General features: G+C 38.5%; 2 protein-coding genes and 1 pseudogene across 3 annotated transcripts; 1 reads left to right on the forward strand and 2 right to left on the reverse strand.

Moving 5' to 3' along the window:
- Nucleotides 1–33,026: 33,026 nt before the first annotated feature.
- On the forward strand, nucleotides 33,027–37,733 carry LOC104239734 (alcohol dehydrogenase class-3). The gene is made up of 9 exons (XM_009794452.2): nucleotides 33,027–33,185; nucleotides 33,423–33,559; nucleotides 34,160–34,206; nucleotides 34,320–34,645; nucleotides 35,543–35,625; nucleotides 35,708–35,783; nucleotides 36,566–36,723; nucleotides 36,984–37,145; nucleotides 37,373–37,733. The coding sequence occupies exons 1-9, from the start codon at nucleotides 33,152–33,154 to the stop codon at nucleotides 37,487–37,489; spliced, it is 1,140 nt and encodes a 379-aa protein (XP_009792754.1). The 5' UTR covers nucleotides 33,027–33,151; the 3' UTR covers nucleotides 37,490–37,733.
- A 779-nt stretch (nucleotides 37,734–38,512) lies between these two features.
- Nucleotides 38,513–40,654, reverse strand: LOC104239733 (ammonium transporter 1 member 1-like; annotated as a pseudogene).
- Nucleotides 40,655–42,284: 1,630 nt separating this feature from the next.
- On the reverse strand, nucleotides 42,285–51,309 carry LOC104239732 (uncharacterized). Of its 2 annotated transcripts, XR_714219.2 has the most exons (9): nucleotides 51,148–51,297; nucleotides 46,750–46,962; nucleotides 46,454–46,645; nucleotides 46,172–46,372; nucleotides 45,918–45,998; nucleotides 44,699–44,837; nucleotides 43,762–43,851; nucleotides 43,532–43,669; nucleotides 42,285–42,624 (listed from the first exon to the last, which is right to left on the reverse strand). XR_714219.2 is itself a non-coding variant. In XM_070156379.1 (8 exons), the coding sequence occupies exons 1-8, from the start codon at nucleotides 51,250–51,252 to the stop codon at nucleotides 43,590–43,592; spliced, it is 1,101 nt and encodes a 366-aa protein (XP_070012480.1). In that variant the 5' UTR covers nucleotides 51,253–51,309; the 3' UTR covers nucleotides 43,197–43,589. The 2 variants fall into 2 exon arrangements, 1 of the variants encoding a protein (XP_070012480.1); XM_070156379.1 differs by lacking the exon at nucleotides 42,285–42,624 and having other exon boundaries at nucleotides 43,197–43,669; nucleotides 45,918–45,996; nucleotides 46,170–46,372; nucleotides 51,148–51,309.
- Nucleotides 51,310–72,089: the final 20,780 nt, after the last annotated feature.

Consider the following 72,089-nt stretch of genomic DNA (forward strand, 5'->3'; position numbering starts at 1 on the left):
CTTTTTGTGCCTGAACTTGGATCTGTGGCCCGCTAATGAGTTTATTGTCCCTCATAGCGTTGTAGTTTGGTTGCTGCTTAGAAAGAGCTCCACGTTGCGATATTTGTTCTTGCAAAAAATGAAATACACATATACCCATATATTGCAATACATAATATATTATGATGTGATGTAAATAATGCAGGAATGATGATGACTGGCTGCCGGCAAGCCGTTATTTGGGATAGGGATGATGGAATACTTGAACATGACTCGATTTGTTAGCCGGGTTGTGCACCGTTCCGCATCTGTCGGAGCATTGAAAAGTGTCTCAGTTTGTTGGGAGAGCTTGACTTGTAGAGTGCATCTCCTCTTGTTGGGAGAGCTTTGCACTGAAAACATTTCTCCGCTTGTTGGGAGAGCTTGTTTTGTAGAGTGCGTCTCCTCTTGTTGGGAGAGATTTGCACTAAAATGTAAAATAACCTCCGCTTGGGAGTAATTGACTTAAATCGTAATCATGCCTGAAGCCGCATGATCAAAATGTCAAAACATTCAAGGTAATAGTAAAGGAAAGAAAAGCATGGCCAAGAGATACTCTTGACTATGAAGCTATGTTGCAGCCGTCGATTGGCAGAACATCGGTGACGAGGTTTGCGACTATCTATTCTGGCCTCCGTTGCGACAGAGTAGTGGTTCAGATTGTTCTGTTGGCAGAATGAACAGTTTGCTATATACAAGGCTTCGATTGGTGAAACCGACGTTTTATTTGTACAGGGCGCTCTGATTGATTGAGCAAGATTTACTTGGTACATGATTTCAATTGGTAAAGCTGACCACTCATTTTGTACAAGGTGCTCCAGTTGATTGAGTAAACAGTTTGCTATATACAGGACTTCAATTGGTGAAGCTTACGACTCATTTTGTACAAAGTGCTCTGGTTGGTTGAGCAGATGGTCTGCTATGCACAATGTGCCTTTTTCGCATCAACAGTTTGACTCCGAGGTACCTGCAAAGGATTAGTTTTAATTGTACTAGAAAAGTTCAAGTAATGGAGAAAAGGGTCATAATCTTGGGAAAGTGGAAGATCCGTCATTTGCCCCAGTGTGGTCCCAGCGTCTCCTTGCTTCTTGTTGACTCTACAAAAGAAAAATTCTTAGTGGGAGCGGGGAAGTTGTTTTGTGACGACCATAGTACTGGTTTGCCCCTGCCTTTAATATGGCTATGCCACGAAGTTCAGTAGGTGGAACAAATTATTGTATTATTTTCAGAAAATCAATTTTGAAAAGCTTTGTTTTAAGACAAGCTGTTATTCTGGATTATGACATGGTACAAAAAATTCTCCACACACGAGTGTCTCTTCTTGAAAACTCTGTCCCATTAATGTTGATCCTTCGTGATGCTCTAACAACATGGCTGCTTGCCATTGTGACTGCGTCCTAATTCAAATTAATGCATTAAAAAGGTTTTTCCTAAGGTTATGACTAAACTCTTTCAGGTGGCCTACGTAACCAAAATAGAATCAGGTCTTAATGTAGTTCATAGATAATGTTAAAAATATGATGAGTATGACCGAGCCTGACTTAGGTAGCCTACGCATCCACCTGAAATCAGGTTAACACGTAGTTCAATTACAATAGATGCAAAATGATGGGATTAATAATGAAATAGCCGATTCCAACTCAAACGACCTATGTATCCAAATGGAATCAGGCCAGAATATAGTTCACTTACAAAAGATGATTGAATCCTATGAGGATTGCCTACATATTCCTTTATGAGGAAATCAAGCCGGCGTAGTTCTAGAGCAACATAAAAAATTATTGTTTGGATTTTCTATTAAAAGAGAAAGGAGGGAGAGAAACCGAACCCTATGTGAGTTTCCTACATATCCCTCCATGGGAAATCAGTTTAAACGTAGTTCTGTTACAGCAAAACCTAACTCTATTTGTCTTCAAACATAGTATCTATTAACTACGTCTTCGTGTTGATTCTTCCATCCATTTCTGCCAAGATTAGAGCTCCGCCCGACAACACTTAGTGAACCATGTAAGGACCTTGCTAATTTGGTGTGAACTTTCCTCCCCCTGATGGGGAAATATTTTCTTCAGGACCAACTGCCCCGATGTGAACTGGAGAGGCTTCACCCTTTTGTTAAATGCACTGGCCATCCTATTCTGATATAGCTGACCATGGCATACTATATCCATTCTCTTCTCGTCGATGAGCATGAGTTGCTCCTATCTGACCCCTATCCACTCTGCACCATCCAACTTGGCCTATTAAATGACCCTTAAAGATGGTATCTCGACCGCTGTGGGTATCACAACTTTAATGTTGTATACTAACATGTACGATGTTTCCTCAGTGGATGTTCTCATGGTGGTTCGATAACCTAGTAAGGTGAAGGATAGTTTCTCATGCCATTTCATGTGATTGTCGACCATCTTTCACAGAATCCTCTTGATATTCTTGTTGGTTGCCTCTACTGCCCCATTCATTTGTGGTATGTAGGCTGTGGAGTTAAGGTGGATGATTTTGAACTTCTTGCAGATTTCTCTCATGAGGTTGCTATTGAGTTTAGCAACATTGTTAGTGATGATCGACTCAGGTATCCCAAATCTACAAACGATGTTATTTTAGAAGAAATCCGCCACTACCTTCTTTATGACAGCCTTGTAGGTAGATGTTTCAACCCATTTAGTGAAGTAGTCAATGGCTACCATGATGAAGTGGTGCCCATTTGACACAGCGGATTTTATAGGTCCAATCATGTCCATGCCCCAAACGACGAATGACCAGGGTGAACCCATCACATTTAGCTCATTCAGTAGAACCCGGATGAAATCCTCATGAATCTGGCACTTGTGACATTTCTGTACGTAGCAGATACTGTCATTTTCCATAGTCATCCAAAAGTATCTGGCTCTCAAGATCGTCTTGGCTAATGTGAACCTGTTCATGTGGGGTCCGCACATTCCTGCATGTGTTTCTTCTAATAACTTGGTCGCCTCAACGACATCTACGTATCTCAACAAACCCAAGTCTTGGGTCCTCCTGTACAGGACTTCCCCGTTAAGGAAAAGGTTATTCGCTAACCTCTTGAGGGCTTACTTCTGACTATTTGTAGCATTCTCCGGGTACTCTCTAGTGGCAAGGAATCTTCTTATATCATGATAACATGGTTTACCATCTGGCTCTTCATCTACATTGAAGCAATAAGCATGTTGATCCTTGATCTCTACCTCAATAAGGTCGATGCATTTCTTGTTTGGATGTTGAACCATGGATGATAGAGTTGCAAGGGCGTCAACGAACTCGTTCTGAATCCTGGGGACGTGCTTGAACTCAATCTTCATGAACTTCTTGCATAGCTCTTTTATGCAGTGCAAGTATGGAATGATCTTGACATTTTTGGTGGACTATTCCCCTTGGACTTGGTGTATAGATATATCAGAATCCCCTATGACCAAAAGCTCTTTGAAGTTTATGTCTACTGCCATTTTGATCCCAAGGATGCACACTTTGTATTTAATTATATTATTGGGTACAAGAGAATCTTATCTTTGCCGATGCTGGATACTGCTATCCGGATCCTGAAATTAAGACTGCCCCAATTCTGACACTTTAATGACTCTGCAATATCTTCTCCAGCAAATAATACCTCTTCATCAAGAAAATACGTAGTAGTGGCTCGTAATCCCCATCCACTGAATTCTCTGCAAGGTGGCCGGCTAAAGCTTGCCCCTTGATAGCCTTCTGAGTTTTGTACACAATGTCAAATTTGCTGAGGAGAATTTTACATTTAGTTAGCTTTCCAGTAGGCATCGGCTTCTGGAGGATGTACTTGAGCGGATCCAGCCGAGATATCAGATGCGTAATGTATGCTGACATTGCTTTAGTTTTTGGGCGATCCAAGCCAGAGCACAATAAGTGTGTTCTATCAAAATGTATTTGGCCTCACATGGTGTGAGCTTCTTACTTAAGTAGTAGATGACCTGCTCCTTTCTCCCAGTTTTGTATGTTGTCCCAATACACGACCGAAGGCATTATCCAAGACTAACAGATATAGTAACAATGGCTTCCCGAGCTCGTGGGAAATTAGCACTGGTGGATTTGACAGATACTCCTTGATTTTGTCGAAGACTTTTTGACACTCTTCTGCCCATTTCGTGGCAGCATCCTATTTCAGTAACTTGAAAATGGTTTGAAAGATTACCATGGACTGCGCTATGAAACGACTGATGTAATTCAGTCTACCCAAGAAACTCATTGTTGACGGCTAATTTTAACCCTCTCCTTTAAAATTAATTTACTTATATTTAATAATTTACAATAAATATTTTTAAAGTGTTTTCTAGTAATAAATACTTATTTTTACAAATTAGTTAAGTATTAGTTTTACAATTGTTACGACCCAAAATTCAATAAAGGTCGTGATGGCGCCGGACAAAGCTGTCAGGCAAGCCAACCATAAATACTTAATTTAGTTCTCGTTTTAGTATTTTCGAAATCATGATTTTTCTTCAATTTAATAGTAGAAGAAGAAATTTCAGGATGAATAATATTATTTTTAAACATGTCAATAATGAATAATCCATATTCATCCCAAAACCCAGTGTCACAAGTGCATGAGCATCAACTAGGAAAAAATAAAATAAGTACAGCACCTTTCCGGAATACAATTTGGACAGGAATAGAAAATACAACTACTCTGAAGGAGACTCTGCTAGCTGCAGATCGTGACACAATATGCAGCTCACCTAAGTCCTGGTATCAACCACGCCACTGCACCATGAGGCCATTAAATGTATATGCCTATACAACAAAAATGTACCGTAAGTGTAGTATGAGTATGAAAATAACACGTACCCAGTAAATATCTAGTCTAATATTGAAGAAGTAGTGACGAGAGGTCGACTCCGACACTTACTAGTGGTCCAACAATAATGTACTAATAGTATAATTAGCCGTGGATTTTATTAAAACGGTTGTGAACTCAAGAAAATCATGAAGCAAGTACACAATCCTTTTGTTAATGGGTGATTTCCAAATTCATTTTTCATCATTTTTCAATTTATCTCAGGCCGGGAGGGCAATATCACTATTTATAAATTTGAAGGCAAGCAATACAAGCATGCGCAAATCATCCCGAGGTCGTACAGCCCGATCCAACATAATAATTAAACCGTGCACTGCCAGAGGGTCGAATGGCGCGAACCATAGATGCATCTATTTAATCTATCGAGGCGTTCGACCCGTTCCACAAAAGATAAAACACATTCAAACAGTCAATCAAGAATTCATCAAGGGGCAATTATCCAAGGAAAAGACAGTTTCTCTTTTAAAAGTCAAGAAAATGTTGTTTAGCCTTTTAGAAATTTATTTACCAATTTCGATATGATTTAAGCATTTTAAATTGACAATAAGGTTGCAAATATTGCAAGTAAAGCATGCTTTTGGGTCCTAGACTACTCGGACTTAAGCATAATAGTAGCTACGCACGTACTCTCATCACCTCATGTATACGTAGCCCCCACAAATAGGAGCACATATTGATTTAGTTCACCTATGGGATAAATTCCCTCTTACAAGCTTAGAAAGGAGACTTATCTTGCTCCGAAATTCCATAACCGGCTTCCGAACCCTTCAAAGAACTCGAATCGATGCCCAACGCTCCAAAACTAGCCAATAATTATACAAATCCATTAATATATACTCAAATACTCATTATAATCCAATTTTTAACAATTTCTAACCCCGATCGAAAAGTCGATAAAAATCACCCTCGGGCCCACGTGCCCGGATTTAAAATTATTTTCGAAGATAAACTTTACCCGCAACCTCATGAACACAAATATATAATTTACTCTCAATTCCATGCCTAGATTCATGGTAAAAATTCAAATATACCAAGATCTAGATTTTTCTTTAAAATCCCAAATTTCTACTAGTTTTCATGCCCAAATCCATATATAATCCAAGTATTTAACTTGCAATAGGTGAGAATCACTTACCTTGACATAGATGATAAAAATCTCCCTTTCAAGAGCTCCAAAAAATGCCCAACCAAATGAAAAATGGAGGAGAAAGAGCCAAATACCGTCTTTAAAACAATCTGCCCAGGACTGGCTTCTTCGCGATCGCGGGAATGCCTTCGTAGTCACGAAGTCTAAACTCACTGCCTACATATTTTCTTATATGCGTTTGCATGAACCTGCCCGCGTTGTCATAGGCTCCCATAGTCTCAGATCCGTGTTCGCGTTTGTCCTGTCGCATTCATGTTTGCCCTGTCGCGATGAGCATTTTCCTCTCCAGATCCAGTTCCTCTTCGCGTTCGCGTTTGCGACCACTGCTTCGTGTTCACGAATGCCAAATCCAGCACCCCCAAAATTTCTTCTTCACGAATGCGGGACTTCCATCGCGTTCGCGAAGAAGGAAACCAGACACCAGAATCAGCAATTCCAAAACAACTCCAAATGATCTGAAACACAACCGGGGCCCCCTAACCTTAACCAAATATACCAACACGTCCCAAAACACATTACGAACCTAGTCGATCCTTCAAATCACATCAAACAACGTCAAATTCATGGATTGTACCCCATTCCAAGTTTAATGAACTTTAGAATTTCAAACTTCTACCTTCGATGTCGAAACCTATCAAATCGCGTCCGGTTGATCTCAAATTTTGCACACAAGTCACATTCGACATTACGGACTTACTCTAACTTCTGAAATCGGAATCCGACCCCGATATCAAAAAATCCACCTCCGGTCAAACTTCTCAAAACTTTCAAATTTCTAACTTTAGCTAAATGACTCCAAAATAACCTGCGGGCCTCCAAAACCACTTTCGGACACGCTTCTAATACCATAATCACCATACGGAGCTATTCCCAGACTCAAAATCCCAAACGGAAATTGATAACATTGAAATGAACTTCAACCCGAATTTATGAAATTCTTCAAAAAATGCTAAATTCCACAATAGGCACCGAAACGCTCCCGTGTCATCCAAAACCAGATCCAGGCATATGCCCAAGTCCGAAATCATCATACGAACCTCCTGGAACCTTCAAATCTTGATTTTGAGGTCATTTACTCAAAAATCAAACCTTATTCAATTCTTCCAACTTAAATCTTTCGAAATGAGACTTTCTTTCCAAATCAACTCCGAACTTCCCAAAATTCAATTCCGACCATGCGTAAAAGTCATAATACCTGAAATAAAGCTGCTTATGGCCTCAACCTGCCGAACAACGCACTAGAGCTCAAAATGACTGGTCAGGTCGTCACATTCTCTCCCACTTAAACATGCATTCGTCCTCGAACGTGCTAAGAACTGCGCTAGAGTTGTCTAAAATTACTATTTAACACCTCGCGCACCTACCCGTGTTTCCATAACTCAGTTGAGCACGTTAGCTCGAGCAAATCTAAAGATATTTTCTTTTATTTAGGTAAATAAGCCTTAGAGCCCAATTCCAAGATCCGGATTTCTCTGCCAGGCATGCTTCCAACATACGAACACCGTATCAATCACCACACGATGTACCAGAACATGGCTGCATACTTGTGCTGAATTCACACCATGCACCGCATCATTCACATGACTGTAATAACATTCTTTGATCATAATAGCCTGCATTCCCCAATTCTTATGCTTATAATGCACCTCATGACACATATAAGTCTTGTTCCAACTTTTGCAATACCGCCACGACGGAAGAGATGTGTAGAAATTCATAACCAACTGCAGAGTCAACAAGTCATTGAATCTCTCCTCTTGACTAGAGTCATCACCCCATTATGAACCAAATAATGGTATTTGCTCTTTAATATACTTCATATGATCCGATCGCATTGATCCCAGATCCAATTATCTCGTCTCACTCAGAATAAGTTGTTCAGGTAATAAGCCACCTCAAATGCTTAAGAAAGTCTCATGTGATGCCACAAGGCGCCAATAAGCTATAAACTCGAACGTGATACATAAGGAAAAACAAACTCTGGAAGGGACTACTCAACCCATGCAACTAATTAGACAACCGAAAATGTGTCATGAGCCTTCCTTAGAAAACGGGAAAAAAACACAGAAAAATAGATATAGGGAACTGTACTCAACATCATATTGTTGCGGTGTGCAACCCAATCCAAACAACATACCTGCAGCGGCGTGCCACCCGATCTACATATAAAATTTATATAAGGAGATACTTACCAAGCTAGAATGCTCATTACTACAAAATACCTGAATATCGGCCACGAGCACACTAAGTGCATAATACCATCCCTGGGGAGACAGATAGAGCCATATGCTACATAACTCAAGCACAATTAAGGTGCGATATATGATCTGAATATCGAGAGCTATCCTGTTCACATAATGCCATCGCTATGCAGAACCTCAACACATATGAAATTAATCAAGTTGTTTCATAACTCACACGGCTCAATATAGTATTACATGAAATAGCCGACGACGAAATAACACCCAACTTCCGAATACTCCTCCACAAGGAGCGCTATGCAGTAGTGAACACATCCGGCCTGATATAGAGCCCATATTCATATTTTAATCCATCCACGAACCTCAAGCCGATTCTGACACCGTACTAGGCTAAAAACCTTTTTAAGGGTCCACAATAACCCCTTTTCCCCATAACACACAAGAACATCCATCATATCCGGAACAAACTTTCACAGTCCACAACCAAATGAACCGGGCACCTCCTAGGCATAAACCCTCAAATTAGCGACATTACCATAATCTTCATACTTAGTTTAAATCTTCAATCAATCAAGTGACTACATGTCACACTTACACAATCATCCCATGAGATATGCTCCCACGACCTTCCGCACCAGGTAACTAGTCCGCACATCTATACCACCGGTCACACTAATGTCGTAAAGCACATCAAGAATCTGTAATCAGTATGCAAAGCCTCTTACACAGGACACTAATCTCAGGTGATGCTGAAGACAATACTAGCTTACTCTAAACATCTAAATTCTTTTCCTACTCATCCGAGCTCGTGACATCCTTGTCAATACCGAACTGCAACCTCAATCCCAAATCTTTCAAATTTCATGCCGCTCACCGCACCTATATTACCAATAGGCGAGGACCCAAGAATTTCATCATAACTCCTAAACCACTAATAGGATACACACTTCACCTTGTAGAAACCTTTCACTTTACTCATGTTAGGAGAATTATTGCAACACATGACTGAATTCTCATAACCATTGAACACACAAATCCTCAAGTAGTGGTCTAAACCACCATAGCCCTTCTAGGATCCGCCTACACATAACGGGCCATAATACTCGAATGCATCTAAATACAATCAATTACGGCGGTTGTCAAGCCTCGCACCTATCGCCATAATTCACATGCACAATCTAATAACGCTGGAGGAACTGATCACTGCCACCATCATGCCAATTCAACCATGGCTAACTGATCCGACTTCTTCTAACTTATCCTTAACTTGTCTTAGAAATAATAATAACTCCATTCAACACATCACGAACTCAATCCGCACTCATCCTGAGTGGCCTTATATCACGAGACCATGCTATCTCAAATCCCACAAACCATCCCATACTCTCCTTGCGCGCATATTTGCATCCTTAACTAGTGCACCCATTCTGATAATTCCTCTACGAATCCGAAGTCATTTCTCTCATTCCTCCAAAAGCTACACTGCAAGCCGAAGATATCACAGAACACTCCAAGCCCATTTTCATAATCTGCTATAAAAGTTAGATTCTTAACCATACTACAGATTTGAAATCCTTAGGCAATGCATTTTGACCTTTGAATTCACTAGGACTGTTGTTTAGAGTCACCCACTCTGACTTGGTCCCGAAGATAATCAACTCCAAGGCTTTGCTAGCACATGAACACCCTCTCAAAGAGACAACCGGCTGAATCACCTTTCTTCTACATCACCTCCATATGCAGCATAGATTCTGAGTCTTCCCAAACCTGAACATGAACCAATAAGGCCCACTATAGCACACATTCTTCAATCCTTGCTCAAATTACCAATGATGTTTTCGTTCCTTAGTCGCAATAACCCACCAATACACCGATAACCAGAAATCTCACAAAATAGACGACAACCATAGGTGGTGAGACTCTCCCACTTAGCTTGGAGCCACTTATTACATAACTCTGGAACCCACCAAGATTCCTTATCTCTTATTGACATGACCTTGCGCAATCAAACCGCCAAATTCCTCGAAATCCTTCCGTTAACATTTCATGAACACTCTGAATCTCTAACAACATTCACATATTTGACCTCTTACTGGATAATTAGTAAAATTCTTCGCAGAAGCTTCGTCAACTACGCGATCGCTGACCTGCTCATAGGAGATAACCCACCTGTGGAGGTTATATGCCGACATCTTCCAATGTCGCTGCACGTGGTATAATCACTACGATATCAATAACTCATCATGAGTTCGTTCTTATTCACCAGTTATACTAGTATGTTCACTCCTCATGGATATCAACTAAATGTGCAACAATATCTTCCAATTCAAAGTCATGTTGTATCCTTCTTCATATTAAGATAATTTTTCTGTTGCATCAAATCTCTCGTCGTATAATAGCCAATATTTCAAATTAAGTCCGTAGACCCAATCACTATCCACCCTGAATCCCAAATCACTCTAGACTTTTCTCAAAGTGTGTGATCCTCCTATCACAGAACCCATATGCTACTCTACCACTCTCCCACTTTGGTCAAACTCACTCCTTTAAGCAACCATTCGACTCTCGTTCCTCACTCTTGGCCTTCTAGAAAATTTAACCACCGCAAGGCACCTCCCACATGTACTTCCTCATCCTTCGCTACCCAATTGTTGCCTTAAATGAAAATCTATCTCTATAGCACTTGAACCAACAGATCTCTGCTAACTTTAGACCTCTTAGAAGATCATCTTTCTCGAGCCATCAATACTAGAAGTACCAATTCGATTCTGAAATCGCTACACTCCGTTATCTCTAACAACTGCATCTCAAGCATTAGTTCACAATACCCTGCCCCGAAGGCAAATTGAAGAAGGCCATAACATCGGTGAACCTTAACGCGTTCAACAAGGACGATGACACCACATCACAATTTGAGAATGAGAACTCTACCACGCTCGAAAATACCAAGTCTCCTTACTCCACCAACCCAAAGATGGACATTCATAGACCAATTGCTTTTCCTCTGCCGAAAATAAGATACTAAAACTCGAAACCATGCACTGAGTAAACCTCCTTCCAAGTCATTCACTGCCCCGACACATAGGCAAGCATCCTACCATCACATCAATACAGTGTGACAACAATCCTGAGCATCATAGCAACATGTGCATAGCTTCAAAGCTCTAAAATTACAACTACTGAGATGAAATGACAGAATATCCTTCCACAAGGCAATGACAATAGCCCAATCAACTACGTAGGAAGAAACATTGCGCACCACATCTGTAGTACCATTACAATTCCTCGATTCTCGATTTATAAACGACACTTCACGTCGCATAAGATTGAATGGGAAGCAAATGAAGGCATAAGCCTCAAAGGAATCAAATCGCATGATGAGGAATCAAGAAGGGAAGTTCTCCTAGCAGCCCCGCAGTTTCTCGAAGATAAGTACAGATGTCTCCGTACCAATTCGCAAGACTCTACTAGACTTGCTCATAACTCGTGAGACCTAAGTGAACCTGTGCTATCATACCACGTTGTCACGACCCAAAATCCAATAAAGGTCATGATGGCACCGGACATAGATGTCAGGCAAGCCAACCATAAATACTTAATTTAGTTCTCGTTTTAGTATTTTTGAAATCGTGATTTTTTTTAAATTTAATAGTAAAAAGTTGAAATTTCAGGATGAATAATATTATTTTTAAGCATGTCAATAATGAATAATCCATAGACATCCTAGAACCCAGTGTCACAAGTGCATGAGCATCAACAAGGAAAAATATAAAATAAATACAGCATCTGTCCAGAATACAATTTGGACAGGAATAGAAAATACAACTATTATGAAGGAGACTCTGATGGCTGCGGATCATGACATAATATACAGCTCACCTAAGTCCCGCTATCAACTACGCCACGAGGCCACTCAATGTATATTCATGTACAAAAAAAATGCACCGCAAGTATAGTATGAGTACGAAAACAACGCATACCCAATAAGTATCTAGTCTAATCTCAAAGAAGTAGTGACAAGAGGCCAACTCCGACACGTACTAGTGGTCCTACAGTAATGTAATAATAGTATAATTACTCGTAGATTTTATTTAAACAGTTGTGAACTCAAAAAAATCATGAAGCAAGTACAAAATCCTTTTGTTAATGGGCGACTTCCAAATTCATTTTTCATTATTTATCAATTTATCTCAGGTCGGGGAGGCAATATCACTATTTATAAATTTCAAGTCAAGCAATACAAGCATGCGCAAATCATGTCGAGGTCGTACGGCCCGATAAAACATAATAATTAAACTGTGCACTACCAGAGGTCGAATAACGCGAATCATAGATGCATCTATTTAATCTACCGAGACGTTCGACCCGTTCCACCAAAGATAAACACATTCAAACAGTCAATCAAGAATTCATCAAGGGGCAATTATCCAAGGAAAAAGTAATTTCCCTTTTAAAAGTCAAGAAAATGTTGTTTAGCCTTTTAGAAATTTATTTACCAAGTTCGATATGATTTAAGCATTTTAAATTGACAATAAGGTTACAAATATTGCAAGTAAAGCATGCTTTTGGGTCCTAGACTACCTGGACTTAAGCATAATAGTAGCTACTAACGGACTCTCGTCACTTCGTGCATACGTAGCCCCCACAAATAGGAGCACATATTGATTTAGTTCACCTATGGGGTAAATTCCCTCTTACAAGGTTAGAAAGGAGACTTACCTTGCTCCAAAGTTCCATAACCGACTTCCAAGCCCTTCAAACAACTCGAATCAATGCTCAATGCTCCAAAACTAGCCAATAATTATGCGAACCCATTAATATATACTTAAATACTCATTGTAATCCAATTTATAATAATTTCTAACCCCGATCGAAAAGTCGATAAAAATCACCCTCGGACCCACGTGCCCGACCCGACCCGATTTAACGGCTAGATTTCAATTCTTTTTAAGGTTTTAGAGTCTAAGGCAATGCAAAACCTTTGAATTTACTCTTTTTTGTTAATTTACTTGTTGTTAAATGTAAACTTTTCAATTTGTAAGTTTGAATTTTAAAATAAATATAGCACTTGCAATTTATAAGTGCAATTTTTTTCATCTTCATTGTATTCTTTATGTTTTTTTATAAATTACAATAGTTATATAACATACAAAAAAAATACTAACCCAGCCCTGCCCAGCCCCTTGGACCTGTAACCTTTACGGTTAATTTTTTACCCGGATGGATCCGGACGCGTTACCCGATAAAGACTAATCTGTAACCGTCCCGGGTCGAAAACCGGCCAGTTTCATTTTTTCCCAACCCGGCCTGGCCCACCCGTTTAACACCCTTATCCGAAACAACCCCGAAACACACCCGAGATCCCTTGGACCTTAACCAATTATACTAATACGTCCCAAAACCCATTGCGAACTTAGTTGAGCCTTCAAATCATATCAAACAACGTCGAATTCATGGATTGCACCCTATTCCAAGCTTAATGAACTTTATAATTTCAAACTTCTACCTTCGATGCCTAAACCTATCAAATCATGTCCGGTTGACCTCAAATTTGCACACAAGTCACATTCGACATTACGGACCTATTCCAACTTTCGGAATCGGAATTCGACCCCCATATCAAAAATTCCACCTCCGGTCAAACTTCTCAAAATATTTAAATTTCTAACTTTAGCCAAATGACTCCAAAATGACCTACGGACTTCCAAAACCACTTTCGGATGCACTCCTAATACTAAAATCATCATATGGAGCTATTCCAAGGCTCAGAATCCCACATCGATAATATTGAAATGCACTTCAACCCGAATTTATGAAATTCTTCCAAAAATTCTAACTTCCACAATAGGTGTCAGGTCATCCAAAATCCGATTCGAGCATACGCCCAAGCCGAATCATCATACAAACCTGCTGGAACCTTCAAATCCTGATTTCGAGGTCGTTTACTCAAAAATCAAACCTTAGTCAGTTCTTCCAACTTAAAGCTTTCGAAATGAGAATTTTCTTTTCAAATTAACTCCGAACTTCCCGAAATTTAATTCCGACCACGCGTATAAGTCATAATACCTGAAGTGAAGCTGCTCATAGCCTCAACCTGCCGAACAACACACTAGAGCTCAAAACGACCAGTCGGGTCGTTACAGCTTAATCACGTAGTATTAATTTTAGGTAATTACAAATATATTTACTATTTTAAAATTATTAAGTAACTTTTATATATGCATTACAAAAGATCTATAATTAATTTAACGAATTGCTCTTTAATTTCTAGTTAATTCGTCTAATATGTAAAATTCGAAATCAATGTTACAATTTAGAAAACAAAGTATCTTTATAATTAATTAATAGTATATATAATAATTATGAGTTTCCCACGTTTTATTAAAAAATGTTAAGTTTATTTAAATTAATTGCAAAAAGAGATTAAAATACAAAAAAGCTACAATTGCAATTCTCAATTAAATGTAAAATGTCCATCTTTAAATTATTTTTGGCCCAAATATGCAAGCCTAGTTTGAAATATACTCAGTCCAAACATCTCATCTCATCTTTGTTGGCAGGCCTTGCCATCACTCCTTGACAAATAAATGCTTGCCACGTTACCCGTCTCCAGCACACACAAAACAAACACAAACCATCTGGGTTCCATCTCTTAAATCAACAACCCACATTTTAAGCCTATTCCTCTTTAAATTTCAATCGCCCGGAGATTTAGTTACAGCCATCCGATCTAAGTAATCCAATGTCACGACCCAAGTTATCCCTTCGTGAACTGTCATGACGACCTAGTCTCTACGATTAGGTAAGCCTAACAAATTGCAGGAAAAAAATTAAATATACAAAACTAGGCAACTAACAAGTAAATATAATTAAAAAAGCTTAAGATGCGGCTCGGCATATACAATAACAACACTCTCGACTGAACACCAAAACCCAAAATCTCATGAATCACAAGCTAAAGAAATACATAATGTTCTAACTCCAGAAGTCTAAACAAAGAAAAATACAAGAAGTCTATAACTGAAGGGAGAATAGAGAGGGACTTCTAGGTCTGCGGACGCGGAAGATATACCTCAAAGTCTCTGGATTTCCTTGCCTCACGGATAGTATGGCTGAGCAGAAGAACCTAGATCTGCACACAAAAAACATGTGCAGGAAAGGGCATGAGTACACCACAGTGGTACTTAGTAAGTGCCAAGCCTAACCTCGGTCGAGTAGTGACGAGATTAGGTCAGGGCCTATTGGTATGAGAAATGACAGTATAATTAAAATACTAGCAGTCAATAAAGATGAAATCGCAGAAAGAAATAACTCAGTACCCAGAGATAGCAACAGGGGACCTCCCAAGATAACGTCCCCTAGTCCCAAAGGTAATGTATAGAGGATCTCCCAGGATATCGTCCCGTAGTCCAAATCATAAATGTGCAGGGGGGTCTCCCGGAATACCGTTCCGTAGTCCCAAAGTAAATATCCAGTACAGGGGGATATCCCGGGATACCGTCCCATAGTCCCAAATATAAATATGCATGGGGATCTCCCGAAATACCGTTCCGTAGTCCCAAAGTAAATATCCAGTACAGGGGGATCTCCCGGGATACCGTCCCATAGTCCCAAATATAAATGTGTAGGGGAGTCTCCCGAAATACCGTTCTGTAGTCCCAAAGTAAATACTCAATCAAAACAATATACACAACAGTCTTAAGAAGGAAGTCTATAGTTCTAATCAAGTTTGTATCAAATAAACAGGTAATTTCTACCCTAAACATGCTACACAAAGTCCAAGTAAGCAATTAAAGCAGGTAAGATAGTTAAGTCACGTAAACATGCTTTCCTAAGCTAAATAGGAGGATTCATATGCTAGTATTTCCTCAATTTAAAGGGAAACATAGATATTTGCTTAATGAAATGGGGTTTTTCAACAATTAGCATGTGTACGCACTCGTCACCTCACGTATACGACATTCATATATCAACAGTACCAAAATCCTAAGGGGAATTCCCCCACACAAGGTTAGGCAAGCCCCTTAGCTCGAACCAAGCACAAAATCAATCTGATATCACGCTCTTGCCACGAGTATACAACTCTGAGTGGCCCAAATCTAATCAAATCAATTACATAACATAAATAAAACTACAAGCAACTAGTTTAACTAATTAATTCAAAGCTAAGGTAATAAAATAGGAAAACACCCAAAACTCCTCCCCGGGCCCACGTCTCGGAATCGGGTAAAAGTTGCCAATTTATTACACCCATTCACCCATGAGATCACTCATCCAAAAATTACTCAATTCCGATAATTAAATTCGATCAAAATCCAAAAACACGGTTGGGGAACTTTTTCCCCAAATTTCCATTTTCCACTTAAATTCCTTGATTAGATGAGTAAAATAACAATAGATTGATGAAATATACACGAAATAGGGTTAGGAATCGTTACCCACTGATTTTCTCTTCAAAAACCTCACATAATCGCCTTCTCCCGAGCTCAAAATCGAATTTGGAGTTATGAACTTCAAACCCTCGAAATTTTAATGGAGCTGCATTTACGATCCCGCTTTTGCAACTAGGGAACCGCACCTGCGAAAACTCATTAAATCCCCAAGCAACGCACCTATGCTCCATTCCTCGCAGATGTGGTTCTGCTTCGGTAGACCTTAAGCCGCATCTGTGACCAGTGATCTTCATGCTTCAGACTGCATCTGCGATTGCCACATCAGAAATTTGCCTAGGTCCAAATTTTCATCTGTTAAGCATCCGAAACTCACCTGAGACCCCCGGGACCTCAACCAAACATACCAACCAATCCTAAAACATCATAATAACTTAGTCGAGCCCTCAAATCATATCAAACAATGTTAAAATCACGAATCACCCTCCAATCCAAACCTAATGAACTTGAATTTCCAAAATTATACAACCGATGCCGAAATTAACCAAACCATGTCCGATTGACCCCAAATTTTGCACACAAGTCATATTTAACACTACGGACCTACTCCAACTTCCAAAATTAGATTCCGACCCCAATATAAAAATTTCACTATCGGCCCGAAATTCAAAAAATTCAACTTTTGCCATTTCAAGCCTAAATAAGCTACGGACCTCCAAAACATAATCCGGACATGCCGCTAAGCCCGAAATCTCCCAATGGAGCTAACAGAATTGATGGAATTCCATTCCGAAGACGTCCTCACACTGCTCTAACTACAGTCCAAATTCTAAGACTTAAGCTCTCATTTGGGGACTAAGTGTCGCAAAACACTCCGAAACTCAAGATGAACCATCCCGGCAAATCATAATAACAGAAATAGATATGGGGAAAGCAGTTAATAGGGGATCGAGGCATAAATTCTCAAAATGATCAACTAGATCGTTACATCCTCTCCCTCTTAAAACATATATTCATCCTCGAATGAGCATAGAGACATACCTGAAGTGGTGAAAAGAAGAGGGTAACGACTTCCCATATCCTGTTCGGTCTGCCAAGTTGCCTCCTCGACCTACTGACCTCGCCACTGAACCTTTACTGATGTAATATTCTTTGACCTTAGCTTTTGAACCTGCCTATCCAAAATAGCCACTGGCTCCTCAACATAAGATAGATCCTTGTCCAACTGGACTGAATTGAAATCCAACACGTTCGATAGATTATACCTCCGGAGCATCGAAACATGAAATACCGGATGAACTTCTGCCAAGATGGTAGGTAAGGCAAGCTCATAAGGAACCTCTCCAACATGCCACAACACATCAAAGGGACCAATAAACCTTGGGCTCAACTTGCCCTTTTTCCCAAATCTCATAACGCCCTTCATAGGTGAAACCCGAAGCAAGACCAGCTCTCCAACCATAAATGAAACATCGCGAACCTTCCGGTCCGCATAATTCTTCTGTCTGGACTGGGGTCTGCGGAGTCTAGCCTCGTCCGGCTCGAACCAACCCATCAGGGATCTACATCGCCTACCATACAGAGCCTGAATGTTGGACTGGTAACTGTTATTGTAGGGCCTAGTAACAGGGGGGGTCAACCGGGGCATCATTTGGATTAGTTGGGTTAACTTGAGAAACAGGACTAGTGGGTGTATCATCATCCAATTGCGTTTCATCTAAATCTATTTCCTGCTCATCTTCTTCATCAATAGTTGGATTACCATAAAGAGAATTCATATATTCATGATCTACGTTTTCACCACCTCCAACATTATGCACATATTGACTCTCCGTAAATTGTAATAAAGTATTATCACTATCAAGAATAGGAGCAGGTGGAGGGCGGGTATAGGGTTTGGGTAAGGGAGGCCGGGAATTAGAGGAGGAAAGATTGAACACTAGATTCACCACTCTTGGATTTTCCCTTATTTTTACTAAATATTTTTTTAAGGAATATGCCATCTTAATTATAATTATACAAAGTAATTAAATAAAACAAACAAAACTATAATATTTAAACTAAAGAGTTGGAACGAGTTTACCGAATTGACGAACAACTTGTTAAAATTAATTATCGTTGAAGACTTGAATACTTCAATTCACCAACATCACAGTTTTTCACATAAGTTGCAACAACAAAGTAACCAATTTTAGAAGAAAATTAGAGAGAGATTGATGATTTGGTGAAGAAAAATGAAAGAATGAGGGGGTATTTATACTTGAAAATAGGGAAAAAGTGTAATTATAAAAAGTTTGGGGTTAAAACAAAGTTGGGGGGGGGGGGTTAAATGGCTATTTCATAAATAGCCAACAGCTATTTTGGCAACAATAACAGCTACATTTTAAAGGTGCAATGGTCAGAAATTTAATTGAGAAATTTTTTTAAAAAAATTAGTCGTTGGGGACCGGTTGAGACCTTTTGGGACCAGCCCACTTAGGAGCTGGTCTCGGGCCCAAATGGTCCCGGTCCTAACGGGCCCCTACTGTGAACCGGCCCATATGGGCATGTGTGTCTCCTTTGTACCGGGCTTAAACGGGTAGGACCATTTAGGCCCACTACCGATATGGGCTCGCGGGCCTGGTCCAGTCCCTAACCGGCACACTTGCCACCCTTATTGTAGGCAAACTCCGCAAGTGGCAAGAACTGATCCCAAGAACCTCCAAACTCCATCACACACATACGGAGCATATCCTCAAGAATCTGAATAGTGCGTTCGGACTGTCCGTCCGTCTGGGGTGAGATGTTTTGCTCAACTCCACCTGAGTACCCAACTCATGTTGTACGGCCCTCCAGAACCGTGATGTGAACTGAGTACCTCTATCTGAAATGATGGAAACTGGAATACCATGTAGGCGAACAATCTCCCAGTTATAAATTTCAGCCAACCTCTCTAAAGAATAATTGGTACACACAGGAATGAAGTGTGCGGACTTGGTCAACCGATCCACAATCACCCAAATGGCATCGAATTTCCTCAAAGTCTGTGGGAGTCCAACTACGAAGTCCATGGTGATCCGCTCCCACTTCCACTTCAGAATCTCTATCTGCTAAAGCAAGCCACTCGGTCTCTGGTGCTCATACTTCACCTGCTGACAATTGAGGCACCGAGCTACAAACCTAACTATATCTTTCTTCATCCGCCTCCACCAATAGTCCTACCTCAAATCCTGGTACATCTTTGCAGCACCCGAATGGATGGAATAACGCGAACTGTGGGCCTCCACTAGAATCAACTCCCGAAGCCCATCGATATTGGGTACACATATCCGACCTTGCATCCTCAATACCCCATCATCACGAATGGTCACATCTCTAGCATCACCCTACAGAACCTTGTCCCTGAGGACGAGCAAATGGGGGTCATCATATTGACGCTCTCTGATACGATCAAACAAGAAAGACCGAGAAACCACACAAGCTAGGACCCAACTAGGCTCCGAAATATCCAACCTCACAAACTGGCTGGCTAAGTCCTGAATATCCATCGCCATGGGCCTCTCTGCTGCCGGTAGATTAGCCAAACTCTTCGCCCAGCGACTCAGAGCGTCGGCTACCACATTGGCTTTTCCTGGGTGGTACAAAATAGTGATATCATAATCCTTAAGCAGCTCTAACCACCTCCTCTGATGCAAATTAAGGTCCATCTACTTGAACAGATGCTGCAAACTCTAGTAATCAGTGTAAATCTCACAAGGAACACCGTACAAATAATGATGCCAGATCTTCAGGGCGTGAACAATAGCAGCTAACTCGAGATCATGGACATGATAATTCTTCTCATGCACCTTCAGTTGTTTGGATGCGTAGGAAATCACCCTACTATCCTGCATCAGTACCACTCTAAGGCCAATCCTCAAGGCATAACAATAGACAATATAAGAACGTGAACCTGTAGGCAATATCAATACTGGGGTTGTAGTCAAAGCTGTCTTGAGCTTCTGAAAGCTCTCCTCACACTCTTCCATTCATCTAAACAGAGCACCCTTTGGGGTCAGCCTGGTCATATGTGCTGCAATACATGAAAATCCCTCAATAAATCGGCGGTAACAACCCGCCAAACTAAGAAAACTATGGATCTCTATAGCTGGTGATGGCTTGGGCCAACTCTGTACTACTTCCACTTTCTTCGAATCCAACTTGATCCCTTCACTCGACACTACGTGACCCAAAAATGCCACGAAATCCAATCAGAACTCGTATTTCGAAATCTTCACATATAATTTTGTTTCTCTCAAAGTCTGAAGCACTATCCTCAGGTGCTGCTCATGATCCTCCCGACTCCGAGAGTATACTAGAATGTCATCAATAAAGACAATAACGAACGAGTCAAGATATGGCCGGAATACACTATGCATCAAGTGCATAAATACTGCTGGGGCATTGGTCAGCCCAAATGACATAACAAGGAACTTGCAATGCCCATACCGAGTCCTAAAAGCAGTCTTCGAGATATGTGGCTCTCGAATCTTCAACTGATAATAACTTGGAAGCAAGCCAATCTTAGAAAATACTCGAGCACCCTGTAACTAATCAAACATGTCATTAATGTGGGGCAAAGGATACCGGTACTTCACTGTAACTTTGTTCAATTGGCGACAATACACATACACATAGAACCATCCTTTTTCTTCACAAACAAGACAGGAGCACCCCAAGGTGCCACACTAAGCCAAATAAAACCCTTATCAAGCAACTCCTATAACTATTCCTTCAACTCCTTCAAATCAGGAGGAGCCATACGATAAGGAGGAATAGAAATTGGCTGAATGTCAGGCAACAAATTAATGCCAAAATCAATGTCTCTATCAGGTGGCATACCCGAAAGATCAGCTGGAAACACATCAGGAAAATCCCTTACTATAGGGACTGAATCAACTGTAGGGGTATCAATACTGACATCTCTCACATAGGCTAGATACACGTCATACCCCTTCTCAACCACTCGCTAAGCCTTAAGAAATGAAATAACTCTACTGGAAGTGTAATCTAAAGTACCCCTCCACTCTACTCACGATACACCTGGCATAGCCATCGTCACGATTTTGGCGTGACAACCAAGGATAGCATAATGGGGAGACAACCAGTCCATGCCCAAGATAACATTGAAATCTACCATGCTGAGCAATAATAAATCGACCCTGGTCTCAAAATAACTAAGAGCAATCAAACACGACCGATAAATGCGGTCTACAATAAGAGAATCTTCCACAGGAGTAGAAACATAAATAGGGGAACTCAAAGAATCCCGAGATACACCCAAATGCGGGGAAAAATAAGAGGATATATAAGAATAAGTGGAGCTTGGATCAAATAGAACTGATGCATCTCTATGACAGACCGGAACAATACTTGTGATGATAGAATCAGAGGCGACTGCCTCAATACGGGCAGGAAGGTCATAGTATCCAGCCTGGCCTCCCCCTCTAAGACGACCCCTACTACCCCGACCTCCACCTCAGGCTGGCTGCGCAGGTGGGGTGGTAGCTGGTGCTGTAATCATGGTCTGAGAACTTGGTAGATCATGTTGTGACTGAGAAGGTTGTGGAGTGTACCCCTCCCAAGTCTAGGGCAATCCTTCACCATATGGGGTGTGTCTCCATACTCAAAACATGCTCTAGGAGGGCGTGGCGGTTGTGACTGGCTCAGGCCAGGTCTGCTGGACTGACCACTGATGGCACCTCGTGCAGGAGGTATACTAGATACTGGATATGCATAATAAGGCTTCTGAGGTCTAGGTGGAGCTGGAATACCACTGGTTGCTGGAAGAGCTGAATAAATGGGGCGATTCACATAATCCCTACCATGGCGAACTACAGCTGAGGCACGGGCACCAGAATAATAGTCCGACTCTCGAGACCTCTTGGCCTCTCTCTCCTTCCTATCCCGAGCAAGCATGTCCTCTACTATCCTAGCAATGCTCACCACCTGCTGATAAGCAATATCCATCTCCAACTCCCAGGCCATGCTAGACCTGATACTGGGAATGAGCTCCTCAATACACTAGCAAACTCTCTCACAAACTGTAGAAACCAAGGTCGGTGCATGTCTAGCCAAGTCAGTGAAACGGACAACATACTCTGAAACAGTCATAGTTCCCTGGCGCAAATGCTCAAACTCTGCACCCCATGCATCCCTTAGGCTCTAAGGAACATACCCCCTCAAAAACATATCTAAAAACTGGGTCCATGTAAGGGAAGCTACCTCGGCCGGACTATCCAACTCAAAAGTACGCCACCACTAAAAGGCTGTCCCTCGAAGCTGGAAGGCAGTGAAAGAAACCCCACTCGACCCTGATATACCCATAGTGCGGAAGATACGGTGGCCCTCCTCCAGAAATCCCTGAGCATCCTCTAATACTAGACCACTGAATGTAAGAGGCTTGTACTTCTTGAACCTCTCAAGCTTCCGCTGCTCTTCCTCTGAAGCTGCTGCCCTATCCTCGAGCTGAACTGGGGCTACAGGCGGTACCACTATAACTTCTAGGATCTGATTAACCTGAACTCGTTGCTTTAGAGTGCGGGTAGTGCGAGTTTGTGCTCCTCCCCCGGCCTGAGAGGTGGCTGCAGCAAGGGGAATCAACCCTGCCTAAGCTAGAGTGGTGTACATGCTCATGAACTGCGCGATGGTCTCCTAGAGAGCTAGAGTAGTAGTAGCAGTAGGCGTATCAGGTGCCTAGGCTCCAGTTGGAGCTGCTGGTGGCTCCTCTGTAGTAGCGGCTGCACCACGTGCACGTCCTCGGCCTCTACCCCGGCCCCAGCCCCGGCCTCTGGCAGCTCTAGCAGGGGGTGCGGGTGCCTGGTCATCTCCGGTAACACGTGTCCTCACCATCTGTGAGAGAATAGAAGACAGAGGTTTAGAATTTTGAAATCAATAATCTCGCACGACAAGGAATCAAATGAAGTGGAATTTTCCTAACAGGTACATAGCCTCTCGAAGATAAGTACAGACGTCTCCGTACCGATCCGCGAGACTCTAATAAACTAGCTTGTGATTCATGACTCCAATGAACCTAGAGCTCTGATACCAACTTGTCACGACCCAAGTTCTCCCTCTATGAACTATCGTGATGGTACCTAGTCTTTAAGACTAGGCTACAACTAGGTAAGCCTAACAAATTGCGGAAAAAGAATTAAAGATACAAAACTAGCCAACTAACAGGTAAATAAAATTAAAAGAGTTCAAGTTGCCGCTCAGCATATACAATAACAACACTCTCGACTGAACATACCACTCCAAAAACCTAAAATCTCATGAATCACAAGCTAAGGAAATATATAATGTTCTAACTCCAGAAGTCTAAACAAAGGAAAATACAAGATGTTTATACCTGAAGGGAGAATAGAGAGGGACTTCTAGGTCTGCGGACGCGGCAGATATACCTCAAAGTCTCTAGATCGCCTCGCTTCACGGATAGTATGGCTGAGTAGAAGAACCTGGATCTGCACACGAAAAACATGTGCAGGAAAGAGCATGAGTACACCACAGTGGTACCTAGTAAGTGCCAAGCCTAACCTCGGTCGAGTAGTGACGAGATCAGGTCAGGGCCCTACTGGTTATATATATAACAAGGTAAAATAGTATGAGAAATGACAGTATAATTAAAATACTAACAGTCAATAAAGATGAAATCACAAAAAGAAATAACTCAGTACACAGAGATAGCAACAGGGGATCTCCCAGGATAACGTCCCGTAGTCCCAAACGTAAATGTACAAAGGATCTCCCAGAATACCGTCCCATAGTCTAAATCATAAATGTGCAGGGGGATCTCCCAGAATACCATTCCGTAGTCCCAAAGTAAATATCCAGTACAATGAGATCTCCTGGGATACCTTCCCGTAGTCCCAAATATAAATGTGCAGGGGGATATCCCGGAATACCGTTCTATAGTCCTAAAGTAAATATCCAGTACAGGGGGATCTCTTAGGAAACCGTCCCGTTGTCCCAAATATAAATGTGCAGGGGGGTCTCTCGGAATACCGTTCCGTAGTCCCAAAGTAAATACTCAATCAAATCAATATACACAATAGTCTCAAGAAGGAAGTCTACAGTTCTAATCAAGTTTGTATCAAAGAATTAGGTAATTTCTACCCTAAACATGCTACACATAATCCAAGTAAGCAATTAAAGCAAGTAAGACAGTTAAGTCACGTAAGCGTGCTTTCTAAGCTAAACAGGAGGCTTCATATACTAGTATTTGCTCAATTTAAAGGAAAACATAGATATGTGCTCAATAAAAATAGGATTTTTTAAAAATTATCAAGTGTACGCACTTGTCACCTCACGTACACGACATTCATATATCAACAGTACCAAAATCCTAAGGGGAGTTCCCCCACACAAGGTTAGGCAAGCCCCTTACCTCGAACCAAGCTCAAAATCAATTGATATCACGCTCTTTCCACGAGTATCCAATTCCGAGTGGCCCAAATCTAATACAATCAATTACATAATGTAAATAAAACTACAAGCAACTAGTTTAACTAATTAATTCAAAGCTAAGGTAAGAAAATAGGAAAATGCCCAAAAATCCTCCCTAGGCCCACGTCTCAAAATCGAGTAAAAGTTTCCAATTTAGAACATTCATTCACCCACGAGAATCACTCATCCAAAAATTACTCAATTCTGACAACTAAACCCCGATCAAAACCCAAAAACTCGGTTGGGGCACTTTTCCCCCAAATTTCCATTTTGCCACTCAAATTCCTTGATTAGATGAGTAAAATAACAATAGATTGATGAAATATATACGAAATAAGGTTAGGAATCGTTACCCACTGATTTCCTCTTCAAAAACCTCACACAATCGCCTTCTCCCGAGCTCAAAACCGAATTTGGTGTTATGAACTTCAAACCCTCGAAATTTCATATTTCTGCCTAGCGATTACCGCATCTGCAGTCATGGGGCTGCATCTGCAGTCCCGCTTCTGCAACTAGGGAACCGCACCTATGAAAACTCATTAAATCCCCAGGCACCGCACATGCGCTCTATTCCTCGCAGATGTGGTTCTGCCTATGCTGTCCTTGAGCTGCATCTACGATTGCCATACCACTTCTGTGGCACCACACCTGCGGTCCAAAATCCGCAGGTGCGGAACCAATAGGTTCAACATATCAGAAATTTGCCTAAGTCCAAATTCTCATGCGTTAAGCATCCAAAACTCACCCGAGGCCCCCGGGACCTCAACCAAACATACCAACCAATCGTAAAATATCATAAGAACTTAGTCGAGCCCTCAAATCACATCAAAAAATGCTAAAACCATGAATCACCCTCCAATCTAAACCTAATGAACTTGAATTTTCAAAATTCTACAACCGATGCCGAAATCAACCAAACCATGTCTGATTGACCCCAAATTTTGTACACAAGTCATATTCAACACTATGGACCTACTCCAACTTCCAGAATCGGATTCCGACCCCGATATTAAAATTTCATTATCGGCATGAAATTTCAAAAATTCAACTTTCGCCATTTCTTCCCCTTTTTGATCTTCAAATCTGAGAGATTAAACGAAGTCAATAAAGTTGAAATCCCAGTTCTTTGTTCTTTCAAATCCGACTTCCATATGCATCTCCTTTGTCCTTAGGTGATGAAGCCAGTGATTTCAGTTTCCATTTTTGTCGATACATTCGAAACCCCCAATTTGAAACCCTAGACCTAAATGATAAAACTTCATTTCATCTGGTTTCTCCACTCGTTCTTCCAAATCAGATCATGCATGAGATCCTCGTGATGATTATTCTGAACCAGAGGTCAAATGTAATGACCTTTGTACCTTCAGTATTACCCAATGGTTTTATCATTTGTAATGATTGTCGTGCACTCAGGTAAAAGCTTCATTCATTTTTCCATCTATTTTCTTTCTAATTGTCACTCGATTTTGTTATCATCTTCAATCTTTCGTCACTTTCCACTCATAATTTTGAATCCATGAAACCCTAAGAACCTTAAATGGCCTTATAAATAGAGCCTTTAATGTTCTAACCTAACAATATATACCATAATCTAGAATCACTAACTATACGAAAGAATAATCATCTAAGAAAAATCCTAAGATTCCATAACCTAGGGTTTCTTACTTATTTCGTTTTTCTCATTTCTGAGTACTTTCGCTGCTTCAAGATTGAAGATTTGGGGTCTTATGCAACTAAGATAAATCCTTGTTTGGTCTGATGCCCTTGAAAAGGTCAGTATACCTCTAACTTTTCTCTTTTGATCATCTTAGTAGGATATTATGAATGTGTTTATTGCCTTCTGTGAACTATAGTAGTTTATGATACTTATAACTAGTATAGAAATGTTACTTCAAGTTTATGATAAGATGTTGTCTGTTATGGTCACTTGTCATGCCTCAAAGTCTTTAATTAATATCGATCAAGCTATTATGTGACTCATGATGACTTTCATTTCTAAGTCTAAACAGTCTGCATGATTAAGCAGTAATGTGCCTTGGATGACTGCTCATGTTTATCTAAACTTCATAGTCTTTCATTGATGATTCTACTATGATCTTTACCTCTACATATTAATTTCCTGCATTCTGGTTGTCTTGTGGTCGAGTTTATTGTTTGATAATCCTAATGGTGACGAATATGAAAGTTCATATCGTTTAACTGAAGCATGAAAAATCTAAGTGTTTAGATGCTCTCCTTCTCTATACCTATCTGCCAACTCTAAAGACAACTTTTGGGTTATCGCTATGACATTCTCATGATTATATCTAATTATTGGTTGCATCTGTATGAAACAGTCTTGTTGAGTTGAACTTTCTTCTTTTCATGAATATCATAGTTCTACTGTGTATATTCTGCTAAGATTAAGTTATCCTCTTCTTCATAAAATAAGTTATGATCATGTTTGTTATAGTTAACTAGTAATTGTTGTTAAGCTGGACTTAGTTGTCTCATGTTTAGATAAAGCCTTCAGTTACATGTTTAAGTCAAAACCTATTTGGTATAGTACTTTCCTATCTTTAATCTCTTTTGTGACATTGCTGGCTTTGTGAAGCTTACATCCTGTTATCATTAAGGTATCTTCCATAAAGTAGGATGTAGTCATTCTTGTTATAGTCAAAATAATAATTTTTAAGATGAGTATGACTACCTCATGATTCAGATGTTAATTTAAGCTATACACCTGAGTTAAACTTGTTTTGGTATAATACTTCCCTTGTCTATAACCCCCTCCCTTCATGACATGTTTAACTTGATTCTATAACCTATAAAGCTCCCTTGTCTGTATAAAATCACAACCCCACTTGAAATGTCTATGCATAACTGATTGAATATTGCATATATCCCTGTTTGTCTCCATGACTTTATGATTCCATGTTTTTCCTTTGAAGTTATACTCAGTCCTCTCTTTTCTTCTATTCTAAAACCTGAGTCTGATTTTCAATCCTATGAGAAGTTCTCTATTGCTACTGATTGAAAAAAGTGGTTTGTTTAAGATTAAAGGGATTATATTAAAACATCTTTAGGAACTCCATGTTGAATCTATAACCTATAGTCTTACTAAGAACTACGATTATGTTATGATACTTCTAGTAATGCCTAAGAAGTTGTTTAGTATAATTGTTTGTTTAAATCCTTGTTGATGCCTTCTAAGAAATTCTAAGTAGTATGGTCAGTCTATGCATGTGCTAATGGCAATATTAAAGCTAGTTTGTCAGGGGTAGGAGTATCTGTATTTCTTGTATTGCTACATATCTAAACTCTGTATTCTTCACCTTCCCTTTGAATGTGTTTTTCTCAATGTTTAGACCTTTAACAATATGTTATGATGTTTCTATTTATATCCTATATGTGCTCGAAGGTCTGACATTCAGATTTACTTAACATGTGGATTGTTCATCTAGTATTAGACAATGTAGAATTGTTTGTATACCCTTATATTATTCTATTAGAAAGGAAAATATACTTCTGTGGTAGGAGATATTATAGCATTTAGTTTACATTGAAAGGGCCTTATTGACACTTAAACCCATAGGGAAAAATAAGTTGTTAGTGGTTAAGGGTATTTGGGAGTGGAGTTTGACTCTAGGTTGGGTAGCACTCCCGCGGCACACGCATTGCCCTGGGCCTTGAGTTCCTTGGGAACGTTGAAGTATTGGGGGATTCAAAGGGGGCATCGACCTTGAGTAAAACTCCCTCCTTAGCCCCTAATTCATTGACACTTTTTGGGTTTTTAGGGGTTTAGTGTTTAAATACAACGAAAGTTTTTTTTTTCAATGTAAATTATATGCCATGTATAACTACCACATTTGTATAATTTCTCATAGTATTTGAGTATTGATATTTTAACATATTTTTGTTCCAGTTATTTGTTTATATATTTCATCCATGGTTGAATATGCTGAATATATGGAATATGTGCCTAATGATTTTCTCCTTTCTTTTGGACATGCACATCCACTTGGGCCTGCTAAGTTCCTAAGGAACTCAGACCCAATCCCAGCCTTGTTTTATTTTTCTGGAGAGGCCAAAATCAGTTGTAGATGTGTCTCTTTACAGCTGGGCCTACCTCCTTGAGGCCCCATCACCAGAGTCGAGTCCTCTTTCCCTCAACTCCTTATTATTATTTACTGCTTCGCTAGTTCATCCCACTGTCTTGTTGCATTTGTTATATCTCTGTTATGGTTCTATCTCACATGTATATAACAATCACATTTCATGCTTTAATTTCATATTAAACCTAGGCAAACCCTAAAGAACATAGGACTAAAAGAATTAGTTAGTAACTAATCCCTATTTTGCTCGTTATAATTTGCCCATGTCATAACTACGCTTTCATTCACCTTCCCTTTTATTAAAATATCTTGAAGCCCAGAACTTAGAAAAAACAGTAGCTCATTTTTCAAAAGAAATCAGATTTAAATCGCAAGCTTTATCTTCAAAGAGGTAAATAAGATTTTCATAAAAAGTGAAGTACTGTCGCCCCAAATGGATTTTCAAAAGACTGCTTCTCTTTAAGTTTTAAAAATCAAGGTATATCTTAGACTCACTTTCTTACAAATATCTCCTAGAGTTACATATACAATCATTCTCTAAAACCAAGCATAGACTCACTTTCTTACAAACATCTCCTAGAGTTACATGTACAATCATTCTCTAAACCAAGTGTTTTATAACTTAACCTCTTTTTACATACATTATACTTTTAAGCTGTTTACATGTATATTTTAAAACTCTTTTAATCCACCAATATATTTAAACTCCTTTGTAAATTCACACCCCTTTAAAGGTCGCACGCTCCTTTTATTCCCCTATGTATATAGTAAGCCATACTCTTTAATATTAATTAAAGCATAGTATATATAATTGATCTCAACCCTAGTCCAAGTCCTATGGAGCTACCTCAGGTACATTTTAAGGAGGGCCTAACACCTTCCCCTTAGAAGAACAAGAACCCTTACCCATAATCTCACCGGTTAACCGATTAATAGTGAATATGACTTGGTAATTAAATAGGTACCCTAGTATACCTTTAAATATTAGGTGACGACTCTTTTTATCAACAACAGAGAAACTACAAGTTGAATCTTGTTTTGACTAGTGCAAAATATGGTGCAACACTCACCACATCTTTATTACTCTTGGGTGGTGAAAATTCCCGAATGGCCTTGATTTTTGATGGGTCCAATTCTATCCTTTTTTCTGCTTATGGTGAGGCCCAATAATTTTCCAGCAGGGACTCCGAACGCGCATTTTGCCGGATTCAATTTCAAACTATACCTTTGCAGGCACTCGAAAATTTTCCTCAAATTATCCAAGTGCTCTAAACTCTTCCGAGATTTGATGATGATATCATCCACATATATTTCGATCTCCTTATGAATCATGTCGTGAAAAAGGGTCATAGCCCTCGTGTAGGTGGCACCAGCATTCTTAAGACAGAACGACATGAATCTATAGCATTAAACTCCCCAAGGTGTGGTTAAGGCTGTATTTTTTGCATCTTCTTTGTGCATCAAAATCTGGTGGTATCCAGCGAAACAATCTACGAATGATTGCAGTTTATGCTTCGCGCATTTGTCGATGAGGATTATTGTCATTTAGTAGAAGCTTTGTGTAAGAAATAGTAATATTTTAACCGCATTAATATACAGAACATATTTAGTTGAACTATAAAATAGATACTAAAGTAATAGAAATCTAATTGCATAAGCTTTAGTTTACTTTCATTCATCAAATTAATGTAAGGAGGCATGCGTTTGCTCCGTTACTTGATATAGTTCGTCATGCTTGTATCCTCTATATCTTTGTTCTTGGCCAAATACGGCTGGTTTTAGAAAGACTAATATATATAGGAGTGTCTCTTTAGTTGTTTTTACTATAAATTTTGAAAAGACTTAGTACATTTAATAAATTTCTTGTACATGAAAAACTCATCTATTACTTACTCGAGGGAATGATTTTTTTAAGAAATAAAACTCCATCAATTACGAAGGTATAATAAAACTTTACTGCATTTAAGGACCTTTGAATTCTAAATAATTAGTTATATATAAGTTATTAGGCTTCGAAGATGAATAGTTTAATTATGTTTGGTTTAGTCAAAACTTTAAGCTTTTTATTTAGCTTTTTCCTCCCTATTTCAATATATAATGGCTCAATTTTTGTCAGATAGCAATAAAACCATACAAGAAAATAAAACAAATCACAAAATACAAAAAGAGGTTATATCTCCATGTATGCAATTTCATTATATGCATATAAGCATCTTACGTATAAAAAAAAAGAGGGAATCATGGACGTGTCTTTCTAATCCAAGTAGGGTCAATTTTATAGGGTCGGTGTATGTGTAGTTTAATCGAAAAAGAATTCCATCATTAGGTAATTTATAATTAGATCCTTAAATTATACAAATATATAAGGGTATAAAAGTTGATCAATATTTCAGGGATATTTTAGTCGTTCAACATTTAGTATAAATTATTCGTACTTTTATAATAATAAATAGATAGATAAACATAGATATAGATATAAATATAGATAGATAAATGGGGGATTTGCATCTATACCCACTTTTTGGGTCACGTTTTAATTTGTGCCCGCTTTGCAAAAAAAATTGCAAGCGTACACACTTTTTCGCGTAACTTCAGCATACGGGGCTAAAGTAGCAAAGACAATCACGCAAAACTTCAGCATACTTCAGTCTTTGCTACTTCAGCCCCGTATGCTGAAGTTATGCGAAAAGCGGGTATGCTTGTAATTTTTTTGCAAAGCGAGCATAAGTTAAAACGTGACACAAAAAGCGGGTATAGATACAAATGACCCTTTTTTTTCTAGCCAAATTTTATTCATTTTTTTGGAATACTTTTTCACTTTATTTTAAAATTAGTGTTTGGTTATAAATTTTTAAATACAACTTGGAGTTGGACTCCAAAGTCTTTACATACTTATTTTTAGTTTTATTACCCTATTTTTTTTTAACATGAGATATTTACTTTTACAGATCTAAAAATGATATTTTCTTAGTTTTAACACTATAAATAGCCATGAAGGCCCATTTCCTCCCTTTGCAAAAAGTATACCCAAACGCAACTCCGTCTTCACCTCCAACTCCAACTTCATAATTTCAATTAAAGTGAAAATTATTTTAAGAGACCATTTGGACATGATAATTTTTTCACTTTTTCCGAACTTTTTTTTACTTTTTTTCAAATCAGTGTTTGGCCATAAAATTTTCATTTTTCACTTGAAGTTGAATTTTTGAATTTTTCGAGAATTCGAAAAACCCCAGAAAGCTGTTTTTCAAAATTTTCACTCGGATCCTCACAAAACTTCCAAAATAACCCAAAATTATATTCATGTCCAACACAACTCTAATTTTCAAATACCATTTTCACTTGAAAAAGAAATTCACCTTTTTTTTTTTTGAACTTTACAATTCTTATGTCCAAACGCCCCCTTCGAATCTACGGCCAACGTTTATTAAGTAAGGAAAGAAAAATGGCTATAATAATTATATCCCTTTTGAAGTAAATATAATTCTACCAAATTAATTAATATGCTTAAAAACAATAAAAATAATCAAAATTGCTAGAGAGGACAACCAATTAGCCGAAGCATTGTCAAGATTGAGCAGGGCGCAGAATGAAGAAAGTAGTTTTTTATCTTTTGATGCCCTACTCCTTTTGTATTAAAATACTATATACAAGATTTGAAAAAGACGAGTTCCATTCAAAACAGTTCCCTTGTCCCGAAATGTTCATTGATGAAGTAATATGCACTTTTAAAATTATTTTTTTCCAGTTTATCCTAAAAAAAATATTATTTTTATAATCACATAGAAATAATATATATCAAATAACAAAGGGAAAAAGAAAGTAGGGAAAGAAAATAATAATTGAAGTGGGCTGGGCTTTGACATGGAAAGGAATGGCTTAGTAATAATTGAAGTTAGCATCGGATCTATTTGAAGTGCCACTCATCCCTCAGAAAAACAGTGTTAGTATTTTCTCTCACAAATTGATTCTGTGGTCCGAATTGGAGTTCCTAAATCATGGCTACACAAGGTCAAGTCATCACCTGCAAAGGTACTTCTTCTATATTCTATCAATGTATTCAATTCTCACTTTAAAGCAATATCAAAGGCGGATCTGATATTTAAACCAGTATATATATATATATATATATATATATATATATACTGCACTACTAGTATACCACTTATAGAAATGTATGTTTGTTACTTGCAATTTTTAATGCTTTCTGTGAACCCTAATTTTTGAGCTTTAATTTGTGATTATGGATTGTGAAATGGGTGTATATAGCTGCGGTGGCCTGGGAACCCAACAAGCCTCTGGTGATCGAGGATGTGCAGGTAGCTCCACCGCAGGCCGGTGAAGTCCGTGTTAAAGTTCTCTATACTGCTCTCTGCCACACTGATGCTTATACCTGGAGTGGCAAGGTAATTTCATACTCTATCTGTATGTATACATTTTTCCTCTTATTTAGGAACTACTGATTTTGCTTAAGTGGTCAATCAGACATATGGAATTCCGGCTATGTGAGTTTCTAAAAGCATAGCCAGTCTAAGCCGGATAAAGGTATAGTTATGTGGCCTAAGTGTGATGAATACTCGGGGAGTACCTGTCGAATGAGTGATTTGATCTTTGGGATTGTGGCATAGTTGATTGATGGCTGAATCATCAAATGGAGTTGAAGAGTTCTGCATTTCTGCAGCAATACTAATTTGCTTTTGGGTGGCTAATAAGTATTATGAACATATCATTACATTCTTATGATAAACAATAAAACTAGTGCAAAAGTATTTTTCCCTATGGAATTTCATTAAAACATGCATTATCAGATTTTCGCTTCCTCTAAATTTTTATGCTCAAGGATATCTTGGAGTGCCAAGAATTTTTAGCTCTTTCCTTGTTATTTGGAAAATTTCTTTGCAATTCCTAATGTTTACGTGGAAATTGGTAATTTTGAGAAGCAATAAGTTCAGAGTCAATGGTTCAAGATCATTAGTAATCTGACACATGCTTCTTTCTCCTTGAAGGATCCTGAAGGTCTCTTCCCATGTGTGCTTGGTCATGAGGCTGCAGGGTACGTGCTCGCTTTTCTTATGATTTCATTTAAACGTTGTAGTTTCCATTGAAGCTAAATGAAAGTTTTGTGTGGATACCTTTTTTCTTGGTCTTAGCCCTCTAAATTTGCAGGATTGTAGAAAGTGTCGGTGAAGGAGTGACTGAGGTTCAGCCAGGGGACCATGTTATACCTTGTTACCAGGCTGAATGCAGAGAATGCAAGTTCTGCAAATCAGGAAAGACCAACCTTTGTGGTAAAGTAAGGGCGGCTACTGGGGTAGGAGTTATGATGAACGACCGCCAGAGTCGATTTTCTATCAATGGAAAGCCAATCTATCATTTCATGGGAACTTCAACCTTCAGTCAGTACACTGTTGTCCATGATGTTAGTGTTGCAAAGATTGACCCAGTAGCTCCTCTGGAGAAAGTCTGCCTTCTTGGATGCGGTGTTCCAACCGGTAACTCTTCGTGTGGTTTCCTCCAATCTAATTCATGAAACTTCTTCTGTAGTATCTCTGATTTAATGCTAGCTCTTACTCCATTTCCAATCTGCTCTTTTGCTCTTTATCAATAATGTATACAACAGCTACACCTTAGCCCCAAATAAGTTGGAGTTGGCTATATGAATCCTCACTGATCATCTTACTCCATTTAAACTCGTCTCAGGTCAATATTACACAAAATAAAAAAAATAAAAAATAAAAAATTAAATTTAAAAGTACTTGAAGTTCTTTATTATTAATAATTTTTTAGTGCAATAAATTGTTTGGCTGGTCTTGCATTGACTTCATCATCATTCTATTTGTTGTTCTTATTGATTTCCCAATCTCTCCAATTTTTGCTAAAATGACTGTACAGTCAAATTGAGAGCAACTTCTGAGACCATGTGATGCATTTAAAGAGAATTTTGAGATAAAACACTTCAAAACAAAAGCTAAAGAAAGAGAAGTAAAAGAAGAATGGAAAGTAAACAAGGAAGCTAAAACCAAGTATCATAGTGGGGCTCTTAGTATAGATGTTTGATACAACGGGGATGGTAATGCATATAAGTATATTGTTAGGGAACCGATCGTTATAGTAATTTGATTTATATGAGTTACTAGATAGTACCTTTTGGTTGGTTTAACCCAAGCGTCCATCTTATCTATCCTTTTAATTAAAACTTCACGCTGGTTTATTCCCCTAGATTAAAAGCTGAGGAAGAAATCATAAATCATAGAACGCCCTTTTTACTATGTTCGTTTGTTCCCTTTCTTTTTCCAATACCTTGTGTTTTGTTTATTTTCAATTAATGGTTAATGTGCACTCTTACCATCCCCTCCTTGTATTTTACATTGGGTATTTGCTGTTTATAGGCCTTGGAGCTGTTTGGAACACTGCAAAAGTTGAACCAGGTTCCATTGTTGCTGTCTTTGGCCTGGGCACAGTTGGTCTTGCTGTAAGTTTCTAACAATTTGATTATGTGTCAATATTTAAGTTCCTTTAATATATTTATGTAATCTATCAATTTTGCTTGTTAGGTGGCGGAGGGTGCAAAGGCTGCTGGTGCTTCGCGAATTATTGGGATTGATATTGACAGCAAAAAGTTTGATAGAGGTACAGCTTCATCCACTCTGTCTAAGATTGTGGACTAGTTGAACTTTTAGGAATAGTAAGGATTTGAATAGGCTCCAAGAATCTTTTACATCAGATTTGTCAAAATTTGTGCTACTCCTAAGATTGCTATCTTGAGAATTCAAACACAAGTTACTAATGTTCATCAAAATCTGATAAATGATTTCATTTTTAGATGTATATATGTAGACATATTTGTAGATATATGTTTGTCAGTGTTTAGAGGAACTTTTATGTTATTATCACTATGCCATAGTGGTAAACTGTGTAGAAAGCTCCCTTATGGGATGGAATATAATGGTAATGGAAAAGCAAAAGAAGCCTTGCAATAATTCCTTGTCTTGATTGCCCTCAACCTTTCCATAAAATAAAATTCATCAGCCGGCTCTTCCAACTAAGAAAGGATGCCAAATATTACCTTTAGGCCTTGTGCTCTCAACCCCTATAAGTGCATTACATCAATTCGCAAACTCAATCTACCATCAAGATTGATTTCAATTCAAACTTTAAATTTTTGAAAGCAAGAGATAATATTTCTTACCAAATCATTCCTCCCCACTAAAAATATTTGAGGCTTATGCCAGACTGGAAATCATGGTGAAAGGGCGTCTGATTAAATTTAATCTGATTCAAGAAGTAGTAGCATTTCAATCAAATTTGAGCAGCACAACAGTTGTTATGGTTGTGTCATTAATTGTATCCAGTTGTTTGTCGTATAATTTGTCACGTCATCTCTCACCCATATATTAAACTGTCGTATGCAGCCAAAAATTTTGGTGTGACTGAATTCATCAACCCCAAAGAGCATGAGAAACCAATACAGCAAGTCATTGTGGATCTTACAGATGGTGGTGTTGATTACAGTTTTGAGTGCATTGGAAACGTCTCGGTTATGAGGGCTGCTTTAGAGTGCTGTCACAAGGTAAATTATGCTAGTATCTTATCAATAATATTGGGATGGCAGTTGGGGCCTTGGGGGTGAGGGGTGTTTGTTTCCTTGCCTCTGCCTCACTCTGCTTGAAGTCGCGTGGTTACCCCGTCCCACATTCTCTTTATCTTTTGAGCTTTTGTTCGCTTTTCAAGTTTTGTCTTCATTTTCCCTTTTCAATATCATCCCTCCCCGTACAAGATAATGAATACTGATACTGATGCTGAATGTGTCCAAACTTATTGAAATTGCAGGGGTGGGGAACCTCAGTGATTGTGGGTGTTGCTGCATCTGGTCAGGAGATATCCACTCGTCCATTTCAGCTGGTGACTGGCCGTGTCTGGAAGGGAACCGCATTTGGTGGTTTCAAAAGCCGTTCACAAGTTCCTTGGCTCGTGGACAAGTATTTGAAGAAGGTCAGTTTTTTCTTTCCTCTTCTATGTGTTTCTTCCATCTTTGAGGGTCTATGTTTCCCAGTCTCTCAGTATAGGGGTAAGGCTGCGTACATCCTACCCTCTCCATACCCCACTTGTGGGATTACACTGGGTTGTTCTTGTGTTGTTGTTGTCTTCTATATGTTTCTTCATTTCTTTTCCATTTAGTTCCGATAACTTTCATTCAACCAATGCTTCCATACTAACAGGAAATCAAGGTGGATGAATACATAACTCATAATATGACGCTTACGGACATAAACAAAGCTTTTGACCTGATGCATGACGGGAGCTGTCTCCGTGTTGTACTGGATATGTTCGTATGAAGGCTTTATGCTCTTTATGTTGCTGACTTGCTGGTTTTGTGCTATTGCTCCGACAGTATTTCTCTTTCCTTCCCTAAGTATCTGTGTGGAATAAAAAGGAAGTGGAAAAAAAGAGTATCAAGGAGGGCCAGAGGAACTCTTTTAAAATGGATGGTTTTTATTATGTTCTGGTGGTTTTGTAGTACATCTTTCAAGTTAAAGCTCTACTTTCAAGACTCAGCCATCATTGCTGATTTTGGACGAAGTCTGGTATCTTTGCATCAAAGGATCCTCCCTATTTTTAAGTACAATAGCTTATATCTTTGCCGTCGTATTAACGTTTTAAAGTGCAATGGACCCACAAAATGACATGTTAAAATAAAAAGGAAAAGAAAATGAAAACGACAAAATGTATTTTGCAGAGTGCCAAAAGGTGCTTTTTAGAAGGATAAAAATTTGAGGAAAGAGGGCTCTTCTCTCCCTTGATCTCTGCATCATTTAGCGTCTATTTTCCTTTAATCTTCAAGAACGAGAAAGCAACCAGTAGTTTTACCTTTTTCTTTTTCTTGATTTTATTTAATTTAATTGCGCTCCTATGTAAGCTTTGTCCGACCTAGTCATTTTGAAGCCCTGAATAGAGGGAAGTAACTGTTATAGGTTTACGACTAGCATAGGAATAATCTAAGTTCTAAATATGCGAATATGAAAGGTTTTGGTAACTGCTAGCATAGATATAATTATCTATAAAAATATATTATAATAAGGTGGAACGTAATGTAGATTCATATATTTGACTCAACTATAACAAGTCCACTTCAATAATTTGTACATGTCTAACTTATTGAGAATAATATTAAAATTCTAATTAGAAACTCAACTGCCGATGGTAAGGTGCGAAGCTTGCTTAGTTCTCGTCTATTCTTTGGGTAATATTGTCCTCCAAGGCTCAAAATGTACTGTCGCTGTTAGACATGCAAAAGTTTGTTCTAATAAAGAGATTTTAAGATAGCATCAATAACGAAATTGTTTTCTTGCCACCAATTTCCATCTCTACAATAAATTTGTATGTACAATAACATGTTTATTTAATCTAAATTGTCAAATGAACTACTGCAGCATGATCACCAGCTAAACTAAACTGTTGCTCTACCAGTCATCTCCAACTTGGGAGCCAATGCATCTTTAAGTGTCTGTTCATCGTTATCGTCGTTGTAATAAGCATAACCACCATGGCTGGTGAGATCCATTCCTGCAAGTTCATCGTCCATTGATATCCTCAAAAGCTTTATCTTATGTAGAATCCAAAACAATGTGCCCATTGTCAGTTTGTCACACTAACCCATCCAACAATCACCACTATCTGCACTACATGTGCTGTTAACATCTTTGCTCCACCACCCCTTAGCAATCCATATGGTCTCCCTTCTTTGCCTGGATATATCTCGTTTATGTACTTTTTCTCAGCAAATAATGCTGTGAAAATAATCCCCCATGCTCCACAACCACCGTGGAGTTGTGCTGCTTCTAGTGGATCGTCGTACTGGAATTTCTCCGCGAGCTTGTTGCAACCAATGAGAACCCAAGCTGCAACAAGTCCGCAAATTATGGCTGCCCATGGATCCACTACAGAGCAGCCTCCTGTGATCGCCGCAAAGCCTCCTAGCAAACCATTGCAGACGTCCGTTAAGTTCCAGTGGCCTATGAGTAACCTGTTAGAGGAAGAGGAATGTTAGACTAGAGCACTTTCTTCAGGAGAGAAATCTTTTCTTGCAAATGTCAACTACAAAGGTATATGAAAGTATAAAGAGAACTTTTTAATGGTGGTGTCTGGACCAACTTGCATGTACCTCAATTAATTTATTCCGTGCCTGTTTTCTCCCACCAAGACATGTATAAGTTAATTCTTCCCACCAAGATTTAGACATACAAATAAGTATTTTTTGTTTATGGAAGCCAAATTCTGGTCTAGGTCTTTCCTATTTCATTGACCACTAGGCCATGCCATTAGATATCGGAAAAAGAGACTTTGAGACTCATGGTTACATGAACCAAAGTAATTTCTCATACATGAATCATGAATTCATCAAAATCCCATGTCCTCAATATGAATGCAAAACTTGTACGCACAATGAACTTAGCTTATAAGTTAACATAAGTGTTATGCACTTAAACACATATATACATCACAATCAAGCAACTAATCAGAACACACAATTCTAGGAAATTCAAGATTATTGTCTTTTAACATAACCTTTTTCCAAATAATGTTGTTAAAGCAGCTGTGCATCCAGAGAGTGTAGAAGTAACAGCAGCTCTACCAATAGCACTCCATTGTCCATAATATGACCCATTATTTCCATAAGCCTTCAAAATATTCATGACAGAACCAGGATTAAAACCATACCATCCAAACCATAACAAAAAAGTTCCAAGAACAACCAATGTCCCATTATGTCCTTTCATTGCTACTGGTTTCTCTTCATGATCAAATCTCCCAATTCTTGGACCTTCAATTAAAGCACCCCATAAACCTGCAATTCCACCTACCATATGAACAACCCCTGAACCAGCAAAATCAATTACCCCTGACCCAAATAAAAGATTCCCATCATTTCTTGCTGGGCTGGCCCAACCATCTCCAGACCAAAACCAATGGGCTGTAATGGGATATACAAAGCCTGTTAAAAATGAAGAGTAAATTAAATAGGAGATGAATGGAGTACGTTCTGCAACTGAACCACTTGTTATTCCTGCGGCAGCAATTGCAAAACACCACTGGTATAAGAAATAGCCAAAATCTGAACCCTCTGAAGGGAAATTCTTGAGGCCAAAATTGTGATGACCAATGAAACCATTTGATGGGCTACCAAATGCAAAAGCAAAACCAAATAGGTAATAAAAATGTCCACCTGCTGTGGCATCAATAACGTTGGTTAACATTATGTTCATTGTATTTTTGGCTCTAACTGAGCCAGCACATAACATTGCAAAATCAAGTTGCATTGCGAAGACTAAATAGGCAGAAAATAGTAGAAAAGTAGTGTCAACTGCAAAGCCTGTGTCAATGAATTTATCAGAAACGTTGTTAAACTGGTGGCAAATGTACTCGGCCGCAGCGGTGGCGTTGGTGGCGCCACCTAATAGGGGGCTGAGATCCACGGCGGAGCACATGGGAGCAGCCATAGTACTAATGTGTGTGTGTGAATTCTAAGAGGTAGAATCTCAGTGGTATATATGGAGGAGGAATGTGAAAGATTTTCAAGAGTGGAAATCGAGAAAGGTTAATTGGAAACGAGATTCTTGAGGCAGAATCTTATCAGTTAAACTAAGAATCAAATTTTATTAGTAATTGGTAGGTAAATTACCACGGAGTTTGAGTTTAACGCATAACATTGAAAATGTTTTCTACTTAAAAATCAACTGAATATTTCATTCTCTATCAGAATATAAGTTGACGTATAAAGAGATTATTGATCTTACATATCATTATATTATATCAAGTAGAACAAACGGTTCTTTTAAATGTTTTATCTTATAGATTGGCAAATTATTAATTTTATCACGTCAGTCCCTAGTCAGGACAGAATAAAACTGCTAAATAGTCGAGACTATAAACTTAATGGTCTATTATATTAGTTTTTGGCAGATATACCCTGTTTCTATTGCACGTGGGACTTGGCAGAATGAAGCCATTAAGTTCGATGTTTGTTGGGCATTGATCAAATCAATTACACTAGTAAAAGCTAAGGGTATTTATCGGACGGGTTCGACCGGACTAGACATGGGAAAAAGTAGCACGTCCGGTTAGTGGGCTTGGGTTCCAAGCTAGTAGGGGGTTGGGATATTCCGGTTTTTATTGTGCCCATCCGGGTTCGGGCTTATCGGGTCCAGACCGAGCCGTGTTAATTTTTTTTTTGGGAAAATATCATCTATGTCCATTTATAAGTAGTTTATTATAAAAATTGGTCAATTCATAACGTATTATTAATATTAGCCAATTATCTATTTGCAGCCAAAAAAGGTCAAATTTTTTGCTTTCTTTTGAGTGGTGTTATTAGAATAGAGTGGGTATATCTTAAGGAGCTTGAATCTCAATTTTGGGATGATTTGATGGAGTTTTAAGGTGATTTGAATTGAAAATTCGAAGTACAAGATGAATATGAAAAAATAATAGGTGTATTACATATGTATTAAATGTGTATCACATATATATCGATGTATACCTGCATGTGAGATACATGCGTGATACATGTGTCGCAGAAGAATTTTTTGACTACGAATTTTGATTCCAAGTAAGTCCAAATCACCTCCAATCTACCTTAAGTTTTGTATATTGACTCAACTATATGTTTTCAATGAATCTCAACCATACCCATTGAAAAAAGTCTATTTTTATATTTTTTCACTTTATTTGCTACCTCATTCATGAAATTTTCTTTTCGTCTTGCATCTAGTGCTGCTAATCGCGCTTGAAAATATAGAAGGAAATCTTTGTGTATGATTCTTGAAAGAGAAAGAACCTTATTTCTTTGGGTTTTCAATTTTTATATGTACTTGGCTAGTTTTGGTAAGTTTATAATTAATGGTTAGAGAATGGTAAGTTGGGACTTTTGGGATATTTCTATAAGAACCCATTTTTTTAAGTGCATTATGTTTCCTTTTTCAATGTAGTTGATATTTTAGTGTTTGCAAACTTTTATATAATAAAATAAATATTTTAAGGCATAAAATTAAACTTTAAAGTTTAAAGTTTTAAATTTGAAAATTGAAATTAAGTGGTTTTATAAAATTATTTAATAAGACCACTATGTAAGGATCAAACTTCAAACGCTTTCATTTTATATTCTCATTGCATAATAATATTTCAGATTAACTGTCTAATAAACTAACGCATTAAGCTTAAATAAGTCTAACAAATTCAAAATAACACAAATTGTCTCAAATGAACTTAAATACAAATTCTTGGACGCGCTCAAGACAACCCTTGATATGCCTCCTTAAGCCAGCTGTACCCTCCCACTTTTGACGAATATTAAATTCTCCACCACAGTTCTTGCACTCTACTTTGCGAACTTTTTCATTTTCTTCTACCGCCTCAAAGTGTTCCCAAACACGTGAGCGCACTTTAGAAGCAAGGGGCATGATTTAACTTGAACCTAACAAAAATAGTAACCACACTTCACTTGATAATTGTAATTTGTAGTGGCTACCGTAAATAATTGATAAAAGTTAAAATATTAATTAATTGAGAACTTGAGAACAATAAGCAATTCAATAATCAAGAGGGAATTGAAAGAGAATTCGAGTAGAAGAAAAGAGCAAGTTGTGAGAAAAATGAAGAAGAGGGGGGCTATTTATAGTTTTTAAAAGGCTAAAAATATAATATATAAATATTAGGGGTGGAGGGGCTATTTTTGTAAGGGGATAGGGCGAAATGAATAAAAGTGCAAAAATGGCCTTTGCCCAAGTTTGATTTTGACCGTTGGCAACGATCAGAATTTTTTAAAAAAAAAATTACAACTTAAACAGGGCTCGAACACAGTTAAAACCCTTGAACAGGTTACCGGGCTAGCCGGGTTCCGGTGCACCAGTATCCAAAAAAGGCCCGACCCCGTCCGGCACAACCCCCTGCCCTAGCCAACCTGTCCCACCCCTTACCGGATCGGGCTGAACCGGGTTGTTAGCCGGGACAATTAACACCTTTAGACTTGAGACTAAAGAGCACCGATAAGAAACATTTGATATTATTGCAGATCCAAGTCTGTTGCCAACACTAGACATAATTTTAAACAGTCTAGTCTTCTATATGACCACAACTATTCTCTCTCCCATAATGTCCTTTAATAAATGAATAAAATATGTTTCATTTTGTTAACAGGTAAACACCAACACAATTCCCCTCCTACCCATTATTTTACACCTACAAACAGCTGAAACCTTAAAGATTTGCACAGCTGCAGTCTACAGAATATGAGCAAGAATCCTAAATCTCTCTACTCTACATGGACAAAATCAACTATACTGAAGTTACATTATCAAACACTAAATAACGGTGTATCGTACATGAGGATACTCGCATGACAATCGGAACTAATCAGGGATTTGCAACTACTCCACAAATTCATGCCAGTTCTGGAGGAGCCCAATTTCCAGATTTGAAGTCTTTATGGAAGCTGGACTTTCTTGAGACAACCCAAAACACTACAGCAAAAGATAAGAAAATAATCTTACATTACATGAGTGTGATGGGACTGCATAAAGTGCAAATACATCCTACGAATAAACTGGCATACCAGGGATTCCAGTAACAACAAAACTCGGTTCCTTTAGAACATCATAAAGTGTTCTTTTCTCATTAATTTTGACCCATCTAGGAGCATCCGCTGAAAAGATGGAGTGAAGAAAAATAAGAATGGAATTAGTCCATAAAGGCAAAAGGGAAAAGACAGCCTAGTGACGTGGTTCAAGATGCATCACATTATTTACAAAAGAAGTGACAAAGCCACATGAATTCAAGGGGTGTCGGAAAATTACACTGTGCGGCTAGGTAAAATTTTCTTTTAACGTATATATACTACATATTGACACCTGTTGGATTCTTTATGGGTCTACTTCTTTATATTTTGACCCCTCATTGGTGAAAAATCTGACTCAGTCACTGAGCAGAAAAGGTACATTTGAACCAAGAATATAATATCTACCACTAGATTAAGGTCATTGAAAGTAAAAGCTACTACTGCAGAAACACTCTACTTGTACATTTGAACCAAGACTGTAATATCTACCACTAAAAAGTATGCCATTGTTTATATAATAAGTGAGAGGTCCCAGTATCCTTAAGGTTTATAGGAGGGGAGATAATTGTACCCATAGACATATAAAGACAGCAATCGAGTGCAACTCCTCAGTTTTTAAAAATAAAAAGTTGCAAACCCATATAGAAGGAAAGCCAAGACAACAGTGATGGTTTGGAGAGTTTAACTTTCATTATACTCAATGAACAAGCAAAAATGTAATAAAGTCCAAGTATTTTGGAAAAAAGAAGGCTGAACCAAATCAGTGGACCACCTACGACCAGCGCACAGTATAATCTGCACTATGTTTCGAATTGGTACAAGGGGTCTCTTGTTTCAGACACTAGGCAGAAAATCTACTAAAGATTGCAATAGTCTTGAAAGTGGAGCCTCCTCAAATTTTCATCTGTTCGAATATAGAGATGGGGGAGTGTACCTTGCGAAATGCCACCCTTGGTTGAACTCTGAGCAGAACCATTCTCCTCATTACCAAAGCCTTCCACATGAGAAGCAGCTGTTCCTTCAAGCAGAGAGCGAAGAATATCTCGCTTGGATAAACAGACTCCAGCACAAGCCTGCTCAATCACAAGTTCAGAACAGAGAAGCACATTACATCCGCTTGAACTGGTGGCACTAAAAAGGAAAGCATTAAGACCTCGTTTATTTTGACAGATTGAATGAAATAATCATGGTATAAGATTTGGTACTTATCCAATGTTTGGATTGTCTTTTGAATCATGTATGACCTTCTTTCTGTTTTAAAATCATGTTTAACTAATCATGGTATAATTGGTGTATTGTTTTATACCAAGACTAATGTGGTATAACAATACCATGATGCAGTTATACATGGATAAAATATTCAAAATGCCAAAACTACCCTTGTGGGTCTCCTAAAACCCTTCTCCAAACTCTTATACAGTTTAAACCAATCACAAGTTTAAGTTATATACTATATATACAATTTTTAACACAATGAACCAAAGGCTCGATAAAAAGTAATCTCTGCATTACAATCCCTGCATCATTAATCCTTATATTACAATTCCTGTATAACTTGTTTTTAAACCAAATCACCCCTAAGAGCTTATCAACCACCCTGATGATATATTCAAGACCCAAAGGGGCAGATGCTCCAGCCTTCAACATTGTGCTACTACAGATCTAAAGCTCCTTGCTACATGCCCAATTTCATAAAAGATTTTTTCAGAAGGTTCGCCTTTTAATGAAGTAGAATTGATATAAATGTTCTAGGGGGATGCACCAATTAGACCTCTAACTTTTAATTTGACAATAAGATCAAAAGGAACCAAAAAGCATTTGTACCTACGCATCTTTATCCAATGGACTTCAAACTTGAAAAAATTCAATTCCAATCATATTAATTTCGTCAAATCAAACCACAAAATTCAATTAACACCAACGTAGATGATTTTTTAAGAAGACTTCATCATAATGAGATTCTTTCTAATTTAATGTGCCAGATTTTGAGCACACAGCAGTATGTTAGCCATCTATATAGAGCAAAACCATGTTCAATGATGCCCAGTAGGTGCTCGTATTAAGATTATGTATTGGGATGATTCTCTGAGTGACATGAGAAATAGAAAAGTAAAAAATTTGTTGCCACCAGAGATGATGAAACATTTATATACCTCATAATACAACTCAATAGCATCACGAGTGTAAGCATTTTCTTTATCCCATGGCAGAGGCGGGCAACCTTCTGAAAACATGTATTGAAGCTAAGGATGACCAAAATCCTTCATAATAATGGAAAAACAATAACTTGCTTTAGTTAAATAAGAATGATTGGTCAAATTGGTGTAAATCAGAGAGAACCACATTTGACTTAAGAATTCGTATTTATTATTTTTGCATCAATATATAGGGGTATAGCAAAGGATATCATATCAAGATGAGCTGAAAACATGTCAGTCTCACAGAAGTCCTCTATGAAGTCGCTGGACATAACCTCTGGATACAGAAGAAGAACGGGCCAATGAAGAATATTATTTCTGTCTAATGTTGGTTTTTTTTGTCCAGTGAGTTCTTGATACATCGCCTTTTCAATCTTCAATCTTCTAGTTTCGAATGCAGAAACAAGGGCCTGTATAGTTCATCTTAAGTGGTGAGAACCTACCAGAATGAAGAATTGTTACTACATGCAGATAAAACTATAGTTTTAGACCTTAGCAGAAGATACTGCTTTAGACACTTCAGCATCACGCTGTTCCTTTTCTGATTTTTGTATATCAATCTGCCTAGCAAGCTTCTTCAGTTCTTCATTAGATGACGACAGTTGAAGACCTCTCTCACAGAACTCTTTTGCTTCAGCCAACAGATTCAGAGAAAATGATGCTTTTGCTGCTCTATAAAGTGCCTATGAATAAAGTACAATACATGTCACATACTCCAAGAACATGCAGCACTTGCAGGAAACTATGGCCCGTAATACGACACATGATGCATAGTGAAAAAGCATACCTTAAAATTACTTGGATTTAATTTGGTTGCGTCTTCTGCATCCAGGAGTGCACGTCTATAATTTCCCAAGAGAAGATTGACATGAGCTCTGTTTGAATAGAGAATTGACTGTTCAGTATCACTTAAAGCATTCTGATTTATTGCCCTCGTATAGCAATCAATAGCATCCGAATAATGTTTCTTGCCCGTCTTGACATATTCATTGCCTTTTTCCTGCAAAGTAAGTAGGACAGAAAATGTTTCACTTTCTCATAATATTTTGGACAAAAACAGGCGGTGCACCCCCCTTAAAATCAAGGAAGCATAAAGATGGGCAACTTAGACAACATAAAGGCTGATTTAAGCGGCAGATATCCAAAAGGATGAAAATGATATACGCGGTAAAGTGCATATAGCTGTCCAATGAGGATATTGCTAACAACATTTCTACCATAGAACTGCAACAACAACATACCAGTGTGATCCCACAAGTGGGGTATGGGGAGGATGGGATGTAAGCTGACCTTACCCCTACCTTGTATGAGGTAGAGAGGTTATTTCCGATTGACCCTCGGCTCAAGAAAAGCGTTTTCAAAACATGTTTGAAAAATACAAGAGTAAAAAAAGCTACGATGAAAATAGTGAAGAAAAGAAAAGTAAAAGAAACAATAATAGTAATATAATTGAAAATTTTAAATAATGATGATGATGATAATAATAGTAGTTGTAGTAATAATAAAAGAGAGCACATAGGTGCTCTTAACTAGAATCATACTCTCCACAAAAAAGAGAGAAATCGCTCGACTACTACTAACATTCTATCTTAATCCTCGACCTCCATGGTTTTTATCTAAGATCATGTCCTCGGTGAACTGAAGATGTATCATGTCCTGTCTAATCACTTTTCCCCAATTCTTCCTCGGTCTACCTCTACCTCTCCTTAGACCTATCATTGTCAATCTCTCGCACCTCCTCATTGAGCTCCTCCTCTACATGCGCCCGAACTATCTCAGTCTCGCTTTTTGCTGTCCACCACAGAAGCCACTCCCACCTTGTCTCATATATCTTCGTTCCTAATCTTATTTCTCCTACTATGCCCACACATCTATCTAAGCATCCTCATTTCTACTACTTTCATATGCTAAAACTGTGAGTTCTTGACGGGCCAACACTCTGCCCCATACAACATAACTGGTTTAACCACCACTCCATAAAACTTACCTTAAGTCTTGTTGGCATATTCTTATCATATAGGACACCGGATTCAAGCCTCCATTTCATCCACTCTGCTCTAATATGAAGTGTGACATCAACGTCGATCTCCCCATTTTCTTGGATTATTATTGACCCAAGATACTTAAAGCCCTCCATTTGGAATGACTTAAAGTATCAATTTCACTTCCGCATCTGCCTCATGTGATGCGTCACTGAATTTGCACTCCATGTACTCTATTTTAGTCATGCTCAACTTAAAACCTTTAGACTCTAGGATCTGTCTCCAAATCTGCAGCCTATCATTAACTTTGTCGTGTGTCTCGTTAATCAATACTATGGCATCTGCAAATAACAAACATCATGGTACCCCCCCCTTGAATATATCGTGTCAATTCATTCATCATCAAAGTAAATAAAAAGGGGCTAAGAGCTGATCCTTGGTGCAATCCCATCTAGACTTCAAGCATCTCGATAAAACTTCCCTTGGAAATTTATCATGTGCCTTTTCTAGGTCAATAAACACCATATGTAAGTCTCTTTTTTCTATCCATATACTGCTCCAATAATCTCCTTAAAAGATGGATGGATTCTGTAGTTGATCGCCCCTGCATGCATCTGAATTGGTTCTCGAAATTAGACATATCTCCCCTCATCCTCTCTACCACCCTCTACCACACTTTCAAAGTGTGGCTTAATAGTTTGATACCCCTATAGTTGTTGCAATTTTGACTATCACCCTTGTTGTTGCACAACGACATCATCGTACTCCACCTCCATTCTTTGGGCATTTTAGCTGTCCTAAAATGACATTAAACAACCAATTAGAAACTTTATACCTACTTTTGCTTGCGCTCTTTCAAAGTTCCACAAGAATCTCGACTGGCCCGTGCCCCTCCCCCCCCAAAAAAAACCCTAATCTTGCATATTGCCCCATTAACCTCCTCAATCTTTATACGCCTACAATACATAAAATCTTGACGGCTCTCTGAGTGCTCTAAATCTAAGTTGCACAGACTCGCCTATTTTGGTGCCGTACCCGTCTCGATACGGGACCGGGAACGGGATACGTCCCGGATTCAGTCAACCGACGTCGGACACTTTGACCGGAGTCCATCGACAGAACTTGGTGGAACAGCGTTGAATGACTTTCTTTTTCACTTATGAAGGAAGAAGGACGAGGTGAAGGCAGCGTGAATGGTGGTTTGTAAGAGCTTGAAAGAAATTGGGTAATTTTGAGCATCTATACAAGCTTGAAAGAAGTTAGGGAAGCTTGAAAGAAGTTGGGGTCCTTGAGGAAGATGATCTGCAGTGCCTTTAGGTGTAAAGAAAATGTAATAAAATAATACAATAATAAATGCACTAGTGTTTTGCACATTCCAAGGCCACTCATGTTTGCCACCAAACTTTGTTTAATAATATTTGTTAAATCTCTTTTAAAAATATGTGGATATTGCAAGACTTGATGAGGAGAACAGCTGTCATAAACTACTGTCATGTTCTCGATTCTAATGCTTAAAGAACTCTTAAATATAAAAAATACTATAATAATACTTTTGCTACTATAATAATACTTTTGCACATTGCCACCAAACTTTATTATTGATTTAACAGTAGCAGTTTAATAGTAGCCGTTCCGTTCTTTTGAAGTAATTTCTATATTGCAATTGAAAAATAACGGTACTTTATCATGATGAACAAAATAGTTGTTAACATCAATGAGTAATTTTTTAGAACAATTTTTTTTACTTTACATAGTATTTGCAACAAGTATATTAATTTTATAGTAATTATGTGGTAAATAAAAATTTAAAACTACCAAACATATATCTATTTTTTTATTTTGAATTTTTTTAGCCGAATCCCCACACCCATATCCATATTTGGATCTGCACCCCCGAATCTTAAAATTTAGATTTTGCCGAATCCGATACTCGAATCCGTCCCCGTATCGGATACCCGCACCCGAGTCCAAGCAACTTAGCTCTAAATCCCCCGACACAATATTCCTATCGCCCTCTACATTCAAGAGTTTATGGAAGTATGCTTGTCATCTACGTTTAAACACTTCTACCATAATAACCGAATATGAATTTCAGAGAGACTAGGATATTCACTCATATTCCAGGTAAAAGAATCAAACATGAAAGTCATAGACAAACAACATTTTCTTTATTGATAAAGAGAGACTAGGATATTCACTCATATTCCATATAAAAGAATCAAACATGAAAGTCATAGACAAACAACATTTTCTTTATTGATAATCGTGGTGTTCGGGTCAGCTTGCACACACCTCGACTAATTACACATGGTACCTCCTATCTCCCTCTAGCGACAGGTACCACAGAACTCTATCCATCAATGCTTGGACAGATGGAAAGAAATCACCTACTCCCTCCATTTTAATTTATATGAACTTTCCTTATTAGTCCATCCAAAAAAAATGATACATTTCTATATTTGAAAATAATTTAAGTTTAAAATTTTAGTTTTATCTATTTGTCCTTAATGAGAAGCTTTTATAGCCCTACAAATTTCATGGCGCTACAAAGCTTTTACCTCTTAAACTTTAGGACGGTAAGTTTCAAAAGTCTTCCTTTTTTCTTAAATTTCGTGCAAACTCAAACTACCTCGTAAATTAAAACGGTGGGAGTAGTATTTTTATCATGGTTCTCAATTTGCTTCATTGATCACTAGGCCACACCCTTGGATGCTAGACAAACGGCATATATAAAATAAGCAACCAGAAAAAACACGTATATGAATGCTATGGTGTGTCGAACTTGGAAAAATTAAGTTTCAAAATAAAATAAACTAACGGAAAATGAAAGCTTGTGCGGACACCACTATTGTCAAAAAGGGGGGGGGGGGGGAAGGGAAATGAGCGAAAGCAACTTAAAGATTTTACTGATACGAGGCAACAAAAAGGTAGCCCCCAAAATCTCTGATTATTCCTAATAAACTGGCAAGGTCTCAGGTGCATTTGATGGTTGGTGTTTTCTTTAAGCTCTACACCGTGCTGGAACTCCTCGTGAGATAGGATCAATTCTTTCCACCTTGCTTAAGAAACGCATTTCATAATTCTTGTTAGGTCCGCATAACTCACCAGTATAGGCCTCATACGCCTCGTAAGCATTTCCAGTGTTTAGTTGGATATAAAAGTAGGAAGAGAATACAAATGAAGTAGAGTATACGAATAAGAACCTTAAGTTCAACAGCTGTAGACTGTTTGAGAGCGGAGATAGCATCGAGGTCAGCCAATTCTTTCTCAGTTTTTGGTTCCGAACCTGCCTCCATCCATAACGCCATCCGAGGGCGGCTCTAGGGTAAGGCAACTGAGGCTAGGCCCCAAATATTTAAGGCCCCAAAAATATAATGATTATATAATATATGTAATTTATATTTATACAATTATTGATAAATTATTTTAAATTTTAATTTATTTATTTTTTTGAAATTTGGTAGAGGTAGAATTGATTAATTTAATAGGATAAAAAAATTCTCTCACTAAATTAAATAATATGTTTGCCTTCTCGTCAAATTTATTTTTCTTCTTTTTTTATGTATAGTCCTTTTTCATATTTTTCACTATTTTAATTTTTAATTTCAATTGAGATTCTCTAAATTAGCTATTTTTTTGTCACATTTGATTGATCTACACATCAAAAAGCAAGTTCTTTTGTATCTCATCTTTTTTAACTAAGAAATTACAAGATAAGTGTACATAAGGTTCAAAACACGATTGATAATAGGCTCAACTATTTTCACTTAATGCTACATTTTTGTACAGGGGAGAGCTCAATACCATACTGAGTGTGCCTAACCCACACATTTTACGTTGCTCTCTTACGACTAGATCAAAGCCATGTAGACTCTTTTTTTATAATATATGGATTTTATGACAGAAATTTCAGGGTCTTCTAATATATTTTAGTTTTAAACCACTAGTTCCGTTGAGCCGTCCCGATTAATGATCAACAATTATTTATAGATCACTGCCTTATGTACGTGTTGTTCAACCAGCTTCATTCACATTTTATAACTAAATAACTCATTCACCGATTTTTGTTTTATCTTAATTGAAATTCCATAAAATTTGATTGAGAATGGGCGGACAGGTGATCACGCTCAACTATGCCTTATAAAAAGGACAAGCGGTCGTTACAAATATAATCCAAGTATTTAGCCCAGAGTCGAATCCCACAGGGAATTAACTTACCAATTACTCTTGTCAGACTCACTGAATTCTTCGTAATCAACTTTCCAAATATTTTGAATAACAATTGGAGATGTTTTTACTAACTATAACTGAATGAAAGCAAGTAAACTAAAAGCTAACTATGACTGGGTTGTATGCAAATAAGAGAAGGATCTAAGATTGTGATTTCCCCTATTGATGGAATCTCTTCCTGTTATGTTTCGCATAGAATTGCCTAATCGTCTCTATCGATCATGAGCACTCTTACCACCGTAAATCTCTCCCGAGTAATTACGACAATTTACTAGACGCACTCTCTCGAGTTACGCTAGCTGACTTTTATTATGGCTCACTTTCGATCGAACACAAGGTTTCGTTATCCCTAATCTCACCTTTAAACCCACGGTTATTGATCCCTCATATACTTTGGGAGTGGTGTTGTTTAATAATTACCTAAATATGCACTCTCTCCTGAGTAATACATACTAAATAGGCACATCTAATTGAGGATCCTATCAATTAACTACAACAAGAACGTAGTTGAACAAATAGAGATTAAACCGGGCAAACTATATTAACATAACATGAAGTTCATCATTCAATAGGTTCCATCAAAACCCTAGACTAAATAATTAGCTACTCATAATTGTGCTCATCATAACAATAGCAAAATTCATCATAAATGGTAAATACAAAAGGAAGAAAAGAAGAACTCGATGTCGAATTATCCTCCTTGCCTCTTGCCTCTCATTGCCTTCAACTAAGCTGTAAAAACCTTGATAATGTCCCTTTGGGCGAGCTGGACCTCTTATGGTTAAGTGGAATTACCCCTGAACTTCCAAGTTTACCCCTGAATTATAATCTCCGGACTGGACTAGCGCGGTCGCGCTAGTGCCGGCGCTAATGGCCGCGCATATAGCATAGTATTCTGCCTCGAGGTTTTGAACTAGCGCGGTCGCACTAATGGCCGCGCTAAGCTGGGTCATCATTTTAGCTCATCTTTTCTCTCTTCTTTCACACGTACTCAGCTCCAAGGGGCTTCACTTGCTTTAATTTAGCTCCAAACACTATCCTAAGTCCTCATAAGCGCAACTCGCTCATACAAAACATGAAACTCACAATTAGAGCCAATTTATCGTCATTTAACTATCCTAGAACAGTGAATCATAGTCAAGTTGGGGCATAAACACTCGCCAAATTACATGAATCTAGCCTATTATCAACACCCCACACTTAAATCATTGCTAGTCCTCGAACAATCCACCACACTCTATAAAGGGTCCTTCACTAAGCTTTTCCCCTAACGTATCACACCAAGAATAAATCACCAAAGTTACGTCTAGTAGTGTACAATCTTTGCCCCAAAAGTCGACTCTCACGTGATGTGTAATATTCGTACTTACTCAAATTACTCTATACAGAGGTCAAGACTTACCTTTCCTTCGTGAATCACATGCCCTCACATCACAAAAGAGAGTAGTTCCATAATTAATAATATTAAGAACAATTAGGAACTTAGATAGACAAAATTTGCTCACTCTCAAAAAGAAATTTCATATGCCACACAGATGCACCATACGCTTGCCCGTAGTATACTACTCTACTAATCGAGCTCATTTAGTCTAAGATGAATTAGGACTTCATTTGGTTGTAATGTAAGCTAAGGGACGGGTAGGATATATTTGGATATAGTGACTAACATCCCTAAGCACTTTTAATACAATCACATTAGCATTCAAAATCATACTTATGTCAAACTAGACATTCCACCACACTTCTCTTTATAATACCCCAACTCCATTAGGTTCAATTGTATCAAGCCACCACTTATCAAATACTACATTTACTCATTCTTTTTTTTTCTTTTTTAAGTGGTGCTTATTCTTTTGCTTTTTCAAAATACTGCATCTTTTTTTCTATTTCATCGGTTCCACTCAAAAAACCACACCACCACCCCACACTTTAGCTTTTGCATATTTTATAACCATTCAAGTGCTCATGGGAGGTAAAAGGGTTCAAACAGATGGGCTATTCAAACAATTGGGTAAGGTTCGTAATATGGTTGCCAAAGAAACATGCTTATAGGCTCAACGGGGTTAACTATGATGTATTGCATTTAGGTGGGTTTACTTTATATATTTGTCTTAACAAAGAAATGCATATATCACTTCTAAGACTGAATAAAGCTACTATTTCGCTTTGCAAACACACGGGGCAAGTTCTAGGCATCAAATGCAGAGCATAGAATACAATACAACTCACACACACATGGCACATGACTCACTCCAGATTGGCTTATCAAGACACTCTCGTTTGAGTACTCAAGTCAGTTACAAACATACAATTTAGCACTCCAGCAAGAATCAACCACTGAGACTAAGCGTTACACTCTAGTGTCTGCTGTGTTCAGGTGTATCAACGCCAAGGGTTTTTCTTTCTATTTCAGCTCATAGCCCATCAATACTAACTAAAAACTAGAAACAAAATAAACAAAAACTAACTACTCCCGGTTCAAGCAAAACCCTTGAAAAAGAACCGTGGCCCAAAGAAAAATCAAAGGGGAGTTACTACACAACCTAAAACAAAAAAAAATCTTTTTGGTATTTTCTTTCGACTTACTTCCCTCAAGAAAACTGTCTAGAATATCCGTCATCAAGAAGAGTCCAACATATTTCTGTTTTTTTTTTCTTTTTCATGTCGACTTAGACCCTCAAGAACCCCGTTGAAAGAGATCCTTCATCGGGACAAGTCAACTTACCTACTTTTAACTTACCTAATTTGACTATTACTCTAAACCACCAAAAACCATCAAGAAAAACAAAGAAAACATCAAACAGTCAAGTTGTTACATATACACACTTTGGGTTGGGAATTTGGAGAAGAGGGAATTTGAGGAAGATGGAATTTGAAGAAGAAGAGGGTTAGGGTTGGGGAATTTGAGCGTTGAGGATTTTGGGAGTGAAGAAGAGGGGAGTAATTAGAGTGGGGTAGGAAATAGTTAGGGGAAATAACACTTACAGATTTAACATACAAAATAAAGACTAAAAAAATAAAATTAAAAAAAGTTATTAAGTTAAATAAAGCGTCAGTTAGGCGGGACTAGCGTGGTCGTAGCGTGGTACAAGCACGACCGCGCTAGTGCAGACAGTGTACTTGGCCATATTCGCTGCCACTAGTGCGGTCGCGCTAGTGGTTGAGATGCTGAGGCAGAATGTTTGCCCATATGTGCGGCCTGTAGCGCGGTGGGTAGCGCGGGCGCGCTCCTAGGCACAAAAATTTTCCATTTTTTTACCTGTTCTTTTCGCGTCCGATGGACTTATCACCTGCCCAAGCTCACCTGAATTGGTTAGTACTTACCAAAATCAAAATTAACAACTACTAACTATCATTGGGTTTCCTCCCAACCAGTACCTTAGTTAATGTCGTGGCACGACAGTTACAACAAATCAATGGGTTGCCTCCCATACAGCGCTTGATTTAACATCGCGACACGACACGGATAAGCGCATTTAAGGCTTGCTCGACCTCTGAGGTTCAGTCAGATGGATCACTGACACTTCCTTTTGTTCATCCATGCCTACATATGGTTTCAATCTTTGCCCATTGACTCTAAATGTATGAGAGTCTTTCTCTGAGGCAATCTCTACGGCACCTGAAGGGAATACTTCGACCACTCGAAATGGTCCAGACCATCGTGACTTGAGTTTACCCGGAAATAGCCTTAATCTTGAGTTATAAAGCAATACCATGTCTCCAGGATTGAAATTTCACTCAACAATGTTCTTGTCATGCAACCTCTTCATTCTCTCCTTGTACAACCTTGTGCTCTCAAAAGCAACAATTCAGTGACTCTAGTTGTTCCTGCAGCCTCAATGTCCAGATTCAGCTGTTTCATTGCCCACCAAGCTCTATGTTCTAGTTCCACTAGCAAGTGACAGGCCTTCCCGAACACCAACTTGTATGGTGACATACCAATTGGTGTTTTGAAAGCAGTTCTGTAGGCCTAGAGTGCATCATCTAGCTTTTTCACCCAATCAGCTCTTGTGGCATTCACAGTCTTGGTCAATACACTCTTTATCTCTCTATTAGACACTTCGACCTGTCCACTAGTCTGAGGATGATATGGTGTTTCCACCTTGTGGCGCACATCGTACTTTGCTAGCAATTTCTCGAAGGCTCGATTGCAGAAGTGAGTGCCTCCGTCACTAATAATAGCTCTCGGGGTCCCAAAACGGTTTAATATATTCTTCTTCAAAAATCCTACCACCACTCTTGCATCATTGGTGGAAAGTGTTGCAACTTTCACCCATTTGGACACGTAATCTACAGCAAGAAGTATGTACGTATTGCCAAAGGAGCTGATGAAGGGCCCCATAAAGTATATCCCCCAGACATCGAACACTTCAACCTCTTGAATTGCGTTCATGGGAATCTCATGGTGACGGGAAATGTTCCTGGTTCGCTGACATTCATTACAGTCCTTCACCCATTGATGTGCATCCTCAAACACCATTGGCCAGTAGAACCCGGCTTCTAGCACTTTTGCTGCCGTCTTAACTCCTCCAAAATGCCCGCCATATACCGGTGCGTGACATGCCTGCAAAATAAAAAATTGTTCTATCTCGTGGGCACACCTCCAAATCATATTGTCAACACATATTCTAAACAGATAAGGTTCATCCCAATAATATATGCGGCAGTCACGATAAAACTTTTTCTTTTGCACAGAGGAAAAGTCATAGGGAACTATACCGTTTGCCAAGTAATTTGCAAAGTCGGCATACCATGGCACTTCCTCAATTCTTGTAGCGAGTAGCTGCTCGTCTGGAAAGGTTTCCAGAATATCCTCAACCTCAACTGAGTTTTTAGCTCCTTCAAGTCGTGATAGATAATTAGCGACTCGATTTTCTGTGCCCTTATGGTCGCAAATCTCAAGGTAGAACTCTTGCAGTAATAGCACCTAACGAATCAGGTGCGGTTTGGACTCCTTCTTCTCAATCAAGTACCTGAGATCTGCATGATTAGTATATACAATTACCTTAGAGCCAATCAGGTATGATCTGAACTCGTCGAATGCAAACACCACAGCCAGTATCTCCTTTTCAATCACAATGTAGTTCAGTTGAGCTCCACTCAACGTTCTACTGGCATAGTAGATTGGGTACATTAGCTTGTCTTTCTACTGTCCCAACACTGCCCCCACTACATAGTCGCTGGTGTCACACATGAGTTCGAATGGTTGCTTCCAGTCAGGGGCAACAATGATGGGTGTTGTGACTAGCCTCTTTTTCAACTCCTCGAATGCTACCCTGCAATCATCAGAAAACAAGAAAGGGTGATCTTTTTCTAACAACTTACAGAGAGGGTTGGCAATTTTTGAGAAGTCTTTTATGAATCTCCGGTAGAAACCGGCATGCTCGCGGATGCTCCTGATTGCCTTGACTGAAGTGGGGGTGGCAGCTTTGCTATCACGTTAGCTTTAGCACGATCCACCTCGATTCCCTTGCTTGATACTTGGTGTCCCAAGACTATGCCCTCTTGTACCATGAAATGGTACTTCTCCTAATTAAGTACCATGTTAGTCTTAATGCATCTTTTCAACACTCGGGTCAGATTTATAAGGCACTCATCGAATGAGTTTCTCACCACTGAGAAATCATCCATGAACACCTCCATTATGTATTCGACCATGTCAGTAAATATGGTCATCATGCACCTATGGAATGTGGCGGGTGCATTGCATAGGCCAAAGGACATCCTCCGAAAAGCATAAATTCCATATGGGCATGTGAAGGAGGTCTTCTCTATGTCCTCTAGTGCAATGAATATTTGATTGTACCCTGAGTACCCATCCAAAAAATAGAAGTGGGACCTCCCTGTCAATCTGTCAAGCATCTGATCAATGAAGGGAAGTGGGAAGTGGTCTTTCCGGGTGGCCAGATTTAATTTCTTGTAGTCCATACAAATTCTCCAGCCTATGACGGTTCTAGTAGAGATTATCTCATTGTTATCATTTTTGACCACCGTCATACCACCCTTCTTAGGAACACATTGCACCGGGCTAACCCAGTTGCTGTCAGAGATGGGGAAGATGATTCTCGCATCCAACCACTTAATCACCTCTTTCTTCACCACTTCCTTCATGTTGGGGTTTAGCCTTATTTGGTGCTCCTTAAAAGGTTTGTGCCCCTCTTTCAGTAGAAGTTTATGCATACAATATGTCAGGTTGATCCCCTTAATGTCTGCCATGGTCCACTCAATGGTAGTCTTGCACTCCTTGAGTACCTGCAAAAGTTGTTGTGCCTACACATCTGACAAACTAGATGAGATAATAACAGGTAATGTGGAGTTAGGTCCTAGGAACTCATACCTGAGATAGGCGGGCAGTGGCTTCAACTCCAGCTTTGGTGGTTCTTCTATGGATGGTTTGGTTGGAGGAGTTTCTCTATTTTTAAATGCAGAGGATCGAATTCAAGTGTTCTATCCCAAAACCCTCTTCCCTCTAAAGCCAGCACCCATTCTACCAATTCTTCCCCATTCACCTCATCTAAGTTTACAAGACAAGCAAAAGAGGGTCCCTAATATTCAACGTCTCATCATCTGCTTCTACGATTACATCCACGACATCAATAAGAGAATAATTGGCGAATTCACTTGGTCGCCTCATAGATTTCTGCACATTGAATGTTATCTCCTCATCGTTCAACCTCATCTTGAGCTCCCTAGTTTCATAATCAATGAAAGCTCTCCCTGTGGCCAAGAACGACCTTCCCAAAATTATGAGAATTTCTTCATCCACCTTGCAATCCAAAACCACAAAATCTGCAGGGAACACAAATTTCCCTACCTAAATCAACACGTCATCCAAGATACTAGAAGGTCTTTTCACGGTCCTGTCAGCTAGTTGCAACAACATAGATGTAGGTCTGGCTCTTCCAATCCCCAACCTCTTATAGATCGCTAGGAGCATAAGATTTATGCTAGCCCCCAAATCACAAAGTGCCTTGGCAAAAGCAAAGTTACCAATGGTGCAGGGAATTGTGAAACTCCCTGGGTCAGACACCTTCTCAGCAACTGGTCTAGTCACCATAGCATTGTAGGTCTGAGTTAGAGTCATTGTGGCCAAGTCTTGGAAATTGAATTTTCGGGACATCAAGCCCTTCATCATTTTTGCATAACCAGGCATCTCCTTCAAAGCATCAATCAATGGAATATTTACTTGGATTTTTTTCGCATCTCCAAGAATTTCTTGTATTGTTCCTCTTTCTAGTACTTGGCCAACCTCTGTGGGAATGGTGCTGGATGTCTCTTCTTCCCAATGATTTGGGTATTCTCTTTGTCAGACACCACCTCAACTACCGGTTCCTAGGCTATCTCAGCTTCTTTCTCAGCCTCAATCTGTGTGTTGGTTGGTTCCTGGGCAGGCTGTACTGTCACCTCTGTCAGTTTTGTTGAATCATCTAGCTCAATGGGCACTGGTACAAGTGTCTCAGCCTATCTGCTTTCTCGAGCCCTCTCTTGCTCCAAGTCTGTCTCTACCATTACGTAGACTCACTGCCATCAGCTGCTTCGGGCCTTGATCTTTTGGATTTATCTGAGTGTCTGCAGGTAATGTCCCATGAGGATGATTATTCAGAGACATTGAAATCTGGCTCATCTGCACTTCAATATTCTTTATAGCTGACTCATGTGCATCTACCCTTTCACTCATTTTTGCATTTGACCCAATAACATGCTGCATCATTGCCTCAAGTCTAGCAAACCCATCTTCCTGTCTCCCACTATGTTGCTACTGAGGAGGATGAAAACCCTGCTGCTGATTTTGATTGTTGTATCCCTATGGCCGTTGGTAGGGTGCCATATTATTGTGAGGTCGCATACCTCCCATATTTCCATTGTTGAGTTGTGGTTGGATTGGCCTGTATGGCTGATTCTATTGGCCCCAATTTTGACCACACTGTCTCTAGCCTCCATAATTAGACACATAATTCATGTCTTCAGGGAAGTGATGATGATCACTTTCTGCATTCCATTGGTTACCAATTGGCTGACTAATGCAAGATGTGCATAAACCCCCATTGGTAGTATCTACAATGTGTACCTGCTGCTTCTGCCCTGACTCTTCCACCTTTTTAGTGAGTATACTTATCTGTGTCATTAATGTGGCCATATTTTCAGCAAGAGTGTTGGATGGATATAAGGGCACTGAGTGAACTACTGGAGTGATAGGTGCATTCCTGGTTGTCCACCCCAAATTCTGTGCCATCTTGTCAAGCAGGCTTTGGCTTTCTCTCCATGTTTTGCTCAAGAATGCTCCACCAGTTGAAGCATCAACATTAGCCTTTACACTATCTGTCAAACCCATGTAAAATCGTTGCCCCAACATCTGATATGGAATATCGTGGTGCGGACATATAACCAACATCCCTTTGAATCGTTCCTACATTTCTTGCAGTGTCTCCATTGATTTCTGTTTGAAGCTCAAAATTTCATCAATTTGCTGAGTAGTCTTGTTGAGTGGATAAAACTTATTCACGAATTGATTGACTAACTCCTCTCAAGTCATGATGGAGTTAATGGGGAGCGAATTTAGTTGGGCAGCTCCTGTCACCGAGAATGGAAACAACAACAGCTTTATTGCTTCCTGAGTTACGTTAGGCTGCCTTTGAGTTTTGCAAATCGACAGGAAATTCTTCAAGTGCTGTTGATGATCTTCAATGTATGACCTCGAAAATAGTCCATTGTTTTGCAATAAGTGCAGCATGTTGTTCGTGATTCGAAAAGATTTGGCCTATATCTGCGGGACTAATAACGTTGTGGCCAAATTCTCTGGTGTGGGTTGTGCCCAGTCATATAGAGCAGCCTCTGGCACAAGAGGTTCCACTGGATCTACTGGCGCAGCTATGTCTAACACGTTATCCCTCATGTCTGGTTCGAGTTGTTCGGTTGATTGTTGTTGTTTATTTTTTCGGTTGGCCCGATTGAAGGCCTTAAAAACTTTCTCGGGATCTGATAATGCTTCAAATACTTCACCAGTTCTCGATGAGTTTCTAGGCATACACTTGTACAACTAAGTCAACAAACGTTAAAATTTAAATGTATAGATTGAAAATAAAGAAAACTGACTACACTAAGAATTTTTGTATTTCTTTCAACTGTAATTGATAATATTGTTAATTCTCCGGCAACGGCGCCAAAATTTGATCACGCTCAACTATGCCTTATAAAAAGGACAAGCGGTCGTTATAAATATAATTCGAGTATTTAGCCCAGAGTCGAATCCCACATGGAATTAACCTACCAATTGCTCTTGTCAGACTCACTGAATTCTTCGTAATCAACTTTCCAGATATTATGAATAACAATTGGAGATGTTTTTACTAACTATAACTGAATGAAAGCAAGTAAACTAAAATCTAACTATGACTGGGTTGTATGCAAATAAGAGAAGGATCTAAGGTTGTGGTTTCCCATATTGATGGAATCCCTTCCTATTATGTTTCGCATAGAATTTCCTAATCGTCTCTATCGATCATGAGCACTCTTACTACCGTAAATCTCTCCCGAGTAATTATGATAATTTACTAGACACACTCTCCTAAGTTACGCTAGCTGACTTTTATTACGGCTCACTTTCGATCGCACCCAAGGTTTCGTTATCCCTAATCCCACCTTTAAACCCTCGATTATTGATTCCTCATATACTTTGGGAGTGGTGTTGTTCAATAATTACCTATATGCACTCTCTCCCGAGTAATATATACTAAATAGGCACAATTAATTGAGGATCCTATCATTTAACTACAACAAGAACGTAGTTGAACAAATAGAGATTAAACCGGGTAAACTATATTAACATAACACGAAGTTCATCCTTCACTAGGTTCCTTCAAAACCCTAGACTAAATAATTAGCTACTCATAATCATGTTCATCATAACAATAGCAAACTTTATCATAAATGGTAAATACAAAAGGAAGAAAAGAAGAACTCGATGTCGAATGATCCTCCTTGCCTCTTGCCTCTCCTTGCCTTCAACTAAGCTGTAAAAACCTTGATAATGCCCTTTTGGGCGAGCTGAATCTCTTATAGGTTAAGTGGAATTACCCCCGAACTTCCAAGTTCACCCCTGAATTATAATCTCCGAACTGGACTAGCGCGGTCGCGCTCTTGCCCGCGCTAATGGCCGCACATATAGCATAGTATTCTGCCTCGAGGTTCTGAACTAGCGTGGCCACACTAATGGCCGCGCTAAGCTGGGTCATCATTTTAGCTCATTTTTTCTCTCTTCTTTCGCACGTACTCAGCTCCGAGGGGCTTCCCTTGCTTTAATTTAGCTCCAAACACTGTCCTAAGTCCTCATAAGCGCAACTCTCTCCCGCAAAACATGAAACTCATAATTAGAGCCAATTTATCATCATTTAACAATCCTAGAACAGTGAATCATAGTCACTTTGGGGCATAAACATTTGCCAAATTAGATGAATCTAGCCTATTATCAACAGGTAGCTCAGGTAGGAGTTAGTAAAGCTTTGATATAGGTACCAAAAAATTTTCAGTAATGGATTTTATAATTTTATTTCAAGTTAGAAAATGTTAAAATTTGCAACAAAAAAATACAAAAAACCTTGGACAAAAGAAAGAAAGAAATATTGTCTACTCTTTAACACAAAAAATATTTTAGAACTTTGAATTAAATTACTTAAATCTCGATATTAGTAAATATCTTCTTTTTTATAATAATATCAAAGGTGACATATTAAAAATACATGTCTGACATCTTATTTATTTATGTTACCTCTGACTAATATAAATAACACTAATAATACTCTGTGAAGTTAAAGGCTTTATCATTTAAGAATGTTATACTATAAATAACAAATATGAAAAAATGGCAACACTAACTTTTTTATGCATATGTATTTATATGTACTAATAAAAAAATATAAGGTATGTAATTAAAAATTAGCTTTAGGCCACTAATTTTATTGAGCGGCCCTTGATGTCATCCTTATGGTTTAATTGACGAAACTTCTATTCTATGTAACCGGAGCTGAAATGGATATGCAGAGTTCAAAACAAAGATGAACAGCGGTGAGACCTCAGGCTCAACCAAGACTGTAACGATCCGACTGGTCGTTTTGCTTTTTAGAACCCCGTTCCCTTAAATAATACTTTTCGCGCTTGCTTTAACTAATTTACGACTTGCGGGGATGGTGGGTTCGGGATTGGAAGAGTTTGGAGTGAAATATGCCCATTTGATTCCTTAGGATTTTCTTAAAAGGCTAAGTTTGACTTTGGTCAATATTTTGAGCAAACGGACCCGGATTTGTAATTTGACGGTCCTTGAGGGACAGTAGGAAAATACGGTACCTAGGTGTATACCCAAAATCGAATTCCGAGGTCCCTAGCCTGAGTAATAAGTTTTTATCAGAAATTGTTAATATGAAGTTTTAAAGATTTAAAGAAACTAATTAATGATTGATTCCATGGGTATCAGACTCGTACATTGGTTTCGAAGCCCGGTACAGGTTTGATATATCATTTAAGACTTGCCCGCAAAATTTAGTGTCAATCCGAGTAGTTTTAGGGCGTTTCGGCTCGTTAGAGGAAAATTTAGAACTTGAAGTTTATAAGTTTGATTCATTTGGTTTTAGGGGCTGACTCTTAGATTTAGCGTTGTTTCGGGCGTTCCGAAGGTTCGAGTAGGTCCGTCTCGTGATTTTAGACTTGTCGGTATGTTCGGGCGGGGCCTGGGAGCCCCGAGCATCAACCGGACGAGGCTCGAGTGAAGTTGAGAATTTGGAGAAATGCTGAAGCATCTGCTTATGTCATAATCGCACCTGCGGTTGGTCGACCGCAGGTGCAAGACCGCAGAAGCGGTCGTAGCCTCACAGATGCGGCCCAGAGCTGGCCAGGCCAAACCGCAGAAGCGGCTTCGCAGAGGCGACTTCAAGACCGCAAAAGTGGTCCCAGCCCTTTTAGCCAAAATCCGCAGATGCAGCCTCCCCTCGCAAATGCGGGACCGCAGATGCGGTCCCCTGACCGCAGATGCGGAAACTGCTAAAGTAGTGAGCTTTATTTAAGTCGAGCTCCAACCATTTTTGACCATTTTGGCACTCGGGTATTGAGCGATTTTGGAGCTCTTGAGAAGGGATTTCCATATAGCATCGTGAGTTTTGGATCGTTCGGCTTCAAACTGAGAGTTTGGGCTCGTTCTTGGTATTGGAAGTGCACTTTGAAGCGAGGTGAGTCTCCTTTCTAACCTTGTAAGAGAGAATTGTCCTCATAGGTATAATAATTGAGTAAATTGCTGCTAAATGTGGGGGCTACGTATGCACTAGGTGACGAGAGTCCGTGCGTAGCTACTATTATGTTAATTGTTCGGGTAGTCTAGGACCCGTATCATGTTATATTTGTGAATGTCTCTATATTTTCTTGCTAATGTGATCACTTAGGGCATGCTAGAGACTTGGAAAGAAATATAAGCGAATATATACACTTGTTGGACACTTGTATGAATTTACTTGGAATTAAATGCACATTCATGTGTTTTCTTGATATTAATTGATATTTGTGGATCGGACCGATCGCCTCGGTAGAAATAGATGCATTTATGGTTCGCGCCATTCGACCCTCTAGTAGTGCACAGTTATTTTTCTATTGGATCGGGTTGTCGACCTCGGCATATGTGCGCATGATATATATATGTAAAATCTTATCCATGACTTGTGCTGCTGAATACTTGAAATGAATACGGTTAACTGTAAAATTGTTAAGAACATGACTTATTACCTCTTGCTACAAACTGTGGATTATTTGTGACAACCATGCCTAGCAGGACACTTTATTAAATTACTTGGCCCTAGTATGTGTCACGTCGCTCTCGTCTCTACTTCTTCGAGATTAGACGGGATACTTACTGGGTACATAATTTTTATGTACTCATGCTACACTTCTGTACTTGATTGTACATGATCTAAGGTAGGTATATCTGGCTATCAGACTGGTGCATGCCCCTGATTCATAGACCGAGACTTCCACGGTGAGCTGGTCCCTTCATGTGTCGTTCATCAGCTTGATGGGGCCTTTCTTTATTTTTGCTGTCTATTCTATCCCAGACAGTAGGATAGTATTATTCTTTTGTACATTCTACTAGTTGCCCACTACTTGTGACACCAGGTTTTGGCACACATATTAGTAGACAGTTCTTTTGGGTTGTATAATGATTATTAAATATTGCTTATCATCACCTGTTTTAACTGCAAATTAAGAAATGTTGTAACCGATTTGGGTAAGTAAAATAAAAATTTACTAATACTTCCATGTTGGCTTGCCTGACAATGGTGTTGGGCGCTATCACGATCTGTTATGGAAATGGGTCGTGACAAAGACAATTGGGTCGAACTGTCTCAAAGACTCTCTTAATAAATGGGCTTTCGGCACTTCCATTTTGATCGTTTACCAGTATGAGGCCCCGACAAAGTAATTTGAGTTTCTTAATTGTGTTTTTTTTGGGAAGAAATTTCAGGGTAGCCTCATTTATAATTGCTAATTAAAAATTAATCATAATTTAAAATTACATAAAATTTAATCAAATTTTTCATGCGAAAATAAAATTTGAACAAAAATATTCTTAGTTAAAGTTCGAAACATTTTCAGCATAACATATTGGGGCTTGAATTTTACATATAAAATTCCAGCATAATGTGGTGAAATTCATAATGTGTTGGAATTTCAGCATAATATGCTCGAGTTTATATGCAGGAGTTCCATAATCTAGCATATTTTCTCGTGTCTCAGCTAAAGGTATTCGTGTCTATATTTTATCTCCATATTAAATAGTGGATATATTTTAATTATTTTGCAAACATTGGCTATTTTTCAATTACTAGTTTAATAAAACTAACTTGCTAATGCTATTTTGGCTCTCTTTTTCACCCCGACTAATTCGAACTCACATTGATCAATTAGATATAACCCATTAAGTTGACATTGTAAAGGCTACTAAGGACCGGGTGAAGAATGAAAGACGTCTGTTAAAACCCATAGGATAAGGTTTGCATATCCAATCATGAAGATCAAAATATTCAGCTGCCAATGGACAAAGCCCAAAGAATGACTACAAATGAAGGATTATAGTATTCTCTATTAGAATTTTTTTTATTCTCAAGGTTCACACTCTTATACTTATTCTACCTAGTAGGATTAAGCCCGAGCATAATATTATGGCAAACAAACTAAAATTACAGAGAATCAACATATTATTCGCAACTATGTTACATATAATTTGGTTAATAATTTACGAACAAAATTATCCAAATCAAAGCAGAAATTATCCAAGCTTATTCAAACTAAATACAACACCATACCAAAAATAAAAGGCATCGAATCTAGCAAATTCCAAAGCAACATGCTATGAAGAACAAATTTTATACAAAGATCAAACAGTTTTGAGTCTCCACCTGCCGTATAGCTGTCCAACGGGACGGTTCGGCCTGGTCCATCCCGATCCCGACCCACTAACTCTTAAACGGGACTAGGCCCATTGTATACGGAACATGGGATGGGAAGGGCTGCCCATTTTGTCCCGACGGGCCGGCCCGTTAACATCTCGTCCCGTCCCGCTAGCCCCCGTGAATATTTTTTTTATTTTTTGAAAAAGAGTCATTGGCAAACAACATTTTTTGCAAAATTAGTCGTTGGCAAAGGCTATAAGCGACTATTTTTTTGCCCCTACCCCCTCAAAACACCCCTTATCCACCCTCCCCCAAATTCCCTGTTATAACCCATGTTTTTGTACGTGAAAGCACGTCATAAGTCCGTTGATGTAAGCTCAGAAATGAGATCCTCTTGGAAAGTATATAAAGTGATTTTACGTCCCATATTTTTTTTTTGCAAGCCTTTGAGAGTTAATATTCAAGGATAAATATTTATAAGGGTACATGTTATTACACCCCGTACTTCAGACGTTACTATCATTATAGGATTATCTAATGTAAACTCAAAAAGGATGAAATCCTTCTACAAGGATAAGAAAGGTTTGCCGAAGTGTTAAGTAAGTTAAGATGAATATGAGACTTGTTAACCATGATTTAAATGAGTTTAAAGCCATGATATGACTATATATGATTTTTGTATATGAAGTATAAAGTTTGAGAAAAATCGGATCTATGTTGCGGAAAAACCGACTAAGGATTTGCCTTGTAACTGAGTTTTTTGAGAAATATATTTCGTGTGCTATATGATGTTTTTTTGGGACATATTATATACCAAATTGAAGGTCTTGGAATGTAGTTTCCAACTCTCTTAATCGTTTGCTCATACGACACCCGGATAAAAAGTTATAGGTGTTGGAAGACGAGCCAATTATAAGGTGCCAAGTAGCACCTTTTGACTTTTCAACAAAATGGAGATTTATCTCCTTTATCTCGTCTTTTTATGCATATTTCCACAGAGCACGACCAAATAAGACCCCTAACATCACCCTCAATCTCTCTACAAGGATTTTCAATGATACTATCATCCGGGGCACGAAATCAAGTATGGATAACATCAAAATGATCCATGCGACGTAAGTATCGCTATATCACTTTTTTACTTTATAGTTTGAGTTTAGAAGGTATTTTGAAGTTAATAAAAATGCCTAATTTCTGGTTTTAAGATTTTAAATATCAAGGAAGGTTGATTAATTTATTTCATAATAGTTAGAACTCACAGGACGGTGATCGGAAGTCGTGAGTTCGAGTTATTTGACTTGTAATGGATTGTTTTTGGGCTGTTTTGTGTAGCTTTTGGGATGTCTATTTTGTTGCTGTTAAATGGAGTTTTTGGATGATAAATGGTGTGGAGAAACATCATATAATGGCAAAATCATGGATTAGTCATTATGTTTGACACTACTAAAGTTGTCATTTTGGGTATGAATTGATTGGGGTATGTTGGGCTGTTATAAGCTAAATATAACATGGATTTCGACTTGCATCTACTGTAGTAGGTAATTATATTGTGTTCCTACAAGTGCTTAAGGTTATATTGACATCGGTTGAGTTAAATGGATGAACTAGACATGAACTAGTGAATAAAGTTGCTAATTGAGAATAATTGGAGTTGTGGATCGTTTTCTTTGTTATGGATATATGGTATGAGGCTAGAATTATTGATGAATTACTTCATTATCATATTAATGATACTATTAAGTTAAATTAAAAAGTCTATAAGGGGTGATATGGGATATACGAATTCCAATTGGAGCTTGCCACTCGTCGTAAAATAGTTGTGACTTGTTGTTGTTGTTTTATGGTGTCTTGTTATTGATAATTATGTATTGCTGGATTTCTCTGGTAATTGTTATTGTATATGGTATTGGAGTAGGCTCTTGTTACAGGGGAGATGCTGCCCGAATTTATATAAACGAGCTACAAGTTTATGTTACAGACTTAGCCTTTATTCAATATTGATTTTGAATCTCCTTATGCAATGGTAGATTGAATTGAGTTGTTTGAAGAGTTGCTTGGGAGGTATTAAGGACTCAACGTGGTTAAGGTATTTTAAGGAACTTACTTCTTTTTTTTGGCATGATCTAACGTGACATGAACATAAATGTTACGCTAATTCATAACGGATGTACTCCTAGGAACTAAGGTTGTCCATGTTGTTCTTTCCTTATAAAGTTATTCTAAGCAAGTGTGTATGATCCTTGAATCCTACTAAGGTTCATATTGGGGGTATGGATGTCCATAATGTTAATCGAAGGTGCAACGACCTTAAGTCACTCCGAAAGGTTTAGAATGTGATTCCCATGAGTCTAGCATGCATTATATATAGTATCTATTTTACTTTATCGAGTCGTGCTATAGTCGGCTGGGTATGACACCTATTGTGAAACCACTGATCAGTTAGATTTACCGAGCTCCACGTGGCCGGGTACGATTCTACCGAGCCTTATGATGGCCAGGTACGTTTTTATCGAGTCCTCTTTGAGGCCGGGTACGATATGATGATGATAGGCGTATGTTTTTAAAATTTTATGTATATATATGTATTATGCATTTCATGTCAGTAGCCCCCAGAGGCACTCAGATGTTACAGGTTGTATATCCTCTATCTCTCTTTACATTAATGTTCTTGTTTATGCTTTCCTGCCTTACATACTCGGTACTTATTTGTACTAACGTCTCTTTTGCCTGGGGACACTGCGTTTCATTCCCGCAGGTCCTGATTGATAGGTTGATAGTCTTCCTAGTAGGCTATCAGCTCAGCGGAGGTGTTGGTGCACTCCACTTGCTCCGGAGTTGCCTATTTGGTTAGTATGCTTTGGATATGTATTGATTGGTGTGGCGGGCCCTGTCCCGACCTTTATGATTTTATGTACTCTTAGAGGCTTGTAGAAAGATGTCATGTATATGAAAATTGTATGGCCTTATCGGCCTATGTTCAGTGTATGAGTGATCACTTTGGTTTTATAGGCACGTATGTCACATGTAAAAGTTTCCATGTCATGTCAGGTCGTCCAATATTTAGTATCCCTTATATTTTATTTTTGTTATCTTATGATGACCTTTCTAGGCCATTTACCCATGATATTATGATATGACAGATATATTATGTTGGTACTCGGTTGAGTAAGGCACTGGATGCCCGCCGCGGCCCTTCGGTTTGGGTCATGACAGAAGTGGTATCAAAGCAGTTCTGTCCTAGGGATCTACAAGCCGTGTCTAGTAGAGTCTTGTTTATGGGTGTGTTGTACACCACACTTATAAGAGGAGACTACAGGGCATTTAAGGCTGTCACTCTTTTTTCTTACTCTAGATCGTGTTGTAGAGCTCAATTGTAAGAATTCAAACTTCTAAATTCTATTGTTTCGTAATACAATGATACCTCATCTAAATAGATATTTGGTATAAGATTGAATGTGGTTGTGGAAGAGTTGAGTCAGAGGAACTCGATTTTGCATCATGCTTATGACGAGAAAATGTGGTGTCTTCAACTTATCATGTGTGTATTAAGATATGTAAGCTTCTTGATAAGGAGTCATAAGGCAAGAATATATATCTACTCGTATGGTAAAAAGGACTAAGAGAATCGGAAAGTAGACACAAGTTTCAACAAGTAAAACAAGCAAGATGACGAAGTGTTTGAGGTACCTAGTTAATGAAGATTATCAGTATTTACAATTTAGGCAGAGAAATGTAAATATTGGTGTTACCTTCAATATTAACGGTGATATATACAATTGATCACACTCATCTCAGTTGTGCCCTATGGGAGCTAACAAATATAGTTTAAAAGAAGAAGGTGATATCAAGATTCAATTCGGGTTAGAGTAACCAAAAATTATGGATGGATTGTTATCATTAACTAATGTATCCGAAGGATAGTGCAAATGTGGTAATAGATCTCCTTGTGAGACACCTAGATGGTGAACTTTAGAATAATACATTCAGATATGAATACTAGAATATTCATAAATTTCAGAAGATAGGTAGTGGGATCCTAGAAGGGAAAAATATTTCCCTTAGTATGACTCCAGCCCCGAGTAAAAAAAGGGAAGAATGTTAGGCATTCCGAAGATCCAGTGAGATAAAGCAAGGGGAGCTAAAAGTAAAAGAACATTTTGTTCAAGTTTCAGAATAAAGTGATAGAAAAAAATATTATCCGGAGAATAAGAAGAGAGTAAATGAAGCATCATAAGTAAGATATGATATATGGGTAATAACAGTAAATCAAAATATGACACGATGATAGAGTCTATAGTCGAGTGGAGAAAAATACAAGATGTGACAGGCCTTGAGACAATAAATGAGTATAGGCCATAAAGTCATATCCTTATTTCGAGAATGAGTTGGTGACTTCAACGTAATTACCAGGAGGAAAGGTTAGACCCCAGAGTAGTAGAAATTAGTATGGGCTGGTGAACAAGATAAACTGAACATGAATTAGGGACTGAAGGATTTTATAATAGTTTATATCATGTGAATTTCAGAGATAACATTCCGACAATAATAGAATGGACAACAAAGAATAACCTTTAAGGATCATTCAGGAAGATGCTTCCCTAAAGCAAGCACGTGAAGCAAAGTTAAGCTTAAGGAACTAAGTGTTCCAGTTACATTAAGTGTCACCCTTGTGCGTAATAAATTCAATTATCCCTGGTATAGAGAGGTTACTGCAAGGCGAGTAAGATGTTAGTGAAGATGTGAAAAAAATACCAAGATGAAGAGGTAACTATGGAATAGTAAATGAAGAACCGGTAAAAGGTTGAAAGGAATGAGATTGCATCTATTCAGATCCTATAGATATGATATGACTCCTAAACATTATGCAAGCATGACGCTGGAGAGAAGCAGTAAGGGTTACGTACTCGATGATATTGATAAATAAGTGCAAATGAACACTTGATACATAAGGAGCCAGTGCGAGAGGTAACTTAAGACAAAATAAATAACTAAAGAGAGATTATAGGAATATAGATATGAGAATGGACCAACGAGTGGTTTGTAGTTGATTTAGAAAGAGCCAAGTTATAGCTATACAAGAGGTTATAAGCAAATCAGCAGATAATGCAAGATAAACGTAGTGAATCCTAATCTAGTAAATTTAGTCTCGCAGATATGATGTCGTAACCTTGAGAAATATTCAGCTAGGAGTTGGGTTACTAAAGGTACCGTATAAGTGTTACGGAAATAATGGAGAGTGCCACTAAGTAGACAATCAAAATCTGAGTTTAGAAGGAACCCTACGAGCACAAGGGCACGAAGGTATGTAACTAAGGATGTTTGTAGGCGAGTAAGAACATCAAAATTTCCTTCGGGTATACAGTATAACAAGATCATAATTTTACAGGATCCAGAAGGTCTCCTTAAGTACTACAAAGAAATACTAGCTGAGGAAATAAGGAAGAAGGCTTCAACTTAAGCATAATGACATAAAAAAGATATGGTCGGGT

This window comes from Nicotiana sylvestris, chromosome 9 (genome assembly GCF_000393655.2).
Source record: "Nicotiana sylvestris chromosome 9, ASM39365v2, whole genome shotgun sequence".
Classification (NCBI taxonomy): domain Eukaryota; kingdom Viridiplantae; phylum Streptophyta; class Magnoliopsida; order Solanales; family Solanaceae; genus Nicotiana; species Nicotiana sylvestris.

What these genes read in the sequence shown, in the direction of transcription:
- LOC104239732 (XM_070156379.1), bottom strand. Translation starts at nt 51,252, where the DNA reads ATGGCGTTATGGATGGAGGCAGGTTCGGAACCAAAAACTGAGAAAGAA. An exon ending in AAGCAGTATCTTCTGCTAAG is followed by an intron (nt 46,373 to 46,453) that starts GTCTAAAACTAT and finishes TGAACTATACAG; the next exon opens with GCCCTTGTTTCTGCATTCGA. An exon ending in TGTTGTTACTGGAATCCCTG is followed by an intron (nt 43,670 to 43,761) that starts GTATGCCAGTTT and finishes CTTTTGCTGTAG; the next exon opens with TGTTTTGGGTTGTCTCAAGA.
- LOC104239734 (XM_009794452.2), top strand. Translation starts at nt 33,152, where the DNA reads ATGGCTACACAAGGTCAAGTCATCACCTGCAAAG. An exon ending in CTTGGTCATGAGGCTGCAGG is followed by an intron (nt 34,207 to 34,319) that starts GTACGTGCTCGC and finishes CTAAATTTGCAG; the next exon opens with GATTGTAGAAAGTGTCGGTG. An exon ending in TGGGCACAGTTGGTCTTGCT is followed by an intron (nt 35,626 to 35,707) that starts GTAAGTTTCTAA and finishes TTTGCTTGTTAG; the next exon opens with GTGGCGGAGGGTGCAAAGGC.